Genomic DNA, 70119 nt, shown 5'->3' with positions numbered 1-70119 from the left:
GAGTTCAACACTACTCAGTATATTCTAGAGCACGAGGTGTAGCTTAGCACCCCACGGGCTGGAAACTTAGCCTATCGATTGGGTTAAATTGATCCTTATTTAATTAATCTATATGTTGATGTAGTTAATTAATAAGGTTGGTCAAAATTTTTTATTGGGCCAATAAAGTTATTAACTAGAACGATACATGGGCCTAGAAGGTCACACACATAAGGTCATAAGGGCATTGGTGGATATATTTTACTTTTAGGATTTTTGAGAAAAACCTTGAGTGAAATGTAAATAGGGGAAGGGCTCTCATCTCAAGCACCCATACAAGCCAGATTTGAGAGCCCCGCCCTTTCTCCACTCATCCAAGGAGAATGTCTTCATGGTGAGAATATCTTCCAAATTTTCAAGAAGAGTTGATGAAGACGTGGAGATCCATGTGTTTAGTGATCGTGCGGATACTTCTAGAGGCTGGACGCGTGAATGGCTTCAGAACAATCTCGGAGTGACAAAGTCAAAGGTGGAATGAGTTCCCCAAAAGATACATTCGATGTTTGATTTTAAAGATTGATTATGAATCGGTTGACATGCTTCCCCATCCATGGAATCCTGTTTTCCATGGATGAACCAAGGCGCCGAACCCAACAATTGGAGTGGTTGATATGTGGCACGTCAGATGTGACATAATGAGTGGTACCACTCTTTACGTACTAATGAGGATTAACTAGAGAGGATACAACCATGGGATCTTAGATTACCCCTGGTGAGGTGAAGTAGGCTTGAGGTGGTGTTGGATGACACACAAATGTAGTAGACATCTGGAGCAGAGGTGAGGATCCCTTTATGCCTTGTCTTCGTCCAAATCATACCAGACATCAGCTTTTTGACCAAATTTTGAGCAGATTTTGCATCTTGGTCGTGTTATTCCATTTTTTTTCCTAAACTTGAGTTTGAGTAGACATGACATTCATAACATGTGGATTTGTTTCTATTTCCATAACATTATTTTTGGAATGGTCTGATCCAACTTACATTTGTTTTGCCACTAGTGGAGGTTCTTCTGTCATCTCCTTTTCCAAACGAATCATGTTTTCCTCATTGTTATGCATAGAAACAATTGTATCAAAGAAAATAATGTTTATTTATTCAAAAAATAAATGATTGATTTGGTCCTCATATATGTTTATAGTACTTGATGCTTCAACCCTTGAAGAAGCACAAAATTCAAAATGCTCTCACTTACTCAGCAACCAATAGGACGTAAATATGTAGTAATAATATGGATATCTCGAAGAAATTCATCCATATTCCCCATACATTGCAGAAAATTATGGAGCTTTTGTGAGCTCCATTACCCTCTACTCTAAGTTGGAGGAGAGTTGTTAATTGTGTGTGATCCATGCTTTTATGAGTTGTGAGCAGTTTTAGATGATAGGAATGATCTGACTTTTTTTCTTCATTGATGTCTTCATTATGTGACATCTTTGTCTGACCTTAAGTCTTCATAACCAGAATCTTTGGCCCTGGATAATATTATAAAACTATATAATATGAACATAATCAGATTAAGCCAAAGGAGGACTGAAGAAGATGATCAAGATGAGGAAGCCTAGATTGGAGAAGAGACTAGAGTAAATTTCAAAAAGAACATTCACCATCAAAATTTCTGATGCTTGATCATTGGTTTGTAGAAGTCAGTTTAGACCCATGAATACATTCATTGATTCTATGTGAATCTTGAATTCTCTAGTTACATCTTTCAAAGTTGAAACATTCTGAATGATATATGATGTAGCCAAGAAGTCCACTTATTGAGTCCCACTAGCAACTAGTGAGCCAAGTAGAAGATCCTTTTAGAAGTTGATAAGATATGCAGAAAATTACCTAGAGAACCAAAAAATTCTCTCACACATTCTTCTCTGACAAAATCTTTTGACTTATTCTTCCCTAAAAAATTCTTATTGTGCCACAATCTGCAGAATATGTCTGAAACAAATTGTTAGAGGTGCAGATCTCCTGGAATGTCTTTTCAAGATATTTGTCAAGATATCTTTTGACAGATTCTACAAGCCCCAGAATCTGCTAAGTATCTCCGCTTAGGTTTGTCAAACTGCTGATCTTCTGTTTTAGCTTGTTAGAGTTGTTTTCTTAATGTTCTGAGTTATCTTTTCATGAGTACAGGCATAATGGAAGTTCCTACACTTGTTGTGGCCTATATAAGGCCCCGACCTTATTTTAAAGATTATTATTGAAGTCTATTATTTTTTATAAACTATTTTTCCTCCCATCTGAGTGCCCTCTTTGTTAGAGAGTGCTTCAGAGCTTGTGGAATCAAGCACAACCACCCTTGTGGACTCAAGGGCCAGATAATCTAGATAGTAGATTTAGCACTTGGTTGTTTCATGTAGAGAAAGCGTTGTGGATTCAAGTCATGTTCCTACACTCTTCTTGTACTAAGCTTGCATCAATGTACTTGAGCGAATGATGCTTCATGATTTTAAAGAGACGTTTGGTAACAATGAGATAAAATGGCATGACATATCTGGAATATCAGTCTCTGACGCCACCTCATTTATTCTAACACCTAAAAAATCTTTCTCATGTAGTCTTTCTCATTTTTATGATTTCTTCCAATTGTATTTCACTCTATCTTTCTCATTCCCCCTCTCTCTCTCTCGTTTTAGGAATCTCATCAAATCTATGTCTATCTGTGTTTCTCTTTATCTCTCACATTTGTAATATTTTCCCATCTCTCTCTCTCTCTCTATCTTTATCTTTTGCACTCTATCTTTATTGCAATATATTCCAATATGTATCCATCTTTGTATCTCTCCTGCTCTCTGTCGCTCTCCTATTTTTTTGATTTCTTCTAATGTCACTATGACAATCAATAATTAAATCACCTATGCATTAGATCAAATACATGATTTCTTGTACATGGGTTCCTAGCCGTAGGTTGCTAAGGTAAAACCTCGTGTCTAAGAAGATACCAAGGAGAATAATTACTCTCGGATGTAACTTTTCTGTCATCAATTTCTATGTATGTATAGTCTTTCATGTAACCTGATTGAAAGTTTAGTAAAATATCATCCAAGAATTCATATCGATTAATAAAATGAACGTTTTCTAGTATACATCGCTCACTATATGTCCTCAATGCCTCCAAACCAATGGCTATATGATCGACCATAATCACCATACACGTGGGACTAGATGGTTCTATTATATCCCAAAGTCTGAATTTACTTCTTGTTTATCCTTCAAATACAAATATTCAGAACATGAGCATTTTTATAGTTGGACAATTTTACCTTCATTATGAAATGAATCACATAAATTAGCCAATTATCCTGCCAATAAGAGGGCTTTGATTGTAAATATAGTTGACATATTTATTTTCATAAGCAAGTTGTCAAAGTATATCCTATTAATTCCTTCAACATTTATTTTGAATAAATGTTCAAAAACTAATGTTGAAATAGTAAAATAACATTTTATTTATATAGATAAATGTTATTTTACCATTTCAACATCAGTTCTTTAAATCGTCCCAAAATATTTAATTAAAATATTTGTTCAAAATATTTACAAGTCGTAAATAAAAGATATAAACTGAATTTATATTTAGCGACTCAAAGATAATTTGCTTTTTAATATTTGATGTAAAATCTATCTTGTTCATTATTAAGTACCTTTCAATCATAAAAAACTTTAATGATCCTAAAAGGTGTAGTAAATTATGACTTTTAAAATTAAAACACTTAAATTATATTATTTAATTCATACACATTTATTTAAAATAGTCTTATTTTCATAATTGTATTACTTTAATGAAGTGATATATATTCGTGAATTCAGACATTTAATGTCATCATTTTTACCTTTGAATCATATAATATAGTTTCATTTTTTTAGTGCATCAAATTTTAAGTATTCATTTTTCTGTCATATTGCATCATTTACTTTACAAAATATTACATTAAATTTATATGTAATTAGAATAAATTAACATTGACCTTTAACTTAAGTTATTGAAAATATAAAATCTTAAAGTGCCTTATTATCTATATCCATTATTTAATTGCATTTCTTGAACTCATTAACTCAAGTTATAACTATCCACATATTCATAATTGGACCAATCTATATCTGATACATTTTTATACAAAATATTGTTGGGTTTCATGGCTTGATTGATGACCCAAATAAATTTTGATGTCGAAAATTTGGATCAGATCCATGATTTAAAATAAAATAAGTGATTTTTAAAGCACCTACTATGGATATAAATCAGCCAGCGCTTGGTTCCTTGGATGAATCATCATGATCTGGAAAAGTGTATGGCCCATGTACTAGTAAATTTAATTACTCCATTAGCAGTTAACTTAATTCAACATATAAATTAATTAACACTAGAATTGATTTTACCCAACTGATAGAGAAAATCCCCACTGTATGATGTACCATGCTACAACATGCATTCTTAAAGGTATGAGGGGTTTAACTAACAATTTCATGGAATATAATTCCTAAATAGCAATTTTTTAATAAAATTTTAATTTTCATTTAATTCCAAACCGGTGAGAATGATTAAGGGCATGGAAAACAAACAAACTCAAATAGGTCATTCTAGTTAGGACTATGCATTAGGAGATCATCAGGAGACTCCTTTTTACATATTTTCATTGCATTGTCAAGGAACTTTATTTGATAATCTTCCTTCTGTTTGTGTCCTCTTATACATTGGGAGGATAATCACATCTTGAGCACACAAAAGTTTTCATTTAATTATTTTTGCACTGAAGCTAAGAGTATTCATAATCTTGTGAAAAAGAGTTATAGGTCAAAATTAAAATACAACCTCACATCCATAAGTTGTCCTTGGTATCATGGCTATATAGCACTTACCTTGTGATAACAATAACTATTAAATTAATATGATATTTTATATGTTTTTTGCATGAAAATTATTATTTGTACTTGTTATCAAGCTTAAAATGATTAAATTTATTTTAGGGTAATATTATGATTTTATAAAATTCTAAATATCTTTATTAAATTTTCTGATGTCACCTTCATAAATAAAATATAATTTTGATCATACTATATTATTTTAGAGTTTTATGGCACTATATATATCCAATGGTATATGATAAGCCTAAAAATGCACGTAAATATGTCGTTGATTTGGCATTTAGACTTAAACAATAAAATTTATAATGTCCCTTAATCACTAAATATAGAATATAGAGCAAGCAAGGGGTCGAACCACAGGGAGGCAACAAATAAGAATTTTTATCCAATTTCAAATGAAATTCAAAGATGAATGAATTTTGTAATTAATAAATTTTAATTATGCTTATTAATGTTTTTAATAAATCAAAATCAAGTAAGACTTAATTTTGATTTTAGGTATTTCGGTCAGAAAGCTCAAGATAGGAATATTTCAATTTTAAGATCAGATTAATTCGGATTATTAATTTCCCAATTATTATAAAATTTTAAGACAATTTTTATGAATTAAAATTGGGAATTAAATAATCAAGAAAGAGATTTTTAAATTGGACTTCAAGATGGATGATTTTTTTAATCAAACTTTATTTTTAGGTTTTTTATATATTAAATTAAATTCCTAAACAATAAAAATCGAAATCTAGGGAGAGAAACTAGACAAATTAACCTAGAGAGAGAAAGTGAAGAATTTTGGGAAAAGATGAAATCCGACCCTAAATCAAAAATCTAATGAAGTAAAAATGTTCTAAATTGATGTAGAATTAAGGATAAAAAATGAGATCTTGAATCAGAATCAAAATGCAGTGCTAATTTCATTCAAAACCAACTTCTAGGGCATGTACATTTCGCCCATGCCTTGGCGTGTTAGAATCGTTCAAGAAGAAGATTGAAATACAAATCATAAAGTTACAGCTTTGAGTGCAGAATCAAGAACTGTCAACTTCCAAAGCATCCCTTGTGTCCTTCCTGGCCAAATCCTTGGAGAGAGCTTCAAAAAGTGCTTTTCGCCCATTTCCAGACCTCTATTTAAAGATCCAATCGTCTGGATTGTAGAGGGAGAAAAGACAAACCTACCCTCAAAATTTCAGCCCAATCGGACGTCTAGATCTCAAGATATCAAGGCTTTAGTGAGGATTAATCTAGGCCGTTGGATCATCTTGTTATATTTTGAAAAAAATCAATTTTCTGATTGGCTGACACATTCTTTCTCGTTTTCCGCCTTATCGGATCACGTGTTGACACATCGTTGTCCGCATCGGCCGCCCGCAATTATTGGAGAATGATTAGCCTCTTTGAATGGCTGTAAAGAAGCCACGTTGCCCTGTGTATATAAAAAAAAAAGAAAAAAAAACAAAGCCAGCCGCAATATTTGACCACATGCCTTGTTAGCGCCTGCAAAAAATAATAAAAAATATATTTTCACGTGCATGTTGGTTGCCGCGTGCATTAACGCACGCGGCAACTCGACGCCGCATGCACACTGCTTAAATGCACATGCATGTCGGTTGCCGCATGCATTAATGCACGTGGCAACTCGACGCCGCATGCACGCTGCGCACGTGCATGTCGGTGGCCGTATTTTTTTTAAAAAAAATCAAACTCTCTCTCTTATTATTTAATAATAATTATCCACTCATTCCCCGAATTTCGGGCGAATGACGTGGATGCCCTTTAATATATATATAAATACATTATAAAATGCCAAATAAATTAAATATGTATTATTTAAATATATAAAAATCATTTCTTGGTTATATAATGGTAAAAAAATTATATGAAAATATGGAAAAATTCCAGAAATATTTGAAAAACCTTTACCAACCTTTAGCCAAGTATTTAAAGCCCTGCAAAAAATATTTCTTCACTGAAATGAGGTTAAATTCCATGTAAAAATGATAAAAAATCAGAAATAATAGTATAATGAAAGTGTAAATGATTTATCTTTATTTTAATATGATAACATGCAAATATAGTCGTTAAAACACATAAATATAATGTAAAATTCATTAATTAATCATGTTAATTTGCAAGTTATCAGTATACTATTTTTATAAGCCAATCTATTTATTGATTTTCCAAGCATTATTTTGATTCTGCCATGCATCACCATTTGATTCATCAGATGGTCACTAATTGCTGTGTTTTGCAAATGACTAGTTGCATTTATCATCACAAAAAGGTTCCATTATGTCATAAAAATCATGATGCCATAAGGCCCACTCATGAGTTGACACTACTTTATTTTTAATGAACACGTATATATGGCCCTTAAATAAAAGGATAGCTTTTTTTGCAATAAATATGATGGAATAGGTGGTCGCATGTAGCGAGATTAAAAAATTCCATGTAAATTATAAACTGGGATACATGTCAGCACAAAAGAAAGCTATGAAAATTTCCATGAATGAGGCTCATGGACAAATGGAAGTTTTTTATCTGCAGAAAGAGAATTAACACATATTAAAGCATACTTTTGGATAATATGATTGATTTGGATAATTTGAGACTGAATAACTGAGGAGGGAGAAAAATCCTATGACCTAGAGAGTGGTCTAACTTCAGAGAGTAATGTAAGACAATACATATGAAGTTGTGGGCTGAAATTTTAAGGATAATTTTCTCTCTCACTCCTCAATCCAACCATACCCTCTGATATATACATTGACCCTACATTTATGTAAAAATTCTCTTGGAATTGCACTCACATTTGTAGGCTAAGTGAAATAAAGTGATTTTTAGATCCATCAAGTTTTCCTGGTGTCCATTGTTGATCGAAGTTGCTTCTCAAAATAGGAGAACGGGCTGTTGCACTATAACAAAATACTTTAATCGTTGTAGAACATAACAATATAAGAAGTATTTCCTTGAACTCACATAGTCAGTTGCTTCTCAATATCCCTGCATCTACATCCATCAACATTCGTTCATCATATCTGATTAATATGACATATATTTATCATCCTCCATGTAGCATTCCAATTTTTATGAACATTTTTAAAATTAATCATTATATCACATCTATCCTTGTCATCCTTCTGATCTTCTCCTATATATTATTTTATCAAATCCATATTCCAATTCCCAGTTACAGTTTTGAAATGCATTGAATCCCTAACATAGATTACATGTGGAGAGAACCCTTGATCATCACTACATATATTCTTTTATGAGTGAAGGCATAATAATTTTTATTAATTAACTAGTATAACGACGATAAGTTAAACACTCAAAAATTACTATAGAATCATATTTTTACTATTGGAAACACATGGCATAAGTAATGTCTATTTAAATTACAATTAGTAATATTTTGTTCCTTATTTTAATATATTATTTAATTATTTTTTATAATTATTCTGAATGTGTATTTTCTATTTAACTGGTAATAATTTTAATATTTCTTTTATGTAAGAGACCCGTTTATATTTATTAATATACATGTTTACTAGTATCAAAAGAGTAAATGCTATCATTATTTTCACACTATCCAGGTATAACAACGAGTTGGACAGAGCATTCACTTTTAGATAAAAAATGAAGGATCTATAATTGTTTCTCAAATACATTCAGCTCATAATTAAATGTACATTTATCTGAATGCACTTTAATTTTTTAAATAGGTGTTTCTATAATGATATTATGCATAACTGTACAATAGACAAAAGCAACATAGCTTTTGACACTGATTTCCACTTTCAAATTTATGTCTAGTTATTTTTGTCAGCTTCTACAAATTTCTTTCTAATGAGCATTGAAGTAAAATTGTGTTGATCATTTTCGTAAATTAATTAAGTCTGAATTCTTTCCAAATTCCAATTAAGTAATTATATTTGGCTGTTCATTTTAGTTGCTTCATTCCGATGGAGTTCAGCCTTATATATTTTATGAAGAACGCATCATACAATTTTGTTTACAATCAATAAGATACAATTTTTATTACTTTAAATAATATTTTACATTTAGAACGATAAAACACTTTAATTACATCACAGGCTCCAAATTCTTTGTACGTAATAGTAGTTTTTTATTTGAAGAAATTTATGCACAACAGTGAGATAAGGCTTTGTTCATTATTTTCTTGCCCTAATTTCATAAATTTGTACATTACTTTTTTTGAATCAGTATAATTCAATACTGTCTTTTTAGTACCCCAGGAGTAACAACTCATTGCGATTATATTTTTTAATTTCATTCGCGTCAAAGTTGGTCGGTTCATCCGTCCTGATCTGACCTCTAGAGAGAGATGGAGAGTAATATAGAGTGCTTGGTGAAAGAGAGATGAGGCAGCTGAACAGTGATAACGAGGTACACTCTCATGACAGTGTCCCACGGTGAACATGATAAAAAAAAGAATCAAGAAGGATGGTCGAACTAAGCACTCAACCAACCAGAAGTCTTTCTGATATTAAATCAATGCAATACGTAGAGATAATCTTGTAATGTGGAGGGAGTTATGGAAGAACTAAGAAAAGAAAAAAAAAAAAAAAGAGCCCCGGAGACGATCACACAACATACCATTCAATAGAGAGATAAATCTCGGCTCCTCTCTCTGCTCCGCCCTCTAGCAAGATGAATCGGATGAGGAGAGAGGAAGGAGTATCTGTCAGTCGGTCCCAGACTTGGCCTTCTTTCCGGAGTACTTCTGCAGAATTTTGGTGACCGGGTCAACAAAAATTTTGTTTTCACAAACAGATGGACTTGTCCCTTTAGTCTTGTACTATTCAAGCTTCATACAAATTTTTCAGCTCCTTTTTTTATGCTCAAAAGGACATCCGGAATTCTTTCATGCTGACGATGACGATTTTGTCTTATCATCAACCTTTTCTTAACCTCACTCAGACGATGAGAGACACTGACGAAGTAGTCATAGTCTGTGACAGGATGACGAATACGAAGTCGTCACTGTCACTCAGACGGCAGAAGATAATGATGATGATTTTTATCATCCTTCGCAAACACCGTCCGAGTATGAATCAAACTTGGAGAGAGGAGTGATAAATATAAGATGGAAAAGGAACACAAATCAAATGGGCCAGCGCATTTGATGGGGTCAGTGTAATCTGCTTAAATGATTGATCCTAAAAGGCCGACCAGTTAGAGAGGGAGAGAGAAAGATGGAAGAAATTAAGCGCAGATGAATGTACCTGCTTTCCCAGGTTGAGAGGGATGTACTTGTATTTGATCATGTGAAGGATCTGGCGTTTCATCGTGAGAAAGAAGAGGACCATCCAGTAGCACAGCAGAATGGGCCAGAACACGGGCACATCAAAAGCCGAGAAGAATGTCATTACAAATGCTACTACAAACGCCTTTGTCATAGCGTACCTACATTAAACAGAGAAATTCACCACCGTAGATAATAATAATCTTATATTTTCAAAATTACAGTGCATGCAAAGATATGCGAGGTATTTGAGAGGACCCCAGAAATCGTCGTAAACCAAATCGGCATAAGAAAACCCTAGGACCCTATCTTTGGATAAAAAACCAAATCGTCCTACCTATTCTTTTTTTGATAACCCTCTCTTTGGATTTTTGTAACCGAAAGTCACCTGTCGGACCCCTTTTTTCGACCTAGTCCATGTTCAATGTCAAGCAGTCTTCTTTAAGTGCACAATTTATGTTCGAGTGCCAAGTGACATTCATTTCACTACACAGAGACTATACCTATTCGTTGCAACGGGACTTGGGCCCATTTCTCTTCTCTGTGAGGGAGGAAGGGAATTCGAGGTCTTATTGGAGGTCAGTAAGAAGCAGGTCAAGTTCCATTTATGAAGCGACTGTTCCAAAATTAGGGCATGCCCTTCGGATTTACTGCCCTTCGATGATTAACTAAGCGCAGTGCATCAACGTATAGAGTTAGCCAATCCTTAGACAGTCGACATGTCACCTAAAGACGCCAAGGTCAACCAACTAACTCAAGATCAGTGCAGAACTACTGAAGTCTTGGGGAACTTGATGGAACAGATCGTCATGTTATTCTATTTTTGATGGAACAATCCCTTAGGATTTATCCTACCTATAGTTTTGCTTCATTTTTTCTTTCATACTTTTCTCTACAACCTATATGTACAAATACTCAACTTTTCGACCTAGCTAATTGAGATGGTTACTTTTTTCTTCCCTCCTTTTTCTCTCTTGTTCAAGTCTTTGACTAATGACACATCCTTTTCCGCCCTCTTTCTACAAATACAATCATGTAGTATTATTTATCTTCGGGACTAGAATCAGTAACTATAATAAATGAAACATCACATAAATGAACAATGAACTTTTGTGAAAGATGGACCCTTTTACCAGCCTCTGATGGTAATGATGCACAAAGTACTATGACATGTTCTTTACAAGAATGTATCGCCGGACTTCCAAAAAGAGAAATGCCTACAAGACACAAGTGCAAGTGCTTGCACGAGTGAATCAGTTTAGAAGATAAGGCAACCCGCGCAGGAGATGTATCATGCATTTCTTGGAAGTCTACCAGAATGGGGAAGGAGCAGTGACGCACTGGAGGCCGTAGCAGAGGAGGGACCATCTGCGGCTGGAGGGAAACTTGTCCATCAAGGGCAGTTCCTCATCTATCTTTCTCTTCATTGCCTTACATTCACAAAACGAATTTCATCCGGACATTTGTGACTGATTTGGATATTGAGTACGGATCAGTATTTTTGGTTAATTCTTGGGACACAAGCTGGGTGTATCATACTCTAGGCCTTTGGAGGCTATGAAATAAGGTTGTTCAAGTAAATGGAAAATATAAAATTAAAAGTAAATAGTACTATGACAAATAAGTGGATAAGTCATTTACTTTACTCTTGATTAAACTCACAAGATTGGGCAAAGATGATATAAGGTCTATCAAAATTTTCAATCTGCCACAGTTTCATGCTACCCAGTAAAAGTATGAGACCAAGAACTTGCTTCCAGTAGAATATTTGACCATGCACCTGATAAAAAACGTTTCTTCCCCAAGCATTACAGTAGAAAATTCCATGGTGAGCGGAAAAGAGCAGGGGGAACTTCTGATATGTTATTTTCTAAAACGTATCGCAATCGTGCTGCTAAGGGGGCTCTATAGGTGGACCACATGCAGGATCTCACACTTTATCTACAGAGGAATTCTTACAAAGGCTGTAATGAAATGTACATGCCAGGGCAAAAATGTCAGAATAGGGTGCACATCTATATGCTTCAGGAAGAGGAAGAAGAAGAACAATTGCCAATCTCAGAAGAGGATCTCATGCAATTAGATGAGGTCTCGCCGTATGACGGAGCATTCATGACATTGAATATTGCTCCCAAATCGCCACTCTTACAATCACATGGCTCTTGAAAATTATGGGGGGTTCATTTATCCGCACAAGGTAAAGATATTAATGGACGACGGAGTGACAGACAACTTTATTTGCCAGAGATTGTTCCCACTAATAAGTGTTCCTTTCCGTCCCTACCACTGCATTAATATCATGCTAGGGCTTTGTTCCCATTACTTTACCAGGGTTTTCATTTGAACAGAATCTACTTCCGTTTACACTTGGTAATGTGGATGTTATCCTTGGCGTTCCATGGCTCAGGACACTGGGATAGTTTCACTGAAATTACAACCACCTAATGTTGAAGGTAATGTGGCAATATCAAATTATCACGATAAAGGGTGATCCGGAATTGAACAGAGGACGTTATTCCTCATTTGAGAATGAACAAGTCCATCACAACTGGTCAACTCCATTGAGAACAAAGATTGACTTAACAGGCAGCATTTGAAGACTACAGTAGAGGTACACTCTCTCACTCTGGATTCTAGACTTCATTGGCTCCAAAAAAGATTTCCTTCATTCTGTAAACCCGAGTTCTTTCCACCATCACAGGATTGCAATCACCAAATCCGTTTGTTGGGGATCTCAACCAGTTAACATATGACCATACCAGTATTCACATTTACAGAAGAATGTTCTTGGAAACCTGACTCGAGAGCAGCAAGACTCCAATAGTATTAGGCCATCCAGTAACAGTTTTTCTAGCCCCCCTCTATCAGTCAAAAAGAAAGATGGATGGTTCAGGCTTTATATTGACTCTAAAGCTCTAAATTGCCGAACAGTACCCAACTGATGTCCAATCCCCATAGTAGACAAATTGCTGGAAGAGTTACATGGCATGACTGTGCTTTCTAGGTTAACTCTATGGTCCGTTTATCATCAAATAAGGATGCACCATAAAGATATCCACAAGTCAGCTTTTAAAATACATCAAGGGCACTTTGAATTCATGGAAATGCCATTTGGATAGTCATACTTCGAGGAAATATAAAAGAAGAAATAAGAAGAGGGCAGGTCAGCGGCCGTTGACTGCATGTGCTGACTAACGGGGACAAAACTCCTATAAATAACATCGAGAGTGGAAGGACATCTAATTTGGTTTTGGAATCTTGAAGACAGATGGTTACGTCTGTCAGAGGGGTTGGAGCTGCAGGAGTCAGCCTGCTGAACCAGAGGAGGGAAACTCTGTCAAGGAGGAAGGAGCATCTCCACATCAGTTGTCATTCTAATCGCATTTATTCTTTCTATTGATCGAATTTATCAACCAACATTGGTGATCTACGGCGTTTCTTGAATTTGGAATTGGGTAATCTTTCATTTATACAATCAAAGTGCATCAGATTGTCCAATGCACCGGCCAAACATTTCAACCCCTGATGAATTCGGTTTTTAAACCGCACCTCAGAAATTTTGTGCTTTATTTTTTATTGATATTATGATTAATAGTCAAGATGTTCAGCAACATGAACAACATTTCGCTCGTCTTCAAAATGCTTTCAAGAAATCATTTTCATATCAATTCACAAAAAATGTCAAATCTGATGACAACAGAGATAGTATTTGGCTCATGGTATATCTGCCGCCGGAGTATCCACAGATCCCGCAAAGGTGAAGCTATCAAAAGCTGGAAAACACCTACTACAGCAAAGCAACAAAGAGGATTTCTGGGCTTAGCTGGGTATAATTGCAGATTTGAAAGGAGCTATGCGGTGATTGCACAACCATTGACAGCTCTACTAAATAAAAACTCCTTCCAATGGTCTTGTTGTGCAGAGACAGCTTTTAAATCACAAAAACAAGCACTACCGAACACTCCTATGCTGAGACTACCAAATTTTGATTTACTGTTTGTGGTGGAAACAGACAGGTTGAAAGGGAATGAATTGTAGTTGTATGGGCAGTTGTCACGCAGTCAAATCCTGAGCTATGTCAATCGCTCAAATTTGGCGAATGCCGGCCACAGCGCTTGGAGCATAACACTGAGCAGCCTTGATCTCTTGCAGCGGAAGTCTTTTGCAATAGCTTAAGATCCCATAGAAGGGGTTAGAGGAGAGTGTGGGGGTGCAGCCCCGTCGAGGAATAGGGCCATTGCATTGATATAATAAAAAGTTACATCGTAGTCATGATCATTACATGGGGAAGACCAGGGATGATACAAAGTAACAAGACGAGGTGCATCACGCCAGGGCAGTGTCACCTCCCCGCCTCGAGGCCCGCCGCTCCCGGCGCGCACGCTTGCCAGCTCTGTCTCTACACATGTGCCCCCGGGTTGGGCGCTGGGCGCCACCGGCGTGGCGATCACAAACGCCACCCCTGCCTTGACGATCACACATGCCACCAGCACCCGCGCTGACACCAATCGTGTGCAGACTGCATGACGCCGCCACATTCGGTGCCTCAAGCCGGGCTCTGCGCGCCTGGCACTACTCGCGAGGCGATGCGGCCCCCATGACGCCTCAGCACTCACTGTGTGCCACTGCCTTAGTCTCCTGGCCGGATGTCTCCCGCCCTGCGCCCCACACACGCGATGCGCGCGAGGCCCACGCGGCTTCTGCCAACTTCCCGCACAACTCGGCGCGCTGCCCCGCGGCATTGCTTCCCTGCACATCCCGCGCCCGCATGCGGCGCTTGGGATGCCCACGAGAAGCGTTGGCGCTCACACCTGTCGGCCCGCGCGCCCAGCACACTTGGAGTTCACCTGATCTGTCCTGCCCAAGCGCGAACGGGCACCCGCACCATCCGCAGTGCATCAACACTACGGGGACGATGGCCTGAAAAATCAGGTTGGGCATCACCATCCTTAGTGCGTCATAGCACTAAATAGGACTCTCAATCATTACAGATCGCGAGTCTCCCACGAGCACGCCCTCCCAATAAGCACGCAGGCCTTTGGGCAGAGTATGATGCCTAGTTAGGGGCTTAACAGCATTTCAAAGGTGGAAACAATATCTCATGTTTCAAAAAAAATGTTTGCACTGATCAGTGTAGCTTGAAATTCCTTACAGATCAAAAAGAAATTCCCTTACATTATCACATGTGGTTGGCGAAACTAGTGGGATTTAATTTTGAAATTCAATACAAGAGTGGTAAGAAGAACATTCAACACAACGAGTAAATCCTCGTACCACCCTGAAACTGACGGCCAATCAGAAGTCACTGACAGGGGACTTGAGTGTTATCTAAGAGGCTTCACCTTGGAGAATCCCAAAAAATGGTATTGGTAGCTTCACTCGGCAGGATATAATTATAACGCCTCCTATCACTCAGGGATAAAAATGCCCCCTTTCAAGGCATTATGTGGACGAGACCTCCCATCATTGTTTCATTATGGATCCCCTGCCACACCATTTGACTCAATAGACAAACTCTTGACTGAAAGGGACAACATCTTACACACTTTTAACCTGCACCTCGGCAAGGTATTGATAGAGTTTCCATCAGGACTTATCAGAGAACCAAGAGGCAACAAGGGACTTTGAACTCCACACGTGCCGCGGGAGCAGCACGTGTGGCGCCTAACTGAAGATCTGATCCTGAGTCATATAAATAAAGGAGGAAGGAGGTCAATAGAGGATCGCAAATCATTTTTCAGAGGTTGTTACGCTTTTCGGTGGGAGCAGAGATCCTCCAGCTCGGGGAGAGAAGCCAACGTCCGATCCGGCCAGGTTCTCTAATCTTTCCCTACTATTCTTCATACCTAACAATTATTATGATTGTGTTCTCGTGTTTTTCTTTCCCTACTATTCTGGATTTACTCGTTGGCCATTTCTGATTATGTTTGAATCAGCATACATTTGATAGAATACTTGGTTACTGGATTTAGTCGGGAATATTTCTCATCTTTTGGTAGAAGCATCTATCAGGTTTTAATGCTTACGAAAATGCAAGCAGATAAACATCGATGGGATGAGCAGTTCTTGGAAGATGATACGATCCTACTAAACGTAAGATCTTATCGTACGAAATTGCTAGCGAGGCACCCTTCGGGGAAACTCAGTCCAAAGTACTTTGGGCCCTACAAGCAAGACCTCCCAGATCATACCCACATTCATCCTGTTTTCCAAGCCTCATTGCTTAAGAAGATGGGGAGTTTTTCTAACATTCAACCTCTTCCTTCTTTTCTTAACGCACGATTGGGAATGGCTGGTGCACCACGAGGCCGTCATCAACAGGATAACTACATCAGCTGGACCAGAGGTATAAATTCATTAGAAGCGTTTTTTTTGAGGTTGATGACACCTGGAATCGTTGGAACGTCTACGCAAAGCATTTCCCAACTGCAAACATGAGGACAAGGTACAAGTCCAGGGGGGAGTATTGATATGTTCTTTTTTAAGATATATCACCGCGTACCAATAAGAGAGTCCAATAGGTGGACCACATGCAGGATCTCACACATGGGAGCTCAACTGCAGAGACCCTATAAATAATCAGAAGCAGGAGAAAGGCCGGGGGGGATTCCTTTTTTCAAGTGGGAAGCTGGGAAACCGTAGGAGGGCTGCCAAAACATAGAAGGGGAGGAGGGTCTCGTCCACACACTGCCTTAAAAGGGTGCCATCTTTATAGCTGAGTGAAAAGAACTACTATCTATTGCGGGCGTTTCTTCTTGCCATGAAAAGCCCCTTAGTAGGGGCTTAAAACATAGACTTCATTTTCATTGTTACATCGAAAGTTATGTTCCTTCATGAACCACTCTCTCCGTCAAATTCAATATTCTTCATACCGAACAACAATAGACTCTACCCTAGCTCTCACCAGTGGCAACACACCATGAACGAGACACATAAATCGTGCATCTTTCAGGACAAGAAACCATTTGCCAAGAAAATCAATTCAAGAGTTGGAAAAAGTTGAAAGCCAAATAGAAATTCAGGCAAGATATCAGAAAACACGGAAAGAAGCGCAGATTAAGTAAAGAATCAATCGTGCGAGCTTTAATTTACCAGAACTTGAACTCGGGAAGCCTGCGCATGAAGGGCTTGAACTCGTCGGAACCGCGCGTGGGCAAAGAAGGCCCATCTCCATGCACCTCCGTCTCGGGATCAACCAGCGGCGAAAGAAATCCGATTAGTAGGTTTATAATGTAGATCCCAAGACCGTAGGTGACGATGTAGAATCCCTGCAGATAGAACACCCTCAGAGCATACGCCATGAAGACGGCGACAGTCCCCAGCCATCTTCCGAGGGTGTGCGGGGTCGAGCGGTCGAGGTAGTACTGAAACGCTCTGGAGAGATCTCTACCCCACTTCACGAGGGGAGCGGCAGGCCCTGCCCCGTCGCCCAAACCTGATGAACCCGTCTCCATTTGATAGATCTGCGAAGAACCCTAGGCAAATCCACGATCCAAGGAGGAGCGGAAGAGCAATCGCGGTAGATTGTATGTCGTTCGCGGATCTCCTCGACTCCGCGAAGAAGTTTCTTGGAAAGGGCGTCAAGCTTCTACCTTACCCAACCAAATATTCAAGCTAAGTTTAAATTATTTACTTGTATAGTCCCGTAGAGCTGACCTTCGTTTAAACGTTTATCTGCGCGATGAGCTTATTCTCCCCCAGTTCGGCCCATATTTATTTATTTTTCTGTCTCGATCGGTCTTCTCTCCCTCTATCACACGGACTTGCACAGTATCAACAAATTGGGAGATTTCCTGCAATTTTCTCACAATTTGTGCAAAAATTAAATACTTTTTGAACCAAAAGATGTCTAATTTTTTTGGACACTTCGCACTGGGAATATAGTGCAGGGACTTGGATGGGACGGTTTTTTCAGCCCAGAACGAAAAGAATGTCCCGTCCGCGAGGTTGGACGAAATTGGGACGGAAAATTGTCCCGAGACTAATTGATGGGACGGTTTTCGTCCTCTCGGACGAAAAAACTGTCTCGTCCGTTACTCTCGGGACAAGTTTCCGTCCATCCCGTCCGCATCCCTGCACTGATTCAGGACGTCAAACCGGACAATCTCTGTCCCGTCCTGTCCGTCGTCCACCTCTGAGCGATCCCGAACTATAGCTGGGAAACGGGAAATTATCATCTGTCACGTCATTGGGCACTGCAACTGGATGGGTAATTGATGGAGTGATGGTAATGGATGATGTTAGAAGGCTGTGACGGCGATGGATGAAGTGACGAAAAATTGGTGAAGATGACCAAAGACACCTCTAAAAAAGTAAATTGTTTGTATGTCATTTTATTCCCTGGGATAGGAACACCATCTGGTAATAAGGGGACGAGTAGTCTAGTGACGGGTGATGAAAACATGACTGATTATATAAAAAACCTGGGATACATGAAAGGACTGGAGACATGATGAAATTGACATCATGCTCTCGCCCTTCGCCCCTTGTCATCTGTTCAATCATGTTTGCGTTCGTATTCTGTCTGGCATTATCTGAAATCTTTCTTAGATGTGTAAAAAACCTTTTTGGTTGTGGACGATAACCAATCCTCATCTTGCTTGATCTGAAATCGTCATCCATCGCCATCAATGACAATGACTGATCGAGTTTTTGATTCATCATCATTTCTCATCAGCGGAAGGAGCACAATTAGGGTTGGGCATTTAGGACTGAGGACCAGATTAACTGATTGATCAGGGACAGTAGGTCCTCTATTTGAGGGTGGACCGGTTAATCAAACAGGTTCAGGTCTGAGGGTCAAACCAGACTGGAACCGAAAGTATATTATTTGATATTTATTGAATATTTTTTATAAAATTCTGAAAGTATCAAATACAACTCAACAGAGAGGTTTATATTGAGCTCAGTGTAGACTCCATACATTTCAACATCAGTAGGCACCTATTTTATGTAGAGGAGATTTAACATTACTATACACATAAATTTTCTACTTTGACTTTGACATTAACTAGTCAACATGACCAGACCGGGACCGTTCCTGAGAGGATCGAGACCGAACAAGAACTGACATGAACACGACTGAAGTTTAGTAAGGTTTAGGTTTTGCTACAAACCCTAACTAGACTGGGACCGTCAAACCTTAAGCGAAATTACGACTCGTATAGTCAACTTTATCGTCATCCTTGAATAACTAAAGCTGACGAAGTCATCTACTTCTACAGTGCAGGGATGTGGACGGGATGTTTTTTATCCAAGGAAGAAAAAAATCGTCCAGTCCAAGAAGTTGGATGAAAACCGGGATGGAAATTCATCTCAAAACGAACGGACGGGACGGTTTTCGTCCACTCGGATGAAAAAACCGTCCCGTCCGGAGGTCTCGGACGAAAAAACCTTCCCTTCCGCGCCTCTGGACTGACTCCGGAGGTCTGACGGGACGATCTTCGTCCAGTCCCGTCCCGTCCATCGTCCATGTCCCGGATCGTGACGATGACGAGTCTTCCGTCCCTCTGATCCCCGTCAACGTTGACGGCTTCCCTCTCTCTCTGTCTCTCTCTCCCTCTCCCTTCCTTGGAGTTAGCTTGAGGCCTTGCGTAGAAGCTAGTAAGGGGGCTGGTTCAAGGTTCGAAGGAGGATTTGCTATTTCCGGGCGAGAGAAGAATTAAGGGGAAAGGATGGGAACCATGGGGAAGGCGATCTACACGGTAGGGTTTTGGATCCGCGAGACGGGGCAGGCGCTGGACCGGCTCGGGTGCCGCCTCCAGGGCAACTACTATTTCCAGGAACAGCGTAAGGATCAGCTTTGACCTACTCCTTGTACACCGTTTTCTTCCATTTCATAATCCGTCTGAGCGGATTATTGCAACATTCACTCGATGACATCGTTCGAGGCGATTCGTGTTGGAGTTGGCTTTAACTTCGCAGAACAAAAGTTTACTGCCACTATCTTTTCTCGCCAGTCTTCGGCTTCTTTAATCGTAATAGTTTCGTAGGAATGATCAGTCCTTGATTCACATGTTTTCGTTGTTGCTTTCGTTGCAATGGTATAATGCGTGGATCTAGCAGCTTTCGCATTTCAGTGCCATCATTTTCTCCGCGGATGGTCTGTCAGCGGTGCTTTCTTTTGTTTTATTTCTTTTGATCTGCAAAGTTTAAGTTTCGGGGATGCTGGCATGTTAACTTCGTTCTCAAAACATTACAACTGTTTTAAACGTGCAGAATGCGTTGGAGAAATTTGTTGGTTGCTTACATAATTGGTTTGAATTGAGCTAAATTATCTAGGATGGTTAGTTAACATTAGTCTCAGTTATAATGAAAAAGAATATTGAAAAATAGGCGACTGAGTTAGCTAGCCAAATTAAAATTATTGTTTCCATCTTAAATAATTTTTCTATCCGAAATGAACAGTGAAAGTAGTGGTAGTGCCATCTTTCAACCCTTAAACCTGTCCGAGTATAATTATGTATCTATCCTAGCTTCACTTTCTGGACATAATTTTTCCAATGTCTTAGACTTCAGTCTTCTGTATTTTTTGTTTACCCTGGCCCATCCAATCAAGGATTCACGTTTACCAACATCTACTTGTCGCACCAAATCACGTAGCATGTCCATGAAGTTTGTCAGACACAGGAGTTAGATCACAAAAAACGTTGCTTTGTCAGACACGATAATCTGGTTTTTAATTTTCTTGTCTCCGATTGACAGTTCTCTTAATCAGCAGGAAGGTTTTGACTATACTTTGAAACGTTTAGTCCTGTGATTAAGCATACCACTATTCGATTGTTACTCTCAATTGCTATTGTTAATCACTGGAAGATACATCAACTTGATGTGTTGAATGCTTTTCTACATGGAAAATTAGAAGAAAAAATTTGGGCCAAGAATGGAGGCCCAAATCAAGACAGCTGGCTCTAGTCTAAAGGCCCACTAAGGAAGCTCCATTAACACCACTATGACAGGCATCTTGGGCCAAAGAAAGGCGGGCAAGGGGAAGGTCCATTCATGATTATTTATGTGCATTTTAGGTGCTTGGATGCTGATTGGAGGACACCCTTGGACGTGGATCCAAGCCAGATTTTGAACTTTTGAAATTGGTTTTTTAGAGTTTGTATCCGAAGCTTCTGTCACAGGTAAATGTTTATACAAGAGAATTTTGCTGCATTGATTATCTGATGTTGATCTTGAAAATCAATGTCGTTCCAAATAGGAAGATTTGGAAAATGTCAAAATATCCAGTTACGATGGATGGTGAACAGGGAAGCAACTCGTAGGGAGGAGAGAGAGAAAAAAAAAGATAGAGATAGTGGAAGTTTTGGGATCTCGATGGTCGAGCTTCCCCCCTTCTGGATCGCAAACCTACTCCTGCTCCCCAGCCTCCAGGTGCAGTCTGCAACTGGTTTTTGAAGAAAATTATTGCATGCTCTCCTCCCTCCTTGCTTGAGCATTATGTATAGCCTCAGAAGTCTTCTCATTGGTCGAGTCTTCTTTTCCTTCTTGGGTAGTTCTTGGAAAAGAAACGTCGCATATCACTGTCCAGGCCTTCTGTGATTATGCATTGCTGTCTCTGATGGATACTATCTTTTCTCTGGATAGCTCTTTTCTGTGCTTCATTTCATGCATTATCTTTTTTGGAGTTATCTTAAAAAATTATAGCTTTGGAGTATTTGAATTAATAATATTGAAACGTTTGCTTTTGCCTTGTTTTGAATAATTCTTATGCTTCATTTCTCAGTGTCAAGGCATCGGACGCTTATGAACGTTTTTGAAAAGGTACCCAGGGTTGACAAAACTGCTTTTGTTGCCCCAAGTGCATCCATGATTGGTGATGTACATGTTGGGGAAGGGTCATCAATATGGTATGGCTGTGTTTTGAGAGGTAGGCCATTGTTTCTTTAGATTGACACAATTTTCATCAGTGCATAACTATTCTTCTCCATCCGGTTAATAGTGCCATCAACCCATGTACCTATCTTTTCTAGTATGCCCCTGTAGTTTGGATGTATCTTATCGATGTTTCCTCTTACATTTTTTTCCGTTAGCCTTCAGAATTGTAGATCAAATGGATAAAACCACACTATTGGTTTGCAATTTTGTGAAGAAAACAGCCCAATCTCGATCCAAAGCTACGAAGGCATATGTTTGAGGAAATTGCAGGAAATATTGTGCCGCTTGCTTCTTAGTAAATGGAAACTTTGATTCTGATCGAAATAGATTTTTTTTATTAATTTTGTCATCTGCATAATGTATACCTTTCTCTCTTTCAAAAAAAATGTATACGGTTCTCATTCATATTTTATCTTCTGGTATTCTTTCTCTTGTGATTTTACTTATCTTCAGTTGTGCGTTGATGTTGACTTTATAGAAACGATCTATCTTACAGCTTGTGCTGTTTAGACCTGCTTTCTTGGTTTTACTAAGTCTTTGAAGGGCTTTCATACTATTAACAATATTTATTCATTCAAAAAAAATTAACAATTGTTATTATCGTTTTTTATGTTGAGCGTTGACAGTTCTCTGGGCGATATGGCTACACCGAAATGAGGTGGTATTTAGGGGGGGCAAGGTTTCCAAGGAAGAGCTAGCCCACGAGGTCGAGGGCCTCATGGCATGCTGGTTCTCTAGAGGGGTAATCAGTTAAGAGAGGGGTTGGCCAGGTGGGGAGGAGAGCTTTAACTATCTCCACATGTAACTCCGGGTGGTTACCACTTTGTTGGGTGACCACCTTAAATCACTTTTCAAAAAAAAAAATCGTTTTTTGTGTAAAATTTAATTCGAATTTTTATTCAGTCTTGTAGACATCAAGTTTAACCTCTTCCCATGAGCCTTCTTGTTGGCCTCTATGTAGAGATCCAAACTCCATGCTAGAGGATCTCTTTGAGTGGAAATTTCTTCCATTTTCACAAATCACCTTGGGAGGCAGCTGCCTGTTACTTGACGTGAGTACTGATCCAGGGCCAATTGTCTGTATTGCATGACGATAAAGGCATGCGAGTTCCATTACATGATGTGACATTAAGGCAAAATTGGAAGAAAGAGAGATTTTTGAAGGTGAAGTTCTCTGGGCTTTAATGGTGCTCTGTCTGGTGATCAGAATCAAGTTTTTCAGTATCTTGAGACTCGTCCTGTTACGACTCCGTTGTAATTACTCAATGAGAACACGAACTTGAACTTGCTAATAACAGATCCACGGTTTCTCAAGAGAACACTAGGGAAAAGAAGTTGGAAGAAGAGGTCGACAGAGTAGGCACGTCGAGTGTTGGAAGGAGGGAAGGGTGTCCAGAGATGGGAAAGGGAGAGAGAGGGGGGAGAGACGGGGTGATGCACGCCTCAGGCTCCTAGTTGCATCCTCGTTGCAGGGGTGGCCTTCTGCAACGTAGAGAGAGATGTAAGCTAGGAGTTAGACCTCAGAATATTCGTAGAGACGACTTACGATTGATCAAAGGTGCCTCTGTCATCCAAAGAGGCCGCTCTTAAGGATGCGATGTTGGGCTCTATTGGGCCGGGTCTCCCTCTTGGTGTCTGGCCGTGCACGACGTTCATAGACCCGGCCACGGATCGTATCACGTCCTTTGCGTATCCCAGGCAAAGATAACAGAATTCACTTTCTACTTACCTAATGGAAGCAAGAGATTATTGATGCAGTCTAGCTTTTGAATTTAGAAATCTGGGTCACTGATATCATTGGTAAGATAAATAGATGTGTGAACAGCCTAACCCCATTATGCTTTACACTTGGTTGTGGAGAAAAGAGGGCAGAAATTTTTTCCAAACGATCTCCAAATTTTCTTGTTTCTACCTGTTGAAACTGCTCTGATCCTTCTTCCATCTCCTGTTGATGCTCCTCTCTCTGCTGAGAGCAGAGAAAACCTGGCGGCTAGGGTTTGAATAAAGAAAACAAGACACACATACCTTTCTTCCGCACTGGATTTAATACCAGCCAGTCTCAGAGTCCGTGGGGCCCACATACTTAAGTCATGCAGGCCACTAAACACAGGTATGGGCCACTTATAAGACGTGACCCATTTACATTACTTATAAATGGAAAAATAAAGAAAAGGAATAAGAAATGCAACTAAGATAGATAACTAAGATGGATAGCTCTATTCAACACTACCCATCCTGTTAGTGAGTATTCACACAACGTACTTCATGAGTGATACAATTGGGGGAAGGCAATTAAGTTATGATGGCAATAGTGTCTTTCATCCTCTTACTTAAGAATAGGAATGTCAACTCGAATCAGTGTCCAATTAGCCAGAAAAGGAACTGCAATGGTTTTAATATTTACCTTGATGTAGGCTCATATTCAGGAAGTGGATTTGAGTAGAGGTCCCGCGGTCAGAGAGTAGAACAGGTATGATTATAGGAGAAATCAAATGGAGGAGGCAGGGATCAGGCGGGACGAGACACCTGAAGGCACAGTGAGGTAGAGACGATCACGAGGGACAAAGAGGAGAAATGCATGGATCTAGCTTCATTCTTCTTTGCTGCCCTCCTAAAGGGAGGGCAACCCTATTTAGAGGAAATACTTAATGGTCAAATGACTGAACCAACAATGACACAGTGAAGCGCATTATAGCATCGAACTTGTCTTGAGAAGGGTAACAGCTGGTGAATATCAGATGCACCCAAAAATGTGGGGAATATGGTTGGTTGTCAATGAAATCAAGGGATAGATCCGGTACAGGGCATCAAAGTGAGGTGATACAGTTAAACTTCAGGGTTAAAATGTCACTCCTTGACATGTGAAGGGGTTTTATGTAAAAGTGTTACAACACGAATGACTGTGAATGTTCCTTCTGAATTTTCTAGGTTTTTATTACTTGCTCCCAGGGGAAAAGGAAGAAGCATAAATAAGCCTTATGTCCTCTGAGTGAGGCCTTATGGAAGGACCAAGCTAGCACGGCATTTATCAGCAAAATCTCACCCAGGCTAACATGGAAAGACCTCACAGAGTTCATCTGTGATATCTCGACAAGACAGATGATCAAGCAGAAGGAAGTGTACGAGCAGCAGACTAGTGTTTGCCCGTCCCGATACCGGTACCGGATGCCGGTATCGGGACGGATGCTGTACCGGATACCGGAAAGGCAATTTCCGGTATCCGGTTTTTTTTTGATAACCGGATATCGGATATCGGAATTGGATATCGGCTGCTACAGTGTCGATATCCGATACCGATATCCGTCCCGATTTGGCATCCGTCTCCGTCTCAAGGGGACAGATGCCAGTATCGGATATCGGATGCGGATATCGAAAACCGATATCCGCATCGAATTACAATAAAAATAATTATATTTATAACTTATCAAGCATTTCGCACAGATGACGTGGACACGGGTGTACCAAGATAGCTTTCTACTTGGTCATTCATCTCATTTATTATATTCAGTCTCAGGTTTTTAATTTCTTCCATTTGGGATATAGGGTTCGGGTTTTGTGTTAAACTCGGAATCCCTTTATCCCATATGGAAGGAAATAGAAATGTTTGTCTCTATATATTGGACGACGTACCCATTATTTAATAAATTAATTTATAAATATGATGCTCTTTAAATGCAGCGATAATAGATATAAATATTATTTTAAAATTAAATAATATAACGGCCTCATTTAATTTATACACAGAAAATTTTCTAATATCTCCCATGTGGGATAACGGGATTCAGAGTTTACATTAACTTTGAATCCTGTTATCCCATATGGAAGAAAAAAAAATTGCACACTATATATTAATGGGCATTGATCATAAATCAAGAACTATACTATGCGTTTAAAACTAAGAGGTAGTGTGTGAAATAAAGTTTATTTTTATCGGTCGATACCGGTTCCGATATCCGGATACCGGTTCCGACATCCGGATATTGAAAACCGATATCCGGTATCCGGTATTCGTCTCCGACATCCGGATATCGGAAAACCGATATCCGGTATCCGGTATCCGCCTCGTCCTCACCCCTCCAATATCTGATACCGATATCCGTCTAACCCCTTCTAGATGGATATCGACCAATATCCGATATCCGATATCCAACACCGTCTCATTTTTTCCCGGATATCAGATATCGGTTGTCCGATACCTGATGACGGACGGATATCGGTTGGGCAAACACTTTGAGCAGACAAAGCTCATCTTGCTGGGGGAGAGGTTTGTCCTTACTACCCTGGACTTCGATTTGAACATGCAGCCCTTCCTGCCCCCTTGTGGAGGCAATTAAGAAGTTTGGGTACCCTAGAACGCCCTTGCCCAGGTGGCCTAGAACTTTGTCGTCGATGATCAGTGTACCTCCCTCCGCCTGCAGTACAAACCTCACCATATCGCCACAGGTTTATCTTCCTTTCTGCCAAGTTCATCAAAGTAAAGAGTAGTTCTGATTGAAATAATATCTGATGGCAGGAATTTGATGTCACCCCACATCAGCTCAAAGATGTCGGTCCAAATGTGATGTCAAATAACCACAGCGTACAGGTTCCTCGATCGGGAAGTAAGGTTGACAGCAGAATCACCAGCAATATGACGGTTTCTCGGCCACCCCAAAGGCAGCCTCATCAGCAGCCAACAATAACACAGCATCGGCCAGTATCCAACCCTGTGCCAGGGTCAGGGGAGCAGACACCAGGCAGCTCCAGCCTGATGTGAGTCATCAGCTAGGTAGTGTCTGAGAACAAAACCCCTGATGATGGCATAGAGTACACCTGTGAGGGCGCAGAGTGCACCAGAGACGACATGGAGTGCGCCAATGACAGCACAGAAGATGCGCAGTGACGGCACAGACAACATTGGTGATGGCCCAGAGGACACCGGTGATGGCACGGAAGTCACTTGGGACAACCCAAGAGAGAACAAGAGGAGTCCTCGAAGACACCACCGACCAGGGAGGGCCTGGTACAGATCCAGGCATCTCAGGTCAACCCGGGAAAGCCTGACACAGACCCATGCAACTCAGCATGACTCGTTAGAGAATATGGAAAGACCACAGATGGTCCATGGAAGAATCGGGACATGGACTGCTGCAGGAAGACCATGCCGTTGACCTCGGCGTTGGCTGCAAATGTTGACCACAGGTAGACTGCAGGTGATGACCATGGCAGAAGATCTCAGTCTGGACCAAGTGTTGACCACGTGATTACTTGACATTGACCAGGTGTTGGCAGTGAGTCAGACTGCAGCAAGATTGCAACAAGACCGTGGGAGGACAGCGGATGGACTGTGGCAGGACCCTTAATGAACAGCGGAGGACATTGGAAGGACACAACAATCAAGGACTGTTCACTCCAACTGTTTGTGACGATGTTGATGATGGCGTTTGTGTTGATGCTGGATGGTGCAGACGGTGTTGATCACAGTCGCAGGGCATTGTCATGAGGGCCAAATCAGCAAGCAGTGCAGTAGCTGCAACCACTGCCACATCAACATTGCTGCCATTCCATTGGAGTTGCCATGCCACCAGGACATTTTTCTCTACCCTGTTCTCAACCTCCAAGCTGGCCATGAAGTACATAATTACCATCTTGAGGGGGGGTGTTAAACTGCATGGTTGAATGTCACTCCCGGACATATAAGGGGGTTCTATGTAAAAGCGTAATAGTCTATCTGCCTCTAGTAGAATGTGCATGGCAGTGAATGTTCCTACTGAATTCTCTGGGGTTTTATTCCTGGCTGTGAATATAAGGGGGGGGCTCTTTCTGTCACCCTGCCTCCTATCTTCGCTGATCAGCCAAGAGTTTGACAGATACATGATAGGACGTAAGAGGGATGGCCATTGGTGAGGTGGACTGCTGTGAGGGAGACCTCACCCCAGAAATATTTGGGCATGCTCATGTGAAGGTATCATAGATGTGACAAAACATGCCTTCATCAAGACCGTTCAGTTGAGGAGTGTATGGACAACATGCTTCATGAATGATGTCATGAGAAGTTAAGAACATGGAAACAGTGTAGTTAATGTAATCATGGTCATTATTGGACCAGAAGCATTTAGGGAATGTGGCAAACTGATTTTGGATAAAGTCATAGAAGAAAATGAATGTTTGGCTAAGATTAGACTTGTATTTTAAGATATAAGCCCACGTGAAGAGAGTCGAATCAACAGATAGTGCCGTCCATCAGGAACCCAATGTGCTAGGGACAAGGGCAGGACACCATATATCACAGTGAATGAGAGAAAGGAGAAGACGAGCGTCAAGAAGGATCAGAAAGGGGGTACATTGAGTATGTTTTTCCAAATGAAATGGCTCACAAACAAACTAGTCCACAGGTCATCCATGAAATTAATGAGCGAACATCAGTTTCAGAGTAGAAAGGATGGCCAAGCAGCAGTGAAGAGGCCAAAGATGGTCATGTGTCAAAAAGGAGAGCTGCTGACAGCAGAAGCTAAAGGAGAGTAATAGAGGGCGTAGGAATCACCCCATTCCTCAGCAAGTGTAGTCATCTGCGCTGACACCTTATCACCATGGAAACATGTATTAAGTGTGAAGGCCAATTTGATGCCAGCAAAGAAAAGGGCAAAAGGCGTATGAGAAACTGTTGAGGAAAGGAATGAGGAAGGAAAGGCATGATTAGAACCCTTGTCTGAAGGAAGCTCGTGGTTCGGTTATGGGTATCATCTCTCTGTCATACCCTCACTCCACCTCTGATCTACCTGTTTGGATCAAATGGTGGCATTTGCATGCAACACTATGCGGGAGTCTACTAGTGAGGTGGTGCATAGGTTTCCCACTTAGCACTTGGAAGACCACGTCAGTGTACCTGAGGGAGCCTACTTGGGTTGGGGCAGAAAGAAAACCCATAGGAGTGAGGCCCATGTGGGCCTAGTGCGGGAGGGCCATAAGAAGCCGTCTGACAAATTGCCAAGGGCACATGAGAAGCTATTAAGAAATGGAGCGAGGACTCTAGAGCCCCTTGTCTGACGGAGGCTTGTGGTTACCACTTGGGTATCTTCTCTTTCCGTCTCATACCTTCTCTTCAACTATGTCCTCCCAAATTGTGGCACTTGCCTATCGGCGACACATGGGAGTCTGCTACAGAACTAGCACTCGGGTTTCCCATTTTCCACTAGGACCAGGTCAGTCTTGCTGAGGGAGTGATGCTATACCCCAATTTTGCTGGTGTGGAAAGGTCCGTAGTAAGAAGTGATGCCCACATGGGCATATTATGGGAGACCCATAAGACGTCTGCCTAGAAAGGAGTGAGGGCATGAGAGAATTCGTCGAGGAAGGGATTGATGACTCCAGAATCCTTGGATGTAGGAGGCTCACCTGTGGCTACCTTCTGGATGTTCACTCCCTATCTCTATTTCCATCTTTCTCTTGCACACCTCTCCTCCATTCTTACTGTTCCTGTCTTGATCTCTTTGACTCATGTTGAGGGTCTGAAAATATCAGCATTATTCTCTTTCAGGAATTGGGCTTACCTTCTGAAGTGGGTTGCTATCAGAACCCACAGTACAAATTATGCAATGGCCCCTATCTCCTGCACTCCCGCGCATGCTGAAGAGTGGATAACAAAGTCAACGCTTGGAGGTAAAACACAGATAGGGAAACAGAAAATGATACTCACATGGAACACAATGGAGAGTTTCCCTGTTGATCTTTGGATGTATCAGGGAGACAGTTATGGCTGGGCAAGTGGACCCTGCTGCTCTAGGCGCTTGAAATAAACCCTAAAAATGACCCATCATTTCATTCTGTCTGCCTTAAATAGACAGATAAAGATACCCTAAAAATGATCCATCATCATTTCATTCTGTCTCCATAGTCTATAACTGCCGATGAAGTAGGGACCCCGATAATGAAGGGATGCCATATGAGGATCAGTGGAAGATGAAGTGATTGATCTGTAGTAGGTGTCACCAGAGAAGAACAGCTATCTTATGCAGTGAGGAAGGCAGGGATGCCTTAGAATGTCATGCAGGGGCTTGAAAGCTCTGCAAACACATGCAACTGCCACAGGCACACTGCTAGATCGCAAGAAAGGTACATAAAAATGCAACGGCAATGTCAATGAAAATTTGGCAAGGTAGCAGACAAGCGTCTCAAAGGCGCATCAAAAGGCACCATGGGGTCACCACGAAAGCACTGCAAAGACACATATAGAGGATCAGGAAGGTGCCGGAGAGATCCGGGGGGAACGCTGATAAAGCCGCTGCTGAAGAAAGCTGCCATCGCGGAAGAAGTGATGAAGTAGCACTGAAATGCTGATGTGGCAATACACTGATGTGTGCTGGAAAGGTGTTGGAGAGCTCTGGAGGGAAGGAGGATAAAGCCACTAAGGAAGCTGCCACCGCGGAAGAAGTAATGAAGTAGCACAGAAATACTGATGTGGCAATACACTGATGTGTGCTGGAAAGACGATGCAACCATCAAGAGAGAGCACAAGCCGCTGTAAAGTCGAGGCCACCAAGAGGAAGCTGCCGATGCAGATGACAACGCCGTGTGATGGACAGAGGGAACAAAAGTGGCAGAGGCGATGGTGACACAAGGGATGAGAGTATTGCTAGCCATACGGCTCTGATATCTTGCAGGAGTCCACTAGTGGAGGATTGGAAGTGGAAGATAGAGTAGTATATGCTGGCTGTTAGTTATTTCTCCTTTTTGCTTTCGTAAACATGTGTCCAGTAGTATAAGTGGCCTGCAGACCCTGTCTTTCTTTTCTTTTGTCTATATGATGAGTAGCCGACACAGAATGACTTATGTTACTTATTCCCACATGGGATTAAGATACTTATATTTTGTGGGCCCATTGTCCAGTTTGTTTAAGTTACTCATTCCATCATGCGGGCCATTGGCTGATCTTGTAAACACTGGTACTTAAACCAGTACGATGTTCCCACTGCAAGCCCTAATTTCAGGAGAGCTGGTCGGTGGCGCTCTAGGAGGGCAGAACTCACAGAGGGAGAGAGAGAGAAGACTGTAGATAGTGCACAGTGGTTGGAATAGTCCTGCTGCCCTTGGAGTCCAGCAAAGTTTAACAATGTAAACCCAACTCTCTTACACTAGGGGTTCCTTATCCATTTGAGTGTAAATGGACATATAGTAGGGAATTCTTAGTAAAATTACACGGAGGGATATGTATATATATATATATATATGTGGTTAAATGACTTTTGTTCAGAATCTTACCTCTGATTTTCAATCCTATCATCACTGTGGATTTGATTTCTCAAACACTTTGGTTCATCTTCCTTTTACTTGGTCATTTGTGCATTATTCTATTAGAAATATATTTTAACAGTGGACATGATGTACACCATCAATTTCAGGCGACGTAAATAGCATCTCAATTGGATCCAGGACAAACATACAAGACAATTGCCTTGTCCATGTGGCAAAGTCGAACCTTGTCGGCAAGGTCTCCCCTACGCTAATCGGGGACAATGTTACCATCGGTATGCTTCTACTTCACTCCTCTCCTTGTCCTATACCCTCATTTGGCACAGTCGACTGCTTATATTTTTCTCTCTGTCCGTTTATCTACTTATTGATATACTGTTGATCCGTCCATTTGTCTATCCATTCATCTATCAGTTGATGTGTCTGTTATTATATTTAGTCTGCAAGTCCCTTCTCTCCATAAGCATCTTATCTATTCATTTATCTATCTGTCCATCTATTTTTTCTCTTTCGCTATCTTTACTTACCTTTGATTCTCCGTTATTTATTTGTAGATCAACTTCTTTTCTGTCTTCTCTTTCTCCGTCTCTATTTTTATCTATCCATATATCTGTTTCTCACCTGTTTACTGAGTTCTAATCTACATCTCTGTACCTGCTTCTCTTTCATTCTCTCTTTTTGCATGTCTTTCTATTTTTCTCCCTCTCTATCGATCTCTACTTCTGTATCGCTTGTTTATCTGTAGATATATCTAATTTCTATCCTTTCATGTCAGTATTTTTTTATCGTCTGAAACTATGTTTCATGTCTTCTATCTTGTCATCTGCCAACCTGTCTATTTTATCTATGTTTTTTCTCTCTCATTGAGTAACATAACAATCATATCAGGACACAGCGCTGTGTTGCAAGGTTGTACAGTGGAAGATGAGGCTTTTGTAGGGATGGGGGCAACTCTTCTGGACGGTGTCGTTGTGGAGACCAAGGGCATGGTTGCTGCCGGAGCTCTTGTCAGACAGAATACAAGGGTCCCTTCTGGCGAGGTCACCTATCTCTAGAGAGAACATTATATCCATCTGTCCAAATACTCATGCATCCATCTTTACATTCATCCATATAGTTACATATCCAGCCATCAATTTACCAATGTATTCGTTCATCCATGCGCTCATCTGTCCATCCTTACACCCATATATCAAATCATGCATCCGTCCACGTACCCATATATCTGTCAGTCCATATGCCCATGTAGCCTTGCATCTTGTGCATCTATCCATGAATAATACCTGTCCACCCATACATCCACCCATCCATCCATCTGTCCATCCTTTCATCCACACGTCCAATCCAACGATCCATTCATCTTTTTTTTAAGAAAAAACTCTATTCATCTATCTGTATACTCATGTATACATCAATATGTACACTGATATACCCATGTATCCAGCCTTATACTCGTATCCATCCATCCATGCATCCGCCCACCTACCCATATATCCGTCAATCCAGATGCCCATATACCCCATACATTTATCCATGCATAATACCTGTCCATCCTTATTTCCATTCATACATACATAGCATGTATTCATCTATTCATCCTTTCATCCATATGTCCATATATCCAACAATCCATTCATCCATCTGTATACTCATCTATCATCTATAAACATACCCATATGTGTTTTTATCCATCCATAAACTCACAAATCTGTCAGTACAGTTGTCAGTATACTCATATAGAATATCCATCCATCCAGTCTGTACATTCAAAGGAACAATGGGGACTGTGGATGTGCAGGTCTGGGGAGGGAACCCGGCAAGGTTTCTACGGAACCTGAGTGAGGAGGAAATGGCCTTCATTGCTGAATCAGCGACCAATTATGAGTCTCTGGCTCGGGCCCATGCTGAGGAGAATGCCAAGCCCGCTGACCGAGCTGACTTGCTCTTGGCTCTGCGCCGTAATGGTGACAAGCTAGTCCCCAGTGTCAACAATGAGGGCTCTATCAAACTTGACTCTTGACTTGGGCTGTGTTCTTTTCCCATAAGAAGGTGAATAACTATCGTAGCGAGGATAGCCGTACTATCTACCTGGTCTTACATTTTGCTGCTCCCTTAGTTTTTCTGATCAGCCTGCTTCTGATCTCTTCTCCACCAAATTGTGAAGGGACAATCCTTGGACCCCTGCAGAGAGATTCTTTGCTAAATTGATGGAGAGAGAAGGTTACTGTTATGCGGAAATATGTTAAAATGAATGGATAGATATAGCAATATGAAGATGGATTACTTAAAATATAGATAGAGACATGATGATAGATCTTTTATAGGCTGATTATGAATATGTATGACATCGTCTGATAAGACAAATCAGATTCCTTGTGAGTTATATCATTAAGTAGTTGTCACATGGTTGCTATGTTGCTAGATCTACAGCTCACTGTGATATTTTCCTAGGTTATTTTGTAGTTTTAGGGAGGCAAGGCATCAGGTTGCAGTGGCAAACCCTGAATTTGTAATCCATTTATGATAATATTCTCTTCATTTCAACTAAAAAACAAACCTTCCACAAACTACTGTGGTGCTTGGACATGATATCTTTCAACATGAAGAGAAAGAAACTTAGAAACATATTTAGATTAAATGTATCACAGTGATGAAAGTTGAAGAATTAGGCGTCTTGAAATTTAAGCTGAATAAGTGTGTTTTGATTACACATTTAAGAAGACTGCACCCTGCATTTCCCTTGAGAAGTACTTGCGACATAAATATCTCATCCATTAATTTGATGCCTGCATTCAATGCCCCGTACACCAAAATGATGGCTAATCGACCAACTAAAACATTCCTATGAGCTCCAAGATAATATCAGTGCTGAATCTCAATTCAATATAAAACTCTATAACATGTACTTGTGCTTTATTTAGTGGAAGGATTGCTTCATACAAATAAGATCTAGATATATTTGTATAAATTCAGTCTGTTAGTTATATTTCCCATCCTAATTAATTCATTCTGATCTCTATTTTGAGTCATATAATTTTAGCCACCAGATCCCTAAGAAACCCTTTTCGCATTTGGGACCTTCTCAATCACATACCCTAAGCTGTGTTTCATTGGTTTATTCAAGATTGGAGTGGTGACTAGTATTTAGACAAATTTGTTGTTTCACTGATATTATGATTCATTAAAATATCCTTAATTAAAATGATTTGAATGGTAAATGATAAGCTGAATTTTATAATGATAACATGTAATTATAATAATTTTCGAGCAAATAAAAATGTACTATGTATGAAATTAATACTGTAAGTGGCATATTATAAACAATTAGAATCCCAGTTATCATTTTCAGATTTCATTAGGACTCTTGTTACGTATGATGAGATTAAAGTTTGCGATGATATCCTTATCTTCCAAAATAATGTGTCAATTTCACTGCTTAGCCATTATGATTCTGGACTGTTTCATACTCATTTTTTTTGTTTTGTCATCACAATATACCTAAGTTATTCATAGTTTATTATTTTCAACATAAATGAACAACCTTTGTAATTTTTAGATACTATACATGGTAAATAGATAACTTGATGTTTCATTAAAAACTGAAAAGAATTAAATAACTTGAATTCGACTTAGGATAATGTTTTAAAAATTATAATGATTTTCTTGAAGCTATTAAACAAATAATATAATTATCAAACATAGGAATTACAACTTGCACCAAGATGGCATTCACTCATTTTATCAAACCTAGTAATCAGTTAAATATCACTCAATGATGCAAAAGAATGATATGGCCCGATACTGGTGCTAATTAAAAGACAATAAAATTATGGTTCCAGACCCAAATTTTAGTTGAAAAATTTGAGCATAAAATTCTGATTCACATGCCAACACATTTCTCAGGTCTCCATCCACAAAGAAGACAAATATTCAGCTTGAAAAAGGCCTGATTAAGGGGTAATTTAGAAGGAAGAGAAAGGAAGGGAATTCTGGGCCTTTGTAAACACAGTGCACAATTATTTTTTATTTTTTTTCCTCACTTTTGAGCTTGCCCCCGTCTGGCTGAATGAACTGTTCCTGCTGATTTGAAGAGTTGAAGTTGATTAGGGTAATTCCATTTTTTTCTTGATTGCTTGTGTATAATGCCTGGCATGTGCAAAATATACAAAATGTAGTTCGAGCAGTTCATTCAGAGGTATCCCATAATTTTCTTCTCACAATTCTAAACTTAAAAAAATATAAATTCTGTATACGTTGTGCCTTCTCATCTATGGTTTCTTGGTCTCACATTCATCAAACCTTTATTTTAACAATTATAAGATGTTCTCCACATTATCTAATCTCCATTTCCACCTTAAAATCACTTTCCTCCTCTCTCTAAGCCAGCTCAACTCATTATTCAACCCGTTCACTCCTAGAGGTCAATTTGACCCTTGCTTACCCTCTATTATATATAGAGTAATTCAGATGCATATAATTTGCTCGGATGTTCATTTTAATTTAATATCATAATTGACCCCAAAATGGACAATCAGGTGCATAATTGACCCTAAAATGGATTATGAGGTGCACATGTATCAGCAGTGTGTTACAAGAGAATTAAGAATGATGTCCCACCAACTTGTAAATTATGTATCGGCGTCTTTCAGGGCTTTGGTTATCAATATTTCTGAGGCTTCTAATCTCTGGAATCCACCAAATAAGAGGATTAATAGATGTCATGGTGAAGGCAACAGAAGGAGTTAACACAAAGTAATATTTTTCCCACATATGTCTTTTGTAGTCCATGTTCATTGTCTTCAAAAGACAAGCTTTACAACCTAGATTGATATGGATACACCAGCACTCTTGTTCATTTGCTTTCCACTCAAGGCTGGATTAGCTAGAGGATGAGTTGCATTAGGGGTTGAAAGGTGGGAAAATATTTGCCAGCTTGAAATATTTATGCTTCCCAAATTTATTCCACCATGATAATTGATCATCATTAGTACAGTATAGACTATCCAAATGTTGTTTAAATGAATATTGAATGATGTCGAAAGTGTAGGACTCCACTATGTCTTAACAACTATAGTTCTGCAGAAAAGATCATTAGATCTTGATGGAGAATCTGATCCTAATGTATCATTAAAGAACTGTGTAATGGAGAAAATGTATTTAATATATTTTGTTGTTTATAAGAGATCAAATGAATAATACTTAGAACAGAAAATAATGTATGATGTCCCAAACATAATGCATAATCCAAGCCAAAGGTGCCAAACCCCCAGAGGCCAGCGGTCCCAAGGGGCTTCCAGCCCTAGATGACATGTCCATGGTTTGAATTTTACCACATGCCACAGAGAGCCACATCCCGTTCTTTGGGGCAGTTGGAAACCCATTTTCTTGAAACTAAAGAAATACACTAAATAGCTGTTAGTTTGAGTGCAACATTCACTTTTGCTACCTCCTACCCATGGTCAGCCCCCTCACCCCTCCCAACCCCAGCTAATCCCTCGTAATATTTCACTCACAAATACCTGGTGTATCTCCCCTTCATTGGTTCCGAAGCCAACATCGCCGAAAATCTGAGGTTTTCAATACAATTGAATTGTGTGGCTCATGCTACCTAGGTTCCCGTTGACTCATGCTGCATGTGTATTGAGTCACTCAGAACCGGTTCGTTGTTGGTCACCATGTATGTATAGTCCATCATTCACTTGACACTCCTAGGATGACTTAGGGTATGGTAAACTATCAAACCCTAATTGGTAATCCAAGTTAGTACTAAAGCGTTCAGAAATCATTGGAGAACTCTTCTTTGATATTTCACTACCTTGTCCAAGGACTTCATTGCATCATCTTCCTTGAGCAGTCACCTTTTATACTAAGGGTGGAAGATCCAATCTTGATCACTCAATTGTCTTCCTAAACTTATTCATGCACCTGAACTAAGACTATTTAGAATCCCATGATTAGGGACTTGTAGGTCATAGTCAAAGTACAATTTCCCGTCCACAAGAAGTCGTTGGTGTCTCAGGTCTAAAGTCCACTTACACAATTGTGACATGAATCAACCTGATTGATAGTTCTATATAATACCATTCAGTGATTTGTATGGATCAATTCAATGAACTATTTCCACTAAAGAGCATCAACTATCTATGCTTAGTGTCTCCACACTAATGGCTCCGTGACTAGCCATAGTCATCTATAGTGCAGCTAGATAATGATATTCTATCTAGATATTTTGATGTCCTTCTCAAGCATCCTTAAATTAGGAATGTTTAGAACACATGCTTAAAGACTAGTGACCTCCATATTATTATCTCATCATAATTCACTGAGTCTGCTCATGTATTCGTGGAGTTCATTATAAGTGTCACATGTGCAGTATAATGAAAATGTTCTATCAATGAACATGGAATGAGATATGGAATATGTGATTGGCTTGCAGACCACATTTATTTCCATCAATCATCACACATGAAGAATGGTATATGTGATGGAGAAGTTCTTGAAATTACACAACTATTCTCCAAAACCATTAACTTCTTGAGTTCTATAAAAGAATTGCAAAGACTGAGGTCATGCAAGCATGATAATTCATCTTTATAATTAAGCTATTATCATGAATTTTATGCATTTAGAGCATAATTAAGCTAATTTTATGCATATTATCATGAATTTTATGTAATTTTCACCGGAAATACATATGCCCACTAAATAATTATCCTTGCATTGAATTCAATATATTTTGATGTTTATAATGATTTAAATGGACAATATATTTAAAAAAGAATTAATATGGTGAAAATTTCATCCAAAAAGGAGTTGTAGATAAAGAGATATTTAATTTTGAGTTTTTGAGAATTTTATAGATTATATTTGATATTTTCCAATTATTTTTTAGGTTAAAAATAGAAAATTTGAATCCCATTAAGGAGGGATGATGTGGAACAACCTGGTGGCTCTTTTTTTGTGGAACAAGTCAAATTTGTGCCCTATAATGATGGATGATGTGGCATGGTCTAGTGGCTAACTATTCTGGTGGAACTAGTCAAACAAATGAATGGCTAGAAATTCTCAAAATTCAAATGGCCATAACTTTTGATCCTATCGGTAGTTTTGGCTGAAATTTTGTGGGGAGACCCACCTCTGATTTCTCTTTCAAGATGATGGCGCAGCACCAGCAGCGGCCCCAGAAATGTCTTTGGAGACGTCACCGTCGTCCCCGACAGTACCTACAACAGGCCCAGAAACGTCTTCGGAGACGTCACCGTCGTCCTCGACAGCACCAAACGTCCGTGTTCAGCACGCTCGGCAAGCCAAGGCGACGGTACGCACACCCAGATTCAAGTATTCCGGGTAACGAACTCTTTATCTTCGTCTTTATGTCTTTGTTTGTTCGTTGTTTTCACTCTTGGACTTCGTCGTTCGTTGTTTTCTTACACGTCTTGATCATGTGTAAGGAGGGAGGTCCGACCTTATAAGGATCCCCCCCCCTGTTTTCGCCTTTGCTTTCCTTGGCCTTCTCGTCATTTTCATGTCCTTAGGTCTTAGGGTTGTTTTGATTCAGTTCAAGGTCATTTTGGTCTAAGGGCCCCCGTACCCCCCCTATATAAGGGAAGGTTGGGTGCCCTAAACAGATATCTCTCGTTGAATTTGAAGAATGAAAGTTTGTTTCTCACGATGAAGAATTAGGGTACGATCCCCTGGAAGAGGTGGAGAAGAAGGAGAAGAAGAAGGAGAAGAAGAAGGAGAAGAAGAAGGAGAAGAAGAAGGAGAAGAAGAAGGAGATAACCGCTGCCCGACAGGACTCAAGCCGCCACCGCCACAGTCCTCCCGTTGCACCAGAGGCCAGCCTAACACCGGCCCCCGGTCGCACCACTGACCGGCGCCTCCCGCGTCCGCCCTCGCCACGCACTCCGTGCTGGCGGTTGCATCGCGCCGCCGTGCCAAACGCGGTCCCCCTTGGCTTCTCCGCGACTCCGACCGCTCGACCGGGCCGCCGCGACGACTTCCCGCTCCTCTTAGTGAGCCGCAGTCATCCTGCTGCCTTCGTCCACAACAGCGGCTGTTTCCCCCCCCCCCTTTCCCTTGCGAAGCCGGTGGTGCATGCTCAATCGTCGACCCACTGACGATTGCCTCCGCCTGCAGAGAGAGTTGCACCCGCAGGCCCTGTGGCTTACGCCGTTGCGAACTGTCTCCGCCCCGCGTCCTTGACCGAGTCCTTGAGTTGGTCTCACCGTCCGCGAGATCCACGCTCGATCCACAAGTCGAGATCCCGCTGACGTGCTGTACCCCTGAGTCCCGTCCGTCTAGCCGCGCCCCAGCGCTGCCCTCCCTGCTCAACTTGGCTGCCGCGATGCGCCCTCCGCGCACGACTTGGTTGCCGTGATGCGCCCCTTCGTGCTCGACTTGGCCGCCGTGACACGCCCCTCCGCGCTCGTTGGGTCTCGCCGCGCCCACGACCCCGCGCTACACTCGTGTGCCACGCTTGTCCACCGACCAGCGCCGTTGCGCACCCTATCCGCCTGCCGCCACCAAACTCCCTAACACCGTTATTGCACCCAGCGAACGCCTGCACGACGCGAGGACAATCTCCCGCAAGGGCGACGACCAGGTACGCCATTCGTTCCCGTCCTTTATTTCCTGCAGTGTATCTTTCGGTTGCCTCCACCGCGCTCGGGTTAGACATAGGTGAGTGTGACAGGACGAGTGAAGATTAAGTATATTTGAGCGTCTTACCTGGTTTGGTACGAGCCGGGTTTACTCGTCCCGTGCGAGCACCCTCCGGCGGGAGATATCCCGTTCGGCGCCATAGCAAACTCGTCCGTCCGGACGAGGGTCAGGAGGTCTATCCCCCCCGTCTTCGGGCGACTCCGCCGATACCCAGACGTCGGCACCCTTCTGCTTGTCGGCAACTGCACGTACGACACCCCTTACCCGGAGCACTTCATTGTAGGTCTTCCCCGTAGGAGACCTGTGCCAGACGACTACCTGCGAGTAGACGTCGGGCACCGACACCCTCGACACCGAGTCACATCCTCGGTGATGGCCGGACCTCGTCCGTGACGTTGTCCTGCATCACAAGACCTATGCTGAGCCTACAAATAGATCCCAAAATTAGGATCTTCTTGTACTCTTTGTGTCTTTCTCCATTTAGGGGATCTTGAAAAAGAAAGGCTTTGGAGTGCCCATTTAGGTTTTTTCTTCTTTCTAAAGTGAGTTTCTTCCCTCTCTTGATCTATCTTCGTGTCTATTGCAACACACCAAGGCACCAGGCGCAATATACGGGTCCATGAAGGTAGATTAATGCTTGGGAGCATCACCAAAGGAAGAGGTAAGTCCTAAACACTTAATTATGATTTTCATTCAATTTTCCCCATCTTTCTATCCATTCCACATTCTCATATCACTTGACGCAGCCTTAGTACACGAACAGTGTAGGAACACGACTTGAGTCCACAAGCCTTGCTCTACTTGAAGTAGCTAAGTCCTGAATCCACAGAAATAGCTTCTCCAACCCTTGAGTCCACAAGGGGTTGTACTTGAATACACAAGCACACAAGCACTCTCTAACAAAGAGAACACTCAGGAGGGGAGAAACAACAGTTTCAACAAGACAATAGATTTCAATTTTTTTTTCAGTCAGGGGCACATGGGGGCCTTATATTGGCCACAAGAAGTGTAGGGTCGTCCATAATGATTGGACTCATGACAAGACAAGTCAAAACATTGAGAAAAACTAATCTAACAAGCTAAAACAGAGGATAAGCAGCATATCAAGCCTGAGCAGAGATATCCTGCAGATTCTAGGGCCCGTAGAAGCTGTCAGGAGATATTTGTGTGGCTCAAGAAGATCCTAATGTGACAAAACAGAAGATATGCAGATCTGACAAGTTAGAGCAGAGATCTTGGCAGAAGAAGAATCTGGCAGAGGATTCTGTCAGAAGATTTTGTCAGAGGAAATCCAGTCAGAGATAATCCTGTCAGAAGATCTTGTCAGAGAAAATCCTGTTAGAGATAATCCTGTCAGAAGATCTTGTTAGAGAAAATCCTGTCAGAGGATTTGAGGGGCTCTAGGTATCTTTCTGCAGATCCTGTCAGTTCTAGAAGAATCTCCTTCTTGGGCCACAACTTGCTAATGGGCCTCAGAAGATGGGCTTTTGGGCTACATCATCACTTCACTCTTTGTTATAAGTTATTAAAAAATATTAGGGATTAATAGCTTATACCGCCCATTCCTAAAAAGGGTTTTCATAGGAAACCCCTAATGAGGGTTTCTTCATTACATCCATTCATTCCTCTCATCCTATTCTCATTCTACGACTTTAATACCATCCTAATCTTTGTTATAAGTTCATAATTCTTATGAGTAAGAATTAAGAACTTATACATATAGATTGATTTAATTAAAATCACAATATACATCTAGTATCTCTTCTTTCCATGCTCTCTCATCTTAACCACTTTCTTAGTCATTGATTTTTTCTAAATATTAATCTTAATCACAAAGCCTTGTCTGTGGTTTGACCCCTTACCATTTTACATCGATAACAAGTGAATTAAGGTTAATTATAAATTTTATTGCATAAGTCTCAAAATCACACATCAACTAGGTTAACCACCTAAACTTTGGCTTATCAATATTCTACTAGGGAGGTTCATCATCGGTGATGATGTGTCAAGTGCATATGACTGGCATGTCTGGTTCTTAACATGATGGTTGCCTTGTGCTTCCCAATGTAAGTCTTGCCAAGGTGAGAAGAGAGTGAGAGAGAGGGCAAGCAGGTACCACATAGTTGGCTTTTGCTGTTTGATTCCCCTCCCAAATCTGTTGCAGATATTAGTAACTCTCACTCTACAATGGGTGGTGTCCTTCCAATCATACTGCAACCGCCAATGGGAGTAACGTCATGTATATAATACATCAACTAAAAACTAGGAGTCAATTTCTATGACCATACCTTACAGATTTTGCTCCTCAGAAAAGAATAACCTCTCATGTATCACCACAACATGTGGTGTTGTGTTAGTCTGAAAAAATGAATATGATGCTCCCGTGTGATCATGAAGGATGCCGCCTACATCAGCTAGGCCATTTATATTAATTAGTTTGAAAATTTTCATCACATATTTGTGTTGCGGGATTCCATTCTGATTAATTATTTTGAAATGGTGTCTTGCCTTACTCTCTTTGGCCAGACTGTCCATGTTGAGCTTCAGAGAACCCATCAACCGGTGGGTGTCTCACATGTAGGTCAAAGAAGTTGAGATACTCCAATTTTAATGTCTCACATGTAGAGAGTATGCAATGGGTTTGTCGTATCCATTACTTTGTCTGTCAAATGATATTGTGTGAGCGCATAGACATCTTGTAAAATAAAGGGCAAATACTACGAAAGAGCATGATCTTTCGTTTTTTTCAGCCAGGCAGCATGAACTTTCATTCGTCTAAAAAATAGCAAGAACCAATAAGAAGACGCCAAGTGGCATCTTCTTTTTTTCCCCCCAGCGGCATTCAACTCATGACGTGGCTTCCACCGTGGCAGCCAGGTGGACTCCACGGTTCCAAGAAGGAGAAGAAGAAGAAGAAGGAGAAGAAGGAGAAGGAGAAGAAGAAGGAGAAGAAGAAGGAGAAGAAGAAGAAGAAGAAGAAGAAGAAGAAGAAGAAGAAGAAGAAGAAGAGGAAGGTGACGACGTTGCGGCGGAGGGGCATTTCATCGAAGAGGGCGCGGGCGAAGTCGAGGTCGCCGCGGGCGAGGAGGCCGGAGATAAGGGTAGTCCAGGAGACGACGTTTCGGGGGGGCATTCTGGCGAACAGGAGCTGGGCGTCGAGGGCGTCGCTGGGGTGGCAGCGGAGGTAGAGGTACAAGAGGGCGTTCTGGAGGAAGACATCGTGGGCGAGGCCGGACTTGAGGCCGAGGGCGTGTCGCTGCAGGCCGAGGCGGAGGTCTCGGGCGGAGGAGCAGGCCTTGACGGCGAAGGGGAGGGTGAAGCAGTAGGGGGGGACGCCGGCGAGGGCCATGGCGAGGAAGAAGGAGCGGAGGGCGTCGGCGGGGCGGCCGGCGAGGGTGAGGGCGCGGAGCATGTGGTTCCAGGCGAGGGGGGGAGGGGGGAAGGGGAGCTCGGAGAAGGCGGAGGCGGCGGGGCGGAGGTGGGCATGGGCGGCGTAGAGGCGGAGAAGGGCGGAGAGGACGGCGGCGGCGTCGGCGGCCGGAGACGGGCAGTGTCAACGGACGGAGACGGGCGGCGTCGGCGGCGGGCGAAGATGTGGATGCCACCGTGGAGTCCACCTGGCTGCCACGGTGGAAGCCACGTCATGAGTTGACTGCCGTTGGGGGAAAAAAAGAAGACGCCACTTGGCGTCTTCTTATTGGTTCTTGATATTTTTTAGACAATCATGAAAGTTCATGCTGCCCGGCTGACAAAAACGAAAGTTGATGCTGTTTAGGAGTATTTGCCCTAAAATAAAGAGAATCTCAAATTACAAGATAGACTGTGGGAGTAAAAAGAATTCCACTTGCCCAGTCCGTCTCTGTAACTGCCTACGGGAGAGAAGACGTGCGCAGTTTGCGTCTGTTTACCGATTCGATCGATCGGACAGCCCATATCTCCATCGACGGTTAGTAGATCTGTAGAGCTCGATTGCTGATCGGGACCTTTCACATTTTGGTCGCTGGATAAGCCATTTCGTACACGACGGGCTTCTATTTTGCATACGAAAGTTCGATTAGATCATGGCAGTGTGACTCCTCTATTTTGCATCCATCGATCATGATCGATTGAAGCAAGTTCTGATAAGGCATCCCAGTTCATGTGAAATTCCTGAGTACCCCTTATCTGATTCTTTCGATCAATTGGGGGAAGAACGGAAAACATACATAGGTCAACGAGCGGAGGATCGAAATCCGCTGGGAGAGAGAGAGAGCTAGAGAGAGAGAGGAGAGAGAGAGAGGAGAGATAGATAGAGAGGAGAGAGAGCTAGATAGAGAGCTAGAGAGAGAGCTAGAGAGAGAGCTAGAGAGAGAGGAGAATGAGATAGAGAGAGAGGAGAGAGAGGGCTAGCGGGATAGAGAGAAATAGATAGATAGACAGAGAGAGAGAAATAGATAGACACAGAGAGAGAGAGAGATAGACACAGAGAGAGAGGTAGGTAGACGCAGTGAGAGAAATAGATAGATAGATACTAGATAGACAGAGAGAGAGAGAGAGAGAGAGAGAGAGAGAGAGAGAGAGAGAGAGAGAGAGAGAGAGAGAGAGAGAGAGAGAGAGAGAGATGACGAGGAAGAAGAAGCAGGTGGCTGTGGCGTTGGTGATCGCGGTGATGGTGGTGAGCCTGCAGCGGCGGGTTTTCGATGGGCTGCGAGGAAGAGGCTTCGTCCAAGTGCGGGGTCTTCAGCTGATGCTCAACGGCGAGCCTTTCTTCGCCCACGGGTTCAACGCCTACTGGCTCATGGCCGTGGCGGCCGAGCCCTCGCAAAGGCCCAAGGTCTCCGCCGCCTTCCGCCGCGGCTCCGCCCTCGGCCTCGCCATTGCTCGTATCTGGGCCTTCAGCGACGGCTCCCACGGCAACTCCTCCGCCCTTCAGATCTCGCCAGGCGTCTATGACGAGCGCGTCTTTCAGGTGCTCCTCACGCCCTATTCCATTCCGCCCTCAAAATTTTCGACCCATGAAGAAGATCATCATCATCATCATCATCATCATCATCACCATGAACGGTCCAAAGACTAATAACAGAGAACGGATGACGACGACTACTCGTTTTCTTCATGTTCTCGGTTTTCAGTTTGAATTGAGTCAGAACCCTTCGTGAACCCAGTGGACCGTTCATCGCTATCTTCTGTTGGTTTTAAAGAGTTTAGTAAAGAACGCAGGGGCTCGACTTTGTGGTGGCGGAGGCGAGGAGGTATGGGATCCGGCTCATCCTCAGCCTCGCCAACAACTACGATAGCTTTGGGGGGAAGGCGCAGTACGTATCCTGGGCCCGTAGCGGCGGCCGTGACCTCCCCGACGATGACGCCTTCTTCATCGATCCCCTCGCGAGGCTGTTCTACAAGAACAATGCTAAGGCAAGCACCATCACTCTCTCTCTCTCTCTCTCTCTCTCTTTCTCTTTCTCTTTCTCTTTCTCTCCCTTTCTCTCTCTCTCTATCTCTCTCTCTCACACTCTCTCTCTATCTCTATCTCTCTCACTCTCTCTCTCTCTGTGATCATTCCATATCTCTCACCATCTCTTTTTCTCTCTCTCTCACTCTATTTCTCTCTCTCTCTCTCTCTCTCTCTGATCATTCCATATCTCTCACCATCTCTTTTTCTCTCTCTCTCTCTCTCTTTCTCTCTCTCTCTCTCTCTCTGTGATCATTCCATATCTCTCACCATCTCTTTTTCTCTCTCTCTCTCTCTCTTTCTCTCTCTCTCTCTCTCTGTGATCATTCCATATCTCTCACCATCTCTCTGTGATCATTCCATATCTCTCACCATCTCTTTCTCACTCTCTCTTTGATCATTCCATATCTCTCGCCACCTCTCTCTCTCTCTGTGTCTCTCTTTGATCATTTTAGTTCTCTTTGATATTTCCCTCTTTCTCCCTCTATCTCAATCTCTCTCCCTCTTCTTAAGATTTCCCATTTCTATCAATCTCATTCTGTCTCCCACCCAGTCTCTCTCCATATCTCTCTTTAAAACTATTAACATCAGCACCTCTACCCATCTACCTTCGGCACCAGTATCTCTCTCTAAATCACTAACCCTTTTCCATCAATCTATTTTCTGTTCCTCTTCCCATCTCTCTCTAGCTTTCGATCTATCAATATCAACTATTACCGTCATCACTCCATAACTCTCGGATCTGCGCCGGAGCAGGCCGTAATAACGAGAGTGAACAAGTTAACCGGCGTGGCGTACAGAGATGATCCCGCCATCCTTGCATGGGAGCTGATGAACGAGCCCAGATGCCCTTCTGACCCCTCCGGAGCGAGCTTGCAGGTTTGACTCTCCATATCTACCATATATATATATCTCTATCTGTCTCCTATTCACTGTCAACGCTTGCAGTCGTGGATCGTGGAGATGGCAGCCCACGTAAAGGCGTTGGACGGTAACCATCTCCTGGAGGCAGGACTGGAGGGCTTCTACGGGCCGACGGCGCCGCCTGAGAGACGACAGCTCGACGTCGCCGGCGGCGGCCTCGGCGCAGACTTCATCGCCAACAACCGCATCCAAGACATCGACTTCGCCACCGTCCACGCTTACCCCGATCTATGGTCAATATCTCTTTCCCTTCACCCGTCGATGACGATAACTAGCTTCTATTTTCATCGCTTTTCGGTTTTTTTCCTCCTCCCAAGCCGTTCCGCCTAGCCCCTTAAGACGGATAAAGAACGAAATTGCAAAATTTTGCCACCAACTGTCGTCCCGTATCCACATCTTCTTACCCGTCGCTCGTTTTTCTCTATCTGCTTAACAGAGGAGATAAATAAGGAGGGCGGGCGAGAGAGAATCGTCATTACAGTGGATTGAGACTATATTGAATGATATGTTTAGTTTATAGCCGTTGGGTTTTTCTTGTTAAATGCAATCTAGACTATTGGTTTTGTTTTGTCGGTTGACTCCGCTGGGTTCTTACTGTAATGATTTCATGTGTCGATGCATAGTCCCGTTGAATTTATCATGGGCATTTATTTCTCTCTGTTCGTTTTCGTTTTTGCCAATGGAGAAGGTTGCCGGAGAGGGAGCCAGCGGAGAAACGCGAGTTTCTGGAGAGGTGGCTGGATGCGCATTTGGAAGACGCACGGGAGAAGCTGCGGAAGCCGCTGCTGGTGGCTGAGTTTGGCGGGTCGAGTAGGCAGCGTGGGTTTTCAATGGCCGAGAGGGACGCTATCTTTGGGGCCGTCTTCTCCCGTGTTTACTGGTCCGCTGGCGTTGGGGCGGTGGGAGCGGTCTTTTGGCAGGCTTTGGTGGCGGGAATGGAGTCCTACGGCGACGGATACGAGCTCGTGCTTGAGGAGCTTCCTTCCACCACCTCGTTTCTCATAGAAAACAACTGCCGCAAGCTGACCCATCTGAGCAAGCGCGTCGCCAGTCTCAGGCTCGCTCGTGGCTCCAGCGGTCAACCCCAATTAGACTGAGTAGTTGTCAAAATACGAGTATCCAAGTCCCAATCAAGGCAGTAAGTTCCAGGTTAAGTATATGCTCAACTAGAGATTAAGTAGCTTACTTCTGAGATTAATGGCCGAGGAATAATTTGGTTTTATAAAAGGCGAATCCATTCACGAGAATGTTAGTTTAGTCCAAGAAGTTATCCAATCCATAAATCATAAAATTCCAGGACAGAATATAACTCTGAAGTTGGGCATGAAAAAGCATATGGTCGAGTGGAATGGACTTCTCTAATTGATGTGTTAAAAATTTTGATGATTTATGAATCATGTGTTAAAAAATTTGATATGTTAAAAAATTTGGCTTTAATGAATCATGGATTGTGGATGGAAATTCTTCCCATTCTTCCAGGCATCTCGAGGCCTTAGACAAGGAGATCTGATTTCTCCCAGCTTATTCATCTTAGCAGAGAAAATATTTAGTAGAAATATAAAGAACTTTATCGCTATAGACATGTAGGGACATATTTGACTAAACAGGGAGCTCCAATTATGTCACATAGTTTATTCGCAGATGATACAATTATATTTCTAAATGGAAAAAAGTTCCCCTAAAAAACATGATGAAACTACTAGAGAGATATGAAATGGTGTCAGGTCAACAAATAAATAAAAATAAAAGTGGATTTTACATGTTTGCAAAAATGCCTACACATAAGAAGACCAAAATTCAGGATTGTACAGATATCCTTGTCAGATCGTTTCCATTTACATACTTAGGCTGCCTTATCTTCACTGGTAAAGTTAAATCTATTTAGTTTGATGGACTTCTTATGAAGATTAAGTGGAAAGTAGAAGGATGGAAGGGTAAACTTTTGTCCCCGACAGGACGACTAACATTGATAAAGTCTGTTTTAAATAGTATGTCCATTCATATTCTATCAGTTTATGACCAACCACAAAATGTTTTTATATCAATTAACATGATCTTAAAATAGTTTTTATTGGCCAATAGTTGATGCCAAAAACCCCATCATTGGACATCTCAGGAAAATATTTATTTTCCTAAATATGAGAATGGTTTGGGAATTCAAAATATGGATGAGATTATGAAAAGTCTTTGTATGAAAAGAGCTTGGGATTTTCATACGAAAGACACCCTTTGGACTAGATTGCTTAGAGTTAAATTTGAAAGATGGGATTTGAATGACATATGCATGAGGATGCCTAAAAGAATTCAAAATCTGAAGTCCATATGGCAAGAAATGAACGAGGTTATTTAATGAAGGTTGGGAAGGGCCACATCAATGCTTAGTCAACAAATTGGATTAGTTTAGAATACCAGAGAATTTCCCTGGCACCACATGTCCAGATCCCCACTTAACTGTTCAAGATTTGTCACAGAAAGATTAAAAGAATACCTTAGGGGTTGTAGTTTTTCAGAGACTATCATTACTGAGATTAGAGATAGGAATATTAACCTTTCACGAGTAAATTACAGCGTGATATGGAGTATTATAATGCACGGTATTTTCACAACTAAATTTGCTTGGCAATATTTTTGTATCAAGAAACCAACAGATCCTTTAGCTGATGTAATGTGTAAAATGAAACTGCCTGCTAAAATTCAATTATTTATGTAGAGGTTATTAAGGAATACATTACCGCTGGATACATCTGTTAAGAAAGTAGGAATTCGTTTGGCATCTAAATGCTTTTGTTGCCTCAGGAAGCCACCAACTGAGGATTGTGAGCATCTATTTTTCAAAGGAGAACGGGCCACAGATACTTGGAGATGGATGCTGAAAGCTTGAGTAATTCCAAACAGGTCAGAATTTCTCTAAGAGAGAAAGCAAAGCCACTATTCTTAAACACTATACTTGTGTATTTTTACTGTGGGAGATATTGAAGAAAAGAAATACACAAAAGTGGGAAAACAGAAATAGAGGATATTGGTCCATCATCGTATATGTAAATTTATGGATTACGACAATGGATGAGTTTATCAAACCTTTGAAGGTCACTTCTAAAACAGAGATGGTGGGATTATATAATTGGAATCTTCCCATCAGTCATATCATGTATATTCATAAAGTTCATTTAATTTATTGGGTGCCACCTACTCAAAATGACTTCTTACCTCCTGAAAATGTCTTGCATTGATTCTATATTTTGTGAAGGGAATTCTATAGTTGATGCCTTAGCTAATAATGCAATTAGACAACAATAAAATCACCTATTTTTTAGTTTATTTGAATTACTGCCCAATGCAAGAGCAGGCGATCGTATGGAGAAGATGGGGAACCCATACATATGGTGTACTAAAGCATTTCCCTCTACATTTCCACTGAATTAATAAGCCTAATTGGATTAAAAACAAGAATACCTGACATACGAAGATTTTAATAAATTCTAAACTTTCTGGAGGGGCTTCAACAAACCTATCACTCAGACATATTACAAAAGCCACTCATCCCCAACTGCACTCGGCGAAGCACGGAGGAATCATTGTGCAAACTGGCATCAAATGAGGAATCAGTGAAACTGCCATTCTAGTAACATTCATCTCACCAAGCTGGAGAGTATTTGAGTTAATGTAAAAAATCCATCTCATTCTACAATCCTATCTCCAAGGTGGTTGCCCAAAAGGCATTTTATACTCTGTAATTCTACGTTCATATCAATGTGAAAATTACTTTTATTAAAAAAATTCCAGATTAAGTGATAAAGATAGATAAAGCTCGAGAGTTAGTCCGAGCTATTCTCAAACTTAAGTGATTGCATATTCTGCTAAACGGCAGAAGAAACTCAAGAAATGAGCAACTTTATCAGATATTAATTTAGAAGAAAAATTAAGGCCCTCTTAGGAAGTGTTACTTGGCCATACAAATGTGCAAGATCTCTTCAATATAATCTCTCTCTGCATGTCTCACGCTCACATTGCTAAGTTGGAAACCACACTTAGATCTAATTAGTACTAATCGAACCCACAAAAACATTTAGTGGGTCCCATTATCTAGTGGGGATAAGATGGAGAATCTTCTAGAAGCTGATAAGATCTGAAGAATATCACCAAGAGCCCTAAAAAATCCTCTAACTGATTGTTTTTATTCCAAAATCTGAAAAATATTTATGAGAGAGCTAGGTTTTCCGTTTTATGTTTAGTCATTATCTTCTTGAGTCACACAATCTTCTTGTTATAAAAGATCTCTGATCAGAGCTGTTAGGATTGTGATATTTTAAGTTGTTTTTTCAAGGGTATTGAAATTATGGACCAAAAGTGGCCTACATGATGCCCCCTTGTAATGTTGAAGGATTATAATTTTGTATTAATGTGAAAATGGAACAGCTAGGTCAATTTCATGATCTCTCCTCTCAATCTTAGTAAGGGCTTGTACATGCTGCTCAAGCCAAGTTCAATAGGAAAAATCACAAAATTCACTAAAAAATACTCCAAATGACACTAAAATTAAAAAACAAGCTAATAGAAAGCACCTAATAGGGTTTATACAGGATGAAGCTCCTCTCTGTCTTGCAGCTGTGAAAGAAACCTCCAGAATGACCTCCTCCTATCAAAATCGGGCTTTTATACTTACGTTACATGGTAAAAATTACTATTTAATCCCAATCAGTAATTAATTTTTATCCATCAATGTAGGCTTGATTTGAATGATCAACCACACTTATAGAAAGAGGAAGTCAATACAAGAAAATCCATAAATAAATTACCTCAATCAGACTTCATGATAAAAAGTTATTAATAAATGAAAATTGACCAATCATAGCCATCGGATCAATTTTCATTTATTTACATTTTTTCTTACACGCAATGATGTGTCGATGGCTGATTGGCAGGTGCATTTTGAACTTCAAATGGCTGGTTCATTCTCTGCGTGCCACGTACCTCTGTCCTGAAATCAAAATAAAGAAAAAATATAAAAAATACACATTGTACGACATGATTAGCATGTATCTGTGCACTTGTACTTCCGTGCCCCAATCACAGAGTGCCATGTCATGTTTCGTGCATGCTCTGTGCCTGCGTTCGCACGTGAGGTGAAATTACCACAGGAGAGGGAATTCCCCATAATTTTACAAAAAGTCCTGATTAAATCTGAGCGTACAAAAGAACAATAGTCAAACAATATTATGTTTATGTCCCTTTCACTTTCTCTCTCCTCCATTTTTTCCCTTAAAACCATTAAAAAATCTTGATTAATTTCAGATTAACCCTGAAACTATTTTAATTTCCTTTGACAAAGATCAAGAGCTGTTTTAAGGATATATTTGCAACATAAGATTCATAAAATCCCCTCCGACTTGAGAAATTGCTTGAAAACTCATATTTTCCTTATAAATGTATCATTTTCTACTTGAAAACTCATTTCTTAGTCGAATAAATTCCCAAATAATCCAATAAAATTAAGAAAATCCATAAAATTCAGTAATTCATACCCAAATTAATTAGAATTAAAATGAATATTTAAACCTGCCATTTTCATTTGAATATAATTATTCCTAGCTTAAATAAATTCCATAAAATTCATATATTAACTGAAAATTAGGGAAAAATCAGAATTCACTTGGAAAAGTTAGTTAACATGTAATATATGATAACACCCCTATTTTAGACACTTTAAATGCATAAAAATGTGCTAATTTATTGAAATAAATTCTGAATCGAGAGTGTTATCAGTGTGATAGTGAAAAATGCGATAGTAAAATCTTATTAAGCTAATGACGACGATGCCGGGAAAGAACAACCAAAGGTAAAGACACTTACCTTAGATCTTTAATTTCCACAAGGATCAAGGCAATTTACGAGTCCCGGTAAGCTCCCAGTCTTCCCTAATGATTCTTCCCACACATCCAAGACACCAAGAACACTCTTGATGGATCTCAAAAGTCACTATCTTTCAATGAGCCCACATGAGAAAGGAGCAAGTTCAAGATGAATTTGACAATGATACAGGCCTATATGTAAGGATCAAAGGGTATGGATGCAAAGAGGAAAGGGAGGCAAAGCAATGCTGAAAATTTCCTCTCAAGCAGACCTGTGGATTGTCAGATATCACAGTTTGATTTCGGAGCATTCCTAGCCCTTGATTTTTTCTCTTTCCTCATCATCGGCCCTGACTCTTCCTCTTTTTCCCTTTCGGTTGAACTGTCAAATCGTTGGGATTCCTCATTCTCTCATGTTTCTTGTGCACGCTTTTTGGAGCTGCCACTTGTACCTACACAGAAAAGGAAAAATGGGTTATAGTGTATGATGGGGACCATCTAGCACAAAAGAATGGTGTTAGCTAGCACGTGGAGTGTGGGCTGTAGGAGAGACCTGACCTTCTAATATTTGGCCTAGTCAACAAGCCCCCAGAGGTTGACGTTATCTTCGTTCATGCTTTTATGGTTTATTTTTGTTGTAGGCCTTGTATGAGGGCTTAAGTAATTATCTATCACTATCTCTATCTTTATCTCTATGTCTACTCTAATAATATCTCTGTTAGTCTCTTTTTTTATCCCCATTTCTATCATTATCTCAATCTTTTTCTTCATCTATATCTCTATCTCATCCTCTATCACAATTTTTATCTCGATCTCTATGTCTATGTCTATCTCTATCTCTTTCTCTATTATTACCTCTATCTCTTTCTCTATTATCTTCTCCACGATTTATATCTCTATCTCTATATCTATCTGTGTCTATATCTTTATATCTTTCTTTATTTTTATCTCTATTTATATGTTTATGGCTATCATTATCCCTATCTATCTGTCTTTCTCTATGTCCATCAATCTCCATCTTAATCCTTATGTCTATCGATATCTTTATCACAGTATTGATATCTAGATCTCTATCTTTTCCATAACCTATATCGTCTCTATCTGTATCTCTATATCTATTTCTATCTTTATGTCTATATCTATCTCTATCTCTATCTCTATTTGTATCTCTATTCCTATCCCTATGTTAATATCTATCACCATATGTATCTTTATTTATCTCTCTCTATCTATACCTCTATCTTTATCTATTTTTTTATCTCTATCTCTGTTTCTATCTATCTCTATATTTTTTTATTAATATCTGTTTATCTTTTTTTTTCAATCTCTATTTTGAACACTGTCATTGTCTCCATCGTTATCTCTATCTCCATCTATATATCTATCTATTTCTTTATTTTAATCTTTATCTATATAGCTATATCTATCAATATATGTTTTGCTATCTCCATCTCCATCTCTATCTCTATCTATCTCTGATGGAGGACCATTAAGAAGACCGGGCAAAAGTTTGTGAGCAGCCACGGCATGAGACTCGAGACATCGCCAAGAATCCAAGCTTCAAGTATATGGCCTAAGGACAGGCCTCCACGGTTCGTTGTATTTCCTGTATTTTGGTTTTATGAGTATGTATTGACAGTCATCGTGTTTTGGGTCCCACTGCGATTGTCTTTATTTTATGTGTCGTTGAACCATTAGGGGAGCGTTCTCGTCATTATGGGCATTTTCCCCTAAATCGCCCCATTTGGGCAACCTCCCTATCCTATATAAAGGGAGGCATGCCCTAAGGACCCACTTGGAGTTCATTTGAAAGTTGAAAAGTTGAAGTTTCTCATCTGGGCTCCCGGCTCTCACCTCCCTGATGAGTGATAAGCCTAAATTTTACGGTTTATAATCGCTAATTTGTCGTTGTTTGCTTAGGCTTATGCAATGAAATTTATAATTCCTTTCTCAATTTAGATTTTAGTAAAATGATGAGTAAGGAGTCGAACCCTAGAGAGGGAGTCTGCAAGAATTTCTGAGTGAATTAGTGAATTTAAGTGGAATTTCAATGTAAGAGACTTGAAGAGAGAGAAAATTAAGAGAGTTTATGAAATTTTTAGGATTAAGGTATTGAATGAGAGAATTTTTGAATGAAATTTTGTGTGGAAGTTCAGATTGATGAGAATTAAAGAATTGAAACTTGAATTTTGAATTTTAGAGAGAGAAAGTGAAAGTTTAATCTAGAGAGAGAAAGTGCATGAAATTTGGGGATTTTTGTCTAAACAGTCAGATCTGTTCAAAATTGACAGATCTAACTGATAGAAAATGTTGAATTATGATTAGATCTAACTCCTAAGATAGAATTTTTGGTTTCTAACCAAAGATCCTCTGCTTCTCTCTAAAAATTCATGAATCTAGGGCATATACCTTTCGCCTATGCCTTGGCGTGTTAGAACTTCAAGAAATCACGAATCTGAAGAGGTATGAAGACTTACAAGACTTTGGAGAGGCCCCAATCCGGATCTGAACTGTTGAAATAAGCTGTGTCCTCCAGGCCAATTGTATTGGAGCTCAAAATCAAAGTTCCCTTTCGCCACCTTTCTGAGCCCAATTTATAGTGTTCTTGGCTCAGAAAGGTGGTTAGGATTATTACAAACAAACCCTGAAAATTTCAGGTCATTTGGATATCAGGGTGAAAAGTTATGATTTTTTGAAGATTTAGGCCTAATTTTGAATTTATTTTCTCTCTCCTCAGGTCGAGCTGTTAGAGTGCGACGTGGCGCGCTCTGATTCGCCGATCGGTGGGCCTTTGTTCAAGCGCTGAGCCACGAAATTGCTCCACGTACCCCTGCATAACAGAAAAATTTCAAAACACAATAAGTTTGATTTGTACGCGACAGGTGAGTACAAAGCGCTCGATGCGCGAGGGCGTGACACGTCGCTTCTGTGCGTGGCGCGCACGCGCACGCAGAGGCATAAATCAAATTTTTTTATTCGAAAAACCATGAATTATTCCGCTTTGTAGCAGTAGAGGGCAACGTGGCCTTCTGCGGACGCGCCACGTACCCCCGGAAAATAGAAGAAAAACAATAGAAATCGCCTGGAAAATTATAAAAAAACCCTCGCGGTTTAAAAAATCGGAAAATTGCCCTTTAAACAATAAAAATTTGATATTTACGCCTGTGATTAATAAAAAAAATTCCGAGAATGATTTTTTTATGAAATAAATTTCATTTTTGGCTCTAAATCATCCCAGAAAATTCTAAAAAAATGTGGAAAAATCAGAAAAATTATAAGAATATATTTTCAACTGAAATAAATTCATTTAAAAATATATTTTGACTTTAAAAATCATTTTTCCATAAAAATAAAATCAGAAAATTGTGCATAATTAACTAAAAATTCATAAAATTGTAAAAAAAATCAAATTTTTTTGGAAATTGCTTATATTTTCATAATGATAACATGCAATATTAATGTTTTAGGTGAAAATTTCTTATAAATTCCATGATTTTGCATGATAAAATTGCATGTTATCATACCCCCTACTTAAACATTACTAGTCCCTTAGCAATGACATTCAATTCACTTTGACTTTCCTTCTTTATCCATGAAAATAAGAATAGATGTGCATGAAGTCTTTCTAATATCAATCACATCTTGAGAAGAAAATAACCATGAAAATTAGGCATTAACCTTCGCAGGAATGCAAGGATCAAATCTTTATCATCAAAAGATAACTAATCGAATAAGGGAAATATCCGAGACTCCTTATGTCCAGATTCACTAAGATGATTCAAGGCCATAATTAGAAGAAAAGAAGATTTGAAAATTAATTCCCCCTCCCTAGATTTTGGACTTTTATTTCCCTTAGGCTATAAAAGATTTTTGGGCAAGGTGCTTGTCTCATTTCTACAAATTGCAGTTTTTTTTTTTTTTGAAAAACATTCTTTCAAAATTCTCACTTAGCTAGTTGCGGGGGCACTTATTTGCGGCCGAGCCACTTATTTCACTGTACATGTGCCATTGCAACTAACCCACTCTTTTTTTGTTGCAAATGTAGATTTGACAGCGTAGTTCCCTTGAAGATTTTCACCTTTTGGGGTTTATTACGTCCTTTTGTCTAGGGGGGAAGGAACGACTTGGTCAAGCTAGAGTGTTTTTGAAATAGAATTTTTATGAACCTTGAAGTCTTAGTGGTTTACCAAACCTTCAAGAATCTCAAGGATTTCTCAACCATTTCAAAAAGTTATCTCAACAACTTAGAAATGACTCCCACATTGCCTAAAATCATAATTTATTCCTCCTTAACATGCTCATGATCCGCTTGAAAAGCCTAACTTCTCTACACACATTCTTATGTTCAAGGATAAAAAAAAGTTCTCATCAAAGTTGGGTTATGGTTGATTACAATCGAAGAAGCATCTACCTCACCACTAGGTAAAAAAAATATGAATTATTCCTCTCTACTAGTCATTCATGGTCATAAATGCAGAGAAAAAAAATCGAGTGGTAGGAGTTGCAAACAGTAAGTGGAAGATATTTCTCAATTGCTTATCACTTAAAAGCAAGGAAAACAAATAAAGCAAGCAACATGCCAACACAAGGGAGTAATCCCTTAAAAATGTTTTTTGCTTCATTCTTGCAATTGAGATAAAAAATAATTGAGAAAAGCGAATATATTCCCAAAGTAATTAGAAATAGTGATCTTACCCATTTAATAAGGTTTTCTAACCCCTCTCCCCCCTACTTGGATGATGCAATGTCCTCATGCATGAATAAGAATTTAAATTTAATAAGGTAGGGGTTAGAAATTTCAAACCGACGAAGGTGACATTTTTGACAGTTCCAAGGCGGACTAGATATTTCTTTCTGCTGAGACTGATCTTCCTGTACAAATCAGATAACTGGGGAGATTTTAAGTACAAAATGATCAAACTGATGTAAAAAAAAATTATTCCAAAAACATGCAATGGAAATATTTTTCTATTTTTCTATTATTATTTATTATTATTATTTTTTTTTTTTTATATTGTGATGGAATTCTCCAAAAGACTAACAGAAGGTGGCTCAGGAACTTCAAGCTCCACATATGGTTTTAATCTCTGTCCATTCACCTTTGATGTTTCACCTGTTTTTGGATCCACAATTAAAACAGCACCATTATCAAAAAGAGTCTCGATAACATAAGGTCCATCCCACCTTGATTTAAGTTTTCCTGGAAAGAGCTTTAACCTAGAATTATAAAGCCATACCTTTTGTCCAACAAAGAGTTGCTTATTGCTAATCATCTTATCATGAAAATTTTTCATCTTCTCTTTGTAGATCCTTGAATTCATGTATGCTTCATTTCGTAACTCTTGGAGTTCATGAATCTGCAAAAGACGATTCTTCCCTGCAATATCTTGAGAAAGATTAAGCTTCTTAATAGCCCAAAAAGCTCTATGTTCTAACTCCACAGGAAGATGACACATTTTCCCATAAACTAACCTATAAGGTGACATCCCTAGAGGTGTCTTATAAGCAGTTCTATAAGCCCATAAAGCATCATCTAGTTTAATAGACCAGTCTTTACCACTAGGGTTAACAATTTTTTTAAGGATATTTTTGATCTCCCTATTTGTATTTTCAACCTGTCCATTTGCTTGAGGGTGATATGGGGTAGTCAATCTATGGTGAACCCCATATTTTTTAAAGAGATTTCTTAAATGGACATTATTGAAATGACTCCCACCATCACTAATTATTGCTTTAGGAAATCCAAACCTGCAAAATATATGACGCTGAATAAAAGTTAATACCACCTTATGATCATTTGACCTTGTAGGAATGGCTTCCACCCATCTTGAGAAGTAGTCAACCCCCACTAAAATGTACTCATACCCGTTGGAGTTTGGGAATGGTCCCATAAAGTCGATTCCCCAAAGATCAAACAATTCAACCTCAATGATAGGCTGATGTGGCATTCTGTCTTTATTCTTGATATTCACTGCAGCTTGGCACTTCAAACAACTTGAGCAAAATTTAAATGCATCTTTGAAAAGATTAGGCCAGAAAAATCCGCTATTTAAAACCTTAAATGCGGTTATCTTATGAGCATAATGTCCCCCACATAAAGATGAATGACAAGCTTCTAAAATATGATTTTTTTCTTCTTCTGGCACACACCTTCTAAAAACATCATCCACACCAAGTTTGAATAATTCAGGTTCATCATAGTAGTAGTATTGTATATCCTTAAAAAACTGTTTCCTATCATAAAAATCCCAATCTTCAGGTAATAAACCAGTCACTAAATAGTTCACTATATGAGCATACCAAGGAAGCTTTTTAGATTCAACTAACAAAATATGCTCATCAGGAAAAGAATCATTAATTGGAATTTCATCGTTTGCACGTAATCTTGATAAATGATCGGCTACTAGGTTCTCACGTCCAGGTTTATCTTTAATTTCTATGTCAAATTCTTGTAAAAGGAGAATCCATCTAATTAATCTTGGTTTTGTTTATTTTTTATTAAGTAAAAATTTTAAAGCAGAATGGTCAGAAAAAACTACTATTTTACTACCTAAGATATAAGATCGAAATTTTTCAGGGGCAAATACTATAGCAAGCAATTCTTTTTCAGTTGTAGTGTAATTTACCTAAGCCTCATTCAGTGTTTTGCTTGCATAGTATATCACTACTGGCTTCTTTTCAATTCTCTGTCCCAGCACAGCTCCCACAGCAAAGTCAGATGCATCGCACATTATTTCAAAAGGGAAGTTCCAATTTGGTGCTTTGAGTATAGGTGCTTGAGCTAGTGCTTCCTTAATCTGCAAAAAAGCATTTTTAGCATTATCATCAAATGTAAATTCAGCATTTTTAGATGTGAGTTGATGATGGCGCGTCACCACCGGTCGTCATCGAGCCAGCAGAAGAGGAGCAGCAGGACTTCCCCGACTCAGAACCCGAGGAGCCGGCACTACCCAGCTCGCCACCGAGACGAGTCCAGCCACCACGACGAGCCGCCGCAGCAACACAGGATCCCGCATTCCGTTACTCGGCATGACGCGGACGCCGACTACCGAAGCACACCGTTACAGTCGGTTACTCTATCTTATAGTTTTTCCCTTTATTCGTATTGTCGTGTAGCGGGGGAAGGGCCCATAGGGGGAACCCTTTTCCCCCCTTTTTCTTTATGTTGGGCCTGACAAGCCCGTTTCCTATTTTCTTGCTTATTTTCTCTCCTTTTTTCTTTTGTGTTATTGGACTAAGGAAGGGCCATCTCACCCATATATAAGGGGAAGAGGTGGGCGCTTCCCTCACTTGACCTAAATTTTGAAGAATGGCATTTTGAGAAGGAAGGGTCAGGTCGTGGAGAAGAATAGAAGAAAGAAGAAGAAGAGGAGAAAGAAGAAGAAGAAGAGAGGAAGAGGAGAAAGAGAGGAAGGAGGAAGGAACCGCGCGCGCCGCCGCTGCGCCAAGGCGCCCGGCGCCGCCACGCTGCGCCCGCCCGGCGCGCCGCCGCCGCTCGCCGCGCGCGCCGCCGCGCGCCGCCGCTGCGCCGCGCCGCGCTTGCCCGCGCCGCCGCCCGCTGCCCGCGCGCCCGCCGCCCGCGCGCCGCGCGCGCCGCCGCGTTCGCCGCCGCCGCGCTGCGCTGCGCCAAGGCCGCGCTGCGCCGCTGCCATCCGCTGGCCGCGCCAGGCGCGCCGCTGCGCTGCGCGCTGCGCCGACCGCGCGCGCGCGCGCCGCCATGCGCGCGCGTCGCGCTGCCGCCGCGCCGCGCGCCGCCGCGGCGCCACCGCCGCGCCGCGCGCCGCGCTGCCACGCCGCGCGCCGCCGCCGCGCCGCTGCCTGCGCCGCGCGCGCCGCCGCGCTTACCGCCAGCGCGCCGCGACGCCCGCGCGCCGCGCCGCCGCTGCGCTGCGCTGACCGCGCGCCCGCGCGCACCGCGCCGCCGCGCGCGCCGCCGCCGCCGCGCGCACGCCGCGCCGCCGCCGCACCGGCCGCCATGCCGCCTCGCCGCCGCCGCGCCTGCCGCTTCGCGCCGCCGCTCCGCTCACGCCACCAAGCTGTCGCTCCGGTCGCGCTAGCCGTGACCGCTGCCGTCCGACCGCGGCAACATCGCCGCCGTGCTCGCGGCGCCGTCCCACCGCACTGCTCGCCGTCGACCACGCCTCGCACCGCTCCGCGCCGCGCGCGCGCAACCGCCCCTCCGCACCAGTCAACCTCCGCGCACCCGACAACTCCTCCTCCGGAACCAGTTGGTACGAAGATCCCGCCGCCAGCGCGGCGAAGGTACTCGCTTCCTCGCCTCTTACGTCATTTATTTCCTTCAGTATTCTTTCGTATTGCCTCCACCGCGCCGGGTTAGATAGGTGAGTGGGACAGATTGAGAGAACGAAAACAAAGACGGCGTCTTACCTGTCCGTACGAAATGGGACGCCCGACGCGTGTGAGCATTCTAGTGGGAGTTACCCCATTCGACGGCGTGCGCGCCCTCGACCCACCTCGGACGACTTGGAGGGCTGGTTCGACCCAGCTTGGCGACCCCGTCCCCGCTCCGGGTTGGCCCTCATAGCTTGTCGGCGCATTGCACGTACCATCGTAGAACCATCGCCCTCGTCATCGTCATACATGTATTTCTGTTCTCCGCATATCCATCGGTTGACGTCGTGGACGTAACCCGATTAGTTAGTGATACGACACCGAGTTCCTACCCTCGGTGACGGTCGGACGCCGTTGAGACGACGTCTGGCATCAAATTGGTATCAGAGCCAGGTTGTGGTCGCCCACAGCACGTCTCCGACTTCGCATCGCATCGCATCGCATCGCATCTAGTGCATCGCATCCATCGATTTTACGTGCATCCATATCGGTACCCTGTGAATGGTCGTAGAGACGCGTTCCGCACGGATGGCGTCACGCGGAGGTTCCACCTCCCGCGACGAGTCAAACCGTCGCGAGCGAGAGAGGCAACGAGATTGCCCTCTCGGGACCTCAACCGCCTCGCTGCCGCGGAACCTACCTTACCCCATATCGAGGACACGCCGGTCCCACCCGACGCCACGGGTGCTCCAGGCGCATCGAAATCACCGGCATCGCCGGTGGTTCACGCCGATCCCAGCATTCCCCACGCGGCACACCGCGCGTCCTCGACGACTCCCGATCGAGTGACTACGAAGACCGGGATACCACGAGGCGACGACCACACGGGAAATCTCCCGTCGTCGAGTACTCCCCTAGAGCGACCCCTACACGGGGTAGAGGACGAGGACGACGAAGCGCCACTCGCCAGTACCCGCCAAGAGAAGAACTTCCGGAAGACCAAGGAGCTCAACGTCGCGCATCGGCAGCTAGGACGGAGCGCTTGGAGCGGATGCTCGCCGACACCCGAGTGTCCGAGCACGGAGTTGAAGCGGGACCGGTTGCACGAGGCCCCCCTCGCCCCCCTTACGGGGCTGGTAGACCCGAATACCGTGGTCACCCCGACCCAGACCTTGCTGATGATTACGAGGTCCCTGATCGCCCGTTTACGGCGCATCGCCACCGATACGCCTAGCTAGGAGCCCGTCGCGACCACAGGATGTCGCGCTTGGGACATGCATCGCCCGCAGGACGACTACGCCCGTGGCTACGACGGGGTCCCTTATGCTCGACCTGATCTCCCTATACGTCAGTACGAGCGCGACCCGAGCCGTGACTATCCGGCTCGTCGGTTCGACCCCGTTCCTCCCCGTGGTCCGCGGTTCGACGAGCCACCGGCACGACGCGAGGACTACCCACGGCCGCCACCCCCGCCATATTACGGGGCTGACGGTGCATGCCCACCACCACATCGTCCGGTGCCTTTGGACCGAGCACCGCGGGATGGTCGTCCCTACCACGGGGACGACCGCGGACACGACCCATTCCCGCCCCGTCGCCCCATGGACCCGCGGCGAGGACTACCCGTGCCCGGCGGCACTATGATGACGATGGCGTCGGCGCGAGGAGCATCGTGCACGCATCCAGAAGGCGTGCGGCGCCGGCGTGCCGTCTCACGAGGGCTCGAGGAAGCCCAAGGAGTTCATTGACTGGGAATCAAAAATGAACTCGTATTTCAGGTGGTACAGGATGGATGACGACCTTTGCGTCGAGTACGCGGAGACACGGCTTGACGGACAAGCCAAGATCTTCTGGGAGAATGAGCAATTCTCGGCCGAACGACGAGGACAGCCCATCATGTCGTGGGCAGAAATGGCGCGGAAGCTAAGGAACAAGTACATTCCTCGTCAGTACCAGATGACACTCTTCCTCTCGTGGCTCGACCTTAAGCAAGGTCGACTCCCGGTGTCGGAGTACATCGAGGCTTTCGAGGAATGCCGGATGCGTTGCCGTTTCGTGGAGGATCCGCGTCATCATCGGCCTCTTCACCGCCGCCCGCCTTGCGCAGCAAGGTCCTCGACTGCCAACCGGCAGAGGTCGACGAGGCATACCACCTAGTGGAACACATGGATCCGCCTGTCGAAGACACCCCGGCGCCCAACGCGCACACCACGCCGCGAGTTCCTACGGTTCGGCTTGCACCCGCTCATTCCACCCTACCCGCAACCACTCGGGTCGCACGGTCACCGGGGCCAAGGAACGACCCCAACCACCTCGGTGGGGTCTACCCGCAAGCCGGGCCTCGACCGGCGATGCCGCCCGTAGCGCTGCACCAAGTCAAGCACACATCACGTGCTACAAATGCCAGGGCGAGGGCACCGGGCACACCAATGCCCATCTACACTTTTGATTGATGTCGGGAAACCGAACAGGATTGTGCGATGGAGCCGACGTACGGGAGGACCACTATCACGGAGCGAGGAATGCGCCCTTGAGTACGAGGAGCCCGATGGACAGATAGGATTCATCCAGATCATCGAGGCGCGAGAGCCCCACCCGTGACAGGCCGTGCGTCCGTCCGGCCGTTAGCCAACATCGCTGTCGACACACCCGACAGCGGTAGAGATAGGATATCACCGCGGGTTGACAACTCCGCTAGACTTCCGGGCTGCTCAACAGCCGACACCGTTCGTTGATGCGCCACCCGCATATCGATCTTCTACACGTACATCAAGATCAGCGGCAAGGCGTGCAAGGTGATCGTGGATAGCGGTAGTTGCATCAACGCGATCTCAGATACTATGGTCAGCGGCTTAGGTTGACTTGATAGAGCACCCCGCGTCTGGACGTTCGTGGATCGGCGCTTCATCACTATCTGTGAAGCGTCGGTGCGTCCCCTGAAGGTGAACACACGCCGAGGGCGTGCTCTGTGATGTACTACCCATGAAGGTGGGTAGCATCATCCTCGGTCGGCCATGGTTATATGATCACGACGTCACCTTAGCAGGGCGCGTGAACACCTGCTCCTTTATGCACCAGGGGCGACGAGTTACGTGGCACCCATACACCACGAAGCCGGCCAGCAATCCGGCCGCGACCCGACCAGTAGGGTTAGTGATAGTCCGAGGACCCTTATTCACTCGCGACCTTGGCCGCGAGGGTGACAATACACCTATGTGTCTGGCCGTCACCCTTGACGTCCCTGCTGACAGTGCAGTGACCCCTCGCACCCCAGAGGTTGAGGCTCTCCTATCGGAGTTTGGAGATGTCTTCCCGGAAGAGCTACCAAGCGGATTACCCCCGATGAGGAACATACAACATGCCATCGACTTGGTGCCCGGCGCGTCGCTTCCGAACCTACCGCATTACCGCATGGAGCCGCCGAAGTACGAGGAGTTGCTACGGCAAGTGAGGGAGCTTTTGGGGAAGGGCCTCATTCAGGAGAGCATGAGCCCCTGCGCAGTACCCGCTCTCCTAGCGCCGAAGAAGGATGGCACGTGGCGCATGTGTTGCGATAGCCGTGCCATCAACAAGATAACGGTCAAGTACCGTTTTCCCATTCCGCGTGTGCAGGATCTATTCGACATGATGGCAGGATCCACTATCTTCTCCAAGATAGACTTGAGGAGTGGATACCATCAAGTACGGATCCGTCCTGGCGACGAATGGAAGACCGCCTTTAAGATAAAGAACGGTTTATATGAGTGGAGGGTTATGCCTTTCGGCTTCTCCAACGCGCCCAGTACCTTCCGACGTCTCATGAACGAGGTACTGTGCGCCTTCATAGGGAAGTTCGTGGTCGTCTACTTCGACGACATCCTCGTCTACAGCAGATCCAGAGACGAGCATGCAGACCACCTTTGGCAGGTCTGCACCATCTTACGGCCGGAGCAGCTCTACGCCCACCCCAAGAAGTGTAGCTTCCTTGCGTCCGAGGTTGCCTTCTTAGGGTTCATCGTGTCCGCCCAGGGCGTTGCCGCCGACCCGGAGAAGGTCTGGGCCATCACGTCGTGGCTGACCCCGGCAAGCATGCACGACGTTAGGAGTTTCATAGGACTGGCGACTTTCTATAGACGATTCAAACGGAATTTCAGTTCCGTTCGGCTATCACCGACGCCTCAAGGAGGAGTCATTCGCCTGGACACCGGCGCAGAGAGCTTTCCAGCAGATAAAGCTCAGGATGACACAGCGCCGGTACTCGGCTTCGACTTCGGGAAAGTGTTCGAGGTTACATGCGATGCCTCGGTATCGGCATCGGGCGTCCTCAGCCGGGAGGGCCACCCGTCGAGTTCTTCAGCGAAGCTGAATGATGCAAAGCCGATACTCCACGTCGACAAGGAGTTCTACGCGGTCATCCCACCGTTACGGCATCGGCGCCACTAACTCCTATCATCGGAGTTCGTGCTCTTCTCGGATCACGAGGTGCTCAAGTACCTGCACTCGCAGCAGAAACTGGCGATCGGCACGCTAGGTGGGTCGAGTACCTACGGACTACACCTTCGTCATCAAGCACAAGAAGGGCAAGGACAACGTTGTAGCCGGCGCCCTCGGCGGAGAATTCACGTGCTCAACGTCATGAAGGTGACAGTCTTGGGGTTCGAGACCATCCGAGATGGGTGCGATAACTGCCCTGATTTCGCCCCATCATCGCGGAAGTCCGGCGAGGACCATCCCAGGATTACAAGGACTATGTCCTTATCGACGGATACCTGTTCTTTAAGAACAGATTGTGCGTACCCGCACATCACTACGTGACTTCCTCACTTGGGAATGTCACGCCGAGGCCTTAGCGGTCATTTCGGCGCGACAAGACGATCGCCGCCATGGAAGGCCAATTCTCTGGCCTTCCTAAAGCGCGATGTTGGCAACATAGTTGCCCAGTGCGTGTATGTGCCTTGGCCAAGCAGGTCAAGAAGAGCACCGGACTTTATACCCCATTGCCGACGCCGAGGCGTCCAGGGACGACGTGAGCATGGACCGTCTTGGGACTGCCCGCCGCATCGCGAGGCACCACGACTCCATCATGGTAGTCGTGGATAGGTTTTCGAAGATGGCCCACTTGCCCCTCACGCGAAGGCGTCGACGCCGTGAAGGTCGCCCAGATCTTCTTCCGAGAGATCGTGCGCCTCCATGGCCTGCCATCCTCGATCGTGTCCGATCGTGGCGTGCGCTTCACGAGTTACTTCGGAGGACCTGTGGAGCCTCTTGGGCACGGCTCAAGTTCTCGACTACCTACCATCCGCAGACCGGCCGGCGGTCAGGCGGAGGTGGTCAATCGTAGCTTGGGCAACCTACTACGTTCCTCGTGGCGAACACCTCGCGTCTTGGGATCTTGTCATACCACGCGCTGAGTTCGCATACAACTCCTCGGTGAACAGAACCACCGGGTTGAGCCCTTTGAGATCGCCACGGCCAGGCACCCGTCGACCCTAGACCTAGCTCCCATAGATCCTCATGTTAGGGTTTCGAGGATGCACTTGCATTTGCCCAGCATGTCTCTGCATTACATCATCGCATTCATGATAGGATCACGCAGCAAAATGCATTGTACAAGCAAGCCGACTTGCATCGCCGACCAGAGCATTTGGCGTGGGAGACCTAGTGATGGTCAGACTCAGGCGGAGAGATACTCTCGGGACGGCAACGAAGCTGCATGCTCGCAGCGCCGGCTTGTTCCGGATCCTCCGTAGAGTGGGCGACAACGCGTATGTCGTCAAAATTCCTCCTACGTGGGGAATAGGCTCTACATTCAATGTGGCAGACCTAGCTCAGTACCGGGCCCCTTCTTCCTCCCCACACCCCCAGCCTCTCTAGACCCCTTCAGCGTGAGTGAGTTTTCCGACACCACTCCCCCGATTGTTTCACCCGATAGGCACGAGGCAATCGATTGTGTACTGCAGGAGGTAATTGACCATGCAGGTGGGGAAGCATCGAGGAGATTCCTAGTACGTTGGGCGGGCCACACCTGCGTGGACGACACGTGGATTGCAGAACAGGAGCTCCGACGCCTCCGTCCCGACCTCCTTCCACCGTCGCCGATCCTCCACCCTGACTCGCCGGAGTCGAGTCCTTCCCACCCCGGGAGGGTTGATGGCGCGTCACCACCGGACGTCATCGAGCCAGCAGTAGAGGAGCAGCAGGACTTCCCCGACTCAGCACCCGAGGGGCCGGCACTACCTTCGCCACCGAGGCGAGTCCAGCCACCACGACGAGCCGCCGCAGCAACACGGGATCCCGCATTCCGTTACTCGGCATGACGCGGACGCCGACCACCGGAGCACACCGTTACAGTCAGTTACTTTATCTTATAGTTTTCCCTTTATTCGCATTGTCGTGTAGCGGGGGAAGGGCCCATAGGAGGAACCCTTTCCCCCCCTTTTTTTTATGTTGGGCCTAACAAGCCTGTTTCCTATTTTCTTGCTTATTTTCTCTCCCTTTTATTTTGTGTTATTGGACTTAAGGAAGGGCCATCTTCACCCATATATAAGGGGAAGAGGTGGGCGCTTCCCTTACCTTGACCTAATTTTTGAAGAATTGCATTTTGAGAAAGAAGGGTCAGGTCGTGGAGAAGAAGAGAAGAAAGAAGAAGAAGAGGAGAAAGAAGAAGAAGAAGAGAGGAAGAAGAGAAGGGGAAGAGAAGGGGAAGGGAAGGAGACCGTCGCCGCCGACAGCCGCGCCGCCTCACCCGCGCTTCTGCCCTCCGTGCCCGCGCAGCTAGGGTCGCCGTCGCGCCGCCCGCGGCTCGAGCAGCGCGTCGCCACGCACGAAGCGCCCGCGCGCGCGCAGCCGCTCGCAAGGGCAGCCCGCCGCGCAGGCAGCCCGCCGCGACGGGCCGCCGCCGCCGCGGGACACCTCCCACGCCGCAGGGCAGCAGCGCGCCGCCGGGACCGCCTGCGTCGCGTCCCGACAGCCGCGCCTCGCCAGCGCGGCTGCCTCCTCCGCGCCGGACCAGCCGCGCGCCCTCCTGCCGCCGGACCTCGCCAACCCGTCATCGCCCTCTGTTCCGGCCGCGAGTCCGCCGCGCCGCGAACTCCTGCGCCCAGGCCGTCGTGCAGCCGCCCTCCTCGCCGGATCGTTGCTCGCCGCTCAACGCCGAGGCCGAGGTTCGTGATCCGAGCGACGCTGGGATTCCCGTTCCGCTCACACCGACGCCGCCGCCCCTCCGCACCAGTCAACCTCCGGCGCCCCCGACAACTCCCTCCTCCGGAACCAGTTGGTACGAAGATCCCGTCGCCAGCGCGACGAAGGTACTCTGCTTCCCTCGCCTCTTTACGTCATTTATTTCCTTCAGTATTCTTTCGTATTGCCTCCACCGTGCTCGGGTTAGATAGGTGAGTGAGACAGATTGAGAGAACGACGAAACAAAACGGCGTCTTACCTGTCGATGCAGTCGGGGCGCCCGGCGCGTGAGCGTTCCAGTGGGAGTTACCCCCATTCGACGGCGTGCGCGCCCTCGACCCGCCTCGAACGACTTGGAGGGCTGGTTCAACCTAGCTAGGCGACCCCGTCCCCGCTCCGGATTGGCTCTCATAGCTTGTCGGCGCATTGCACGTACCATAGTAGAACCATCGTCCTCGTTATCGTCATACATGCATTTCTGTTCTCCGCATATCCGTCGGTTGACGTCGTGGACGTAAACCGATTAGTTAGTGATACGACACCGAGTTCCTACCCTCGGTGACGGTCGGACGCCGTTGAGACGACGTCCGGCATCAGGCATGCTAGATTGGATGCATAGGAGGTAAGTTCTCGGGGAAGGCACTCTCGAATTCAGCTAGTAGTTTGGAAACCTCCGGCGATGGTGATGGGGAATCCCCAGAGGAATGATCGGGAATCATGGCTAAACAAATAGACATTTCACTATCTATCTCCTTCTGAAATTGACGACCTAATGAAGAAGATTTTGGTGAGGATCTTTGAGGGATTTGAGTAAAAGGATGCCATGTTATCTTCTTGCCCTGATGGATGAACGAGCAGGAATTTCTCCTACCATAAAGATGTACATCATTATCATACAGCCAAGGGCGGCCAAGGATAATGCTGCCCACCTTCATGGGTAAAACATCGCACAATATCTCATCTTTGTATGACTGAACCTTCAAAGGAAGACGATATTGATTTTTCACAGGAATGGAAGTAGCATTGATCCAAGATACAAAACACGGGTGAAGATGATCAATCAAAGGTAATCCCAAACGTGATATCATGACATCTGATATGGCATTGATACAACTACCACTGTCTACGATCGTCTTACACATCTTATCACCAATCTTAAAATATGTGTAAAATATGGATGTCCTCAATGCGGCATTATCGGTAGAAGGTTGGGTAAGATTACATTGAACGACTCCACTAACAGATGTTGACAGATCCCGACAAAGAAGGGATGGGGGGCCATCGGTGATGCCAATGAAACCCACCAAATCTTCTTCGTGCATGAATTCATCTTCGACATAACTATCTACTCTATACTCTTCCTCATTGACAGGCTGATCATCTATGATAGGGATGTTATCGGAGGGCTCCTAACCTATATGTAGGGCTCGTGACAGGCATTGGGAAGTTTTATGACCATCACCCTAGCATTTAAAATAGGTCAAGCCAGGGGGACCGATTTGCGTGGGATTGGGTTGAGGAGGGGCACTAGCGGTGGACTCAAGAGAAGGCGATGTACAGGTGTTTGGTGTGGTGGAGGACGGTGTCGTAGATGGAGGAAGGTGATCGGTGGTGGTGCGAGTGGGAATGGGAACTGGTGGTGGTGCCAGGAGAGCTAACGGGGGATTATGTTGGGCCACACGGTTGGAATAAGCGGAATCTGACGAGTGAGACCGATCGGTAAGAGCAGGGAAATTGTAGACGGGAGTATGGTATAAGTTTTGACAGAGTTCTAGATCTTCAACTATTTGATAAGCCTGCTGTAGGGTATTGGCTTTGCATAGGACTAATTCTGTCTCCAAATAGGGATTAAGAACGGTTCTAAATTGGGAAATAACGACTCGGGGGTTCCTCAACTTGGCACCTCATGTAGAATTCTTTGAATTGGGTAATATATTCGGAGACGGGATGTCTACCCTGCTGTAGTTTTTCCCATTGGTCAAGAAGGTTATCCAAACAAGCAAGTGGAACGTATTTCTCACGCAGTTTGTCTTTCATTTGGGGCCAAGTATCTATGGGTGCCTCACGACGGTTGTAAATCAAAAATTCTAGATTTTCCCAAAAGATTTGCGCTTGCACTCCTATTGATGGGGGACCATCCAGCCTTACAAGCGTATCGTCTATGTTTTCCTTTCGTGTACCCGTGTATCAGCTTTCTTTTTTCCCTAATTGGGCCCTCCCTTGAAACTTTTGGGCCTTCTTTTCTTTCCCTAAGGAAGAAAGACCATATTCCCCCTATAAAAGGGGAGGGGTGTCCATCCTAAGAAGAGAGTCTTGTTGACCGTTTGGAAAAGGAAGAGTCAGTCCAGTCCTTGAGAGAGTCATTGAAAAAAAGAATTGTCAAAATGTAGTCCTTGGTGATCTTTGGTTTAGCTTAGGAGTATTTTGAGAGTTTTTTTAAGAGTTTTTAAAAGTTGGAGTTATTTACAAAAATGTCATTGCAAGAGGGGGGGAGGTTTTGCCTTGAGTCCGCCGGAGCGCCGCCG

General features: G+C 43.1%; 3 protein-coding genes across 3 annotated transcripts; 2 read left to right on the top strand and 1 right to left on the bottom strand.

Moving 5' to 3' along the window:
• Positions 1-9373: 9373 nt before the first annotated feature.
• On the bottom strand, positions 9374-17782 carry LOC144700863 (protein RER1B-like). Its single transcript, XM_078572421.1, has 3 exons — positions 17258-17782; positions 10146-10326; positions 9374-9643 (listed from the first exon to the last, which is right to left on the bottom strand). Exons 1-3 carry the CDS (start codon positions 17617-17619, stop codon positions 9605-9607), a joined length of 582 nt encoding a protein of 193 aa, XP_078428547.1. The 5' UTR covers positions 17620-17782; the 3' UTR covers positions 9374-9604.
• Positions 17783-19756: 1974 nt separating this feature from the next.
• On the top strand, positions 19757-33386 carry LOC144700862 (gamma carbonic anhydrase 1, mitochondrial-like). Its single transcript, XM_078572420.1, has 5 exons — positions 19757-19954; positions 21897-22040; positions 31426-31551; positions 32165-32316; positions 33075-33386. The coding sequence occupies exons 1-5, from the start codon at positions 19840-19842 to the stop codon at positions 33294-33296; spliced, it is 759 nt and encodes a 252-aa protein (XP_078428546.1). The 5' UTR covers positions 19757-19839; the 3' UTR covers positions 33297-33386.
• Positions 33387-43982: 10596 nt separating this feature from the next.
• On the top strand, positions 43983-47542 carry LOC144700861 (mannan endo-1,4-beta-mannosidase 1-like). Its single transcript, XM_078572419.1, has 5 exons — positions 43983-44888; positions 45140-45334; positions 46128-46250; positions 46320-46528; positions 46984-47542. Exons 1-5 carry the CDS (start codon positions 44541-44543, stop codon positions 47390-47392), a joined length of 1284 nt encoding a protein of 427 aa, XP_078428545.1. The 5' UTR covers positions 43983-44540; the 3' UTR covers positions 47393-47542.
• Positions 47543-70119: the final 22577 nt, after the last annotated feature.

The sequence above is a fragment of the Wolffia australiana genome, chromosome 3 (assembly GCF_029677425.1).
Source record: "Wolffia australiana isolate 7733 chromosome 3, ASM2967742v1".
NCBI classification, from domain to species: domain Eukaryota; kingdom Viridiplantae; phylum Streptophyta; class Magnoliopsida; order Alismatales; family Araceae; genus Wolffia; species Wolffia australiana.
This window is presented reverse-complemented; position numbering and strand designations above follow the sequence as displayed.

Excerpts from the sequence above, each read along its gene's own strand:
- LOC144700863 (XM_078572421.1), bottom strand. The coding sequence starts at position 17,619 with ATGGAGACGGGTTCATCAGGTTTGGGCGACGGGGCAGGGCCTGCCGCT. Across the intron at positions 10,327-17,257 it reads CTTCCCGAGTTCAAGTTCTG|GTACGCTATGACAAAGGCGT; the intron begins GTAAATTAAAGC and ends TGTTTAATGTAG. Across the intron at positions 9,644-10,145 it reads CTCTCAACCTGGGAAAGCAG|AAGTACTCCGGAAAGAAGGC; the intron begins GTACATTCATCT and ends AAAATTCTGCAG.
- LOC144700862 (XM_078572420.1), top strand. The coding sequence starts at position 19,840 with ATGGGAACCATGGGGAAGGCGATCTACACGGTAGGGTTTTGGATCCGC. Across the intron at positions 22,041-31,425 it reads GTATGGCTGTGTTTTGAGAG|GCGACGTAAATAGCATCTCA; the intron begins GTAGGCCATTGT and ends CATCAATTTCAG. Across the intron at positions 32,317-33,074 it reads CAAGGGTCCCTTCTGGCGAG|GTCTGGGGAGGGAACCCGGC; the intron begins GTCACCTATCTC and ends GTGGATGTGCAG.
- LOC144700861 (XM_078572419.1), top strand. The coding sequence starts at position 44,541 with ATGACGAGGAAGAAGAAGCAGGTGGCTGTGGCGTTGGTGATCGCGGTG. Across the intron at positions 44,889-45,139 it reads ATGACGAGCGCGTCTTTCAG|GGGCTCGACTTTGTGGTGGC; the intron begins GTGCTCCTCACG and ends TAAAGAACGCAG. Across the intron at positions 45,335-46,127 it reads TCTACAAGAACAATGCTAAG|GCCGTAATAACGAGAGTGAA; the intron begins GCAAGCACCATC and ends GCGCCGGAGCAG.